Source organism: Somniosus microcephalus, chromosome 3 (genome assembly GCF_052327205.1).
Source record: "Somniosus microcephalus isolate GS21.2 chromosome 3, FLI_Smic_1.0, whole genome shotgun sequence".
Lineage (NCBI taxonomy): Eukaryota > Metazoa > Chordata > Chondrichthyes > Squaliformes > Somniosidae > Somniosus > Somniosus microcephalus.
Window position 1 is genome coordinate 13,732,636 of NC_140989.1, and position 72,089 is coordinate 13,804,724.

Consider the following 72,089-nt stretch of genomic DNA (forward strand, 5'->3'; position numbering starts at 1 on the left):
CAAATCAAAACACCGCCATTAATGAGATTGTGATGTTTGATGTTTTTGGGGAAATTGGAAACTCTTTCTGAAAGCTCTTTGTTTGAAATGCTCTCTGGAGGAACTCTTCACAAACACATTGGGGGATGAAATTGGTCTTGTGCGGAAACGCGATACAGGCAATAGTAAATCGGAAGCCCATTTTACCTCAATGGAGAAGAATGGAGGGTGGGGGGGGTGTAAAACGGGTCAGCCGATTCGCGAGCGCCCAAGACCGATATCCCCTAAATTTCTGTCAGCCGTAGCTCAGTGGGCAGCACCCTCGCCTCTGAGTCAGAAGGTTGTGGGTTCATAGTCCCACTCCAGGGACTTGTGCACAAAAATCCAGGCTGACACTCCAGTGCGGTGCTGAGGGAGGGCTGCACTGTCAGAGGTGCCGTCTTTCGGACGAGATGTTAAACCGAGGCCTCGCCTGCTCTCTCAGGTGGATGTAAAAGATCCCATGGCACTATTTCGAAGAAGAGCAGGGGAGTTATCCCCGGTCTCCTGCCCAATATTTATCCCTCAATCAACATTACAAAAACAGATTATCTGGTCATTATCATATTGCTATTTGTGGGAGCTTGCTGTGCGCATATCGGAGGCCGCGTTTCTCACATTACAACAGAGACTACACTTCATAAAGTACTTCATTGGCTGTAAAGCGCTTTGGGGTGTCCCGTGGTCGTGAGAGGCGCGATAGAAATGCAAGTCTGTCTTTTAATTGACCTCGGTGGGTTATTGTGTACCGTTAGCTGCTCGCCTGTGGCGTTGCTCGCAGGCGGTCTGGGATCTGGAGCAGGGTTGTGCTGTTGGGCCGCTATCCATCCTGTTGCTTTAAGTTCACTGTAGGGGGTGGGGTGGCGGGAGGGAGAGGAGAGAGAGAGAGAGATGGGATCTTGCTGTGCGGAAATTGGCTGCCACGATTTCCTACATTACGACAGTGACTGCACTTCAAAAATAAAAAGTACTTCAGCGGATGTGAAGCACTTTGGGACAACGTGTGGTTGTGAAAAGCGCTGTGTAAATGCACGTTCTATTTTTCTTCATATACTGTGTCGATGAGCTTCATTCGTGCTCCCCAAGCGAGTTTAATGCGACTTTTTGCACCCTGCTTCAGCATCAAGCACTTTGAGGGAGGTGTCACACCTCTTTGAGTAATGCTGTTAGTTTTAACGGCAATGGATACTCAGCTCTGAGCAGTTTGATGCTGTGGGTATTCACTGTGACCAGGGCTCAGACTGACAGGAATTCTGCTCATCCAATATAAGCAGGAGACTGGATTCATAGAAACATAGAAGATAGGAGCAGGAGTAGGCCATTCGGCCCCTCGAGCCTGCTCCGCCATTCAATGCGATCATGGCTGATCATCCAAATTCAGTACCCGGTCCCTGCTTTCTCGCCATACCCCTTGATCCCTTTAGCCTTAAGAAATATATCCAACTCCTTCTTGAATATATTTAATGAATTGGCCTCTACTGCCTTCTGTGGTAGAGAGTTCCACAGGTTCACCACTCTCTGTGTGAAGAAATTCCTCCTCATCTCTGTCCTAAATGGCCTACCCCTTATCCTTAGACTGTGAGCCCTGGTTCTGGACTCCCCGACCATCGGGAACATCCTTCCTGCATCTAGTCTGTCCAGTCCTGTCAGAATTTTATAAGTTTCAATGACATCACCTCTCATTCTTCTAAACCCCAGTGAGTACAAGCCCAATCGACCCAATCTCTCTTCATACATCATTCCTGCCATCCCAGGTATCAGCCTGGTGAATCTTCGCTGAACTCTTTCCATGGCAAGAACATCCTTCCTCAGATAAGGCGACCAAAACTGTACAAATACGCTACGAAGACCAACATACCATTTGCCTTCTTAACCGCCTGCTGCACCTGCATGCTTACCTTCAGCACTTCCCTTTCTCCCAATCTATTGCTATTTTTAGATAATAATCTGCCTTCCTGTTTTTGCCACCAAAGTGGATAACCTCTCATTTATCCACGTTATATTGCATCTGCCATGTTTCTGCCCAATCACCCAACATGTCCAAATCATCCTGGAGTTTCTCTGCATCCTCCTCACAGCACACACGCCCACCCAGCTTTGTGTCATCTGCAAATTTGGAGATATTACATCTAGTTCCCTTGTCCAGATCATTTATATATATATTGTGAATAGCTGGGGTCCAAGGACCGATCCCTGCGGTACCCCACTAGTCACTGCCTGCCATTTGCAAAAAGACCCGTTTATTCCAACTCTTTGCTTTCTGTCTGCCAACCAGTTCTCTATCCAAGTCAATACCTTGACCCCAATCCCATGTGCCTTAACTTTACACGCTAACCTCTTATGCAGGACCTTATCGAAGGCCTTCTGAAAGTCCAGATACACCACATCCACTGGTTCTCCCTTATCTATTTTACCAGTTACATCCTCAAAAAATTCCAGTAGATTATTTGAACCCGGGTTCAAATCCGGCCTCGGGCGACTGTCTGTGTGGAGTTTGCACATTCTCCCTGTGTCTGCGTGGGTTTCCTCCGGGTGCTCCGGTTTCCTCCCACAGTCCAAAGATGTGCGGGTTAGGTTGATTTGGCTATGATAAATTGACCCTTAGTGTTAGGGGATTAAATACGTGGGGTTACGGGGATAGGGTGGGATATGTGTCGGTGCAGGCTTGATGGGCCGAAATGGCCTCTATCTGCACTGTGGGGATTCTGTGATTCTGTGATTAGTCAAGCACGATTTACCTTTTGTGAATCCATGTTGACTTTGTCCGATCCTGTCACTGTTTTCCAAGTGCTCTGCTATTACATCTAATATAATGGACTCTAGCATTTTCCCCACTACCGATGTCAGGCTTACTGATCTGTAATTCCCCGTTTTCTCTCTACCACCTTTTTTGAATAGTGGGGTAACATTAGCTACCCTCCAATCCATGGGTACTGTTCCAGATTCCATTGAATGTTGGAAGATGACCAGCAATGCATCTACTATTTCTAGGACCACTTCCTTAAGTACCCTAGGATGTAGATTATCAGGCCCTGGGGATTCAGACCAAGGTCAGGGGTTGAAAGGTCAATGCCTTTCATTGAACTACACCAGGTCACAGTGGTGAAAGGTTAGCGTGCTAACCCCATTGCATCAGGTCACACAGGTGAAAGGTCAGTTGTTGAGCCCAACCGAACCCCCTCACCGTGACGAATATGTGGTTATAACTTTCAAACAAAACTTTTTCCCCCCTCCCCCTCACCCCGCCCCCCCCCCTTCATTTTCTTTTAAGTGTATGGGATCCGAACGAACAGAAATGGGGAAGAGGGCGGAAACGAGAAACGAAGGAGACTGCACCGACCCACAAGCGTCGCCCAATCAGAGACCCAACACTTGCTGCTTCTGCTGGTGCTGTTGCTGTAGCTGTTCATGGTAGGTTGGCCCAGCGCGCACGCACTGCGTTACTCCTTCCGGCACACATTGGGACTGGCGGTAACGAGTCTTTCCCTTTACTGGTGGAATGAAGTAGGGGTGGGAGGAGGCTCGTGTGAAGCACAAATGCCGGCATGGACCAGTAGGGCCGAATGGCCTGTTTCTGTGCTATAGACTTGATATAATTTCATGGTAATAACAACAGAAAATGCTGGAAAAACTCAGCAGCCCAGGCAACCTCCGTGGAGAGAGAAATAGAGATTGGGTGACCGCTTTGCGGAACACCTCCGTTCAGTCCGTAAGGGTGACCCTGAGCTTCCGGTCGCCTGTCATTTTAATTCACCGCCCCATTCCCACTCAGACCTCACCGCACTCGGCCTCTTGCTCAAGGAACAGCACCTCATCTTCCGATTAGACACTTTACAGCCTTCCGGACTCGATATCAAGTTCAACAATTTCAGATCATAACCTCGGCCCCTATTACACTTTTATATATATTTTTTACCCACACCTTTGTTTTGTGCCCTTCCCCCTTTTCCTCTCTCCCACATGGCAGCTGTCTCCCATTCTGCCAGCGCATTTCACACCTAATCTGGAGCCGTCTTTTGTCTCCACTAGTCCTATCACCATCTCGTCTGGTTTTGAATACCTCTTAATGTCTCTTCACTTCTCTTTTGTTCTTTCATCCCCATTTCCCAGCCCCCAAACTGGCCTTTTAATCTGTTTTATTTCCTGTGTTTTTCAGTCTTGACGAAGGGTTTCGACCTGAAACGTTGACTCTATTTCTCTCTCCACGGATGTTGCCTGGCCTGCTGAGTTTTTCCAACATTTTCTGTTGTTATTTCGGATTTCCAGCATCCGCAGTATTTTGCTATCATACCTATAATTTCATGGTACTTTTCTCTCACCCTCTCTCTAGCACAATCAACGACAACAACAACTTGTATTTATATAGCGTCTTTAACGTAATAAGACATCCCAGAGTGCTTCACAGGAGCGATTATCAAACAAACTTTGACACTGAGCCTCGTAAGGAGATATTAGGACAGGTGACCAAAAGCTTGGTCAAAGAGGTCGGTTTTAAGGAGCGTCTTAAAGGAGGAGAGAGAGGCGGAGAGGTTTAGGGAGGGAATTCCAGAGCTTAGGGCCTTGGCAGCTGAAGGCACGGCCGCCAATGGTGGAGCGATTAAAATCAGAGTTGAGCAAGAGGCCAGAATTGGAGGAGCGCAGAGATCTCGAGCGGAGTGGGAGGGTGGAGCTGGAGGGAATTAGCGAGATAGGGAGGTGGCGAGGCCATGGAGGGATTTGAAAACAAAGATGACAATTTTAAAATCAAGGTGCGCTTAACCGGGAGCCAACATAGGTCAGCGAGCACAGGGGTGATGGGTGAACGGGACTTGGTGCGAGTTAGGACACGGGCAGCAGAGTCATGGGGCAAAATACTTGCTGCCCATTGTGACACAGTCCCCACCACTTAAGATGCCCACGTTTAAAATGGGCCACTTTGGTTGGATGTATTCTGGGAGGTTTCATCACATGACTGCCCACTTCCAACTGCCCCCCCCCAACACACTCCCGCCATTGGTCTCCTGACCTGTCCATTGCAGCAATTGATCAATAATGGTGGCTGAATTACCCACAATCCTCAGTACTCCAGAGACCCCTCTATCCATTTACCAGTTAGATTGCATATGCAGCAGGGCCACCGTGCATCCTGGGCATGTTACGGCCCCTCTGTTTGTTCAATGTTGTTGTGACGCTGGCCAGAAACATGCAGCGAGTGGTGCCATTCCTCCAGGGTTGTTGGCCGCAGTGTCTGGGAGTTTACTTTTTCTCTTGCGGTGTCAGTCGCGGCTCAGTGGGCAGCACTCTCTCGCCTCCGAGTCAAAAGGTCGTGGGTTCAAGTCCCACTCCAGAGATTTGAGCCCATAATCCAGGCTGACACTCTCAGTGCAGTGCCGAGGGAGTGCTGCACTGTCGGAGGTGCCGTCTTTCGGATGAGATGTTAAACCGAGGCCCCGTCTGCTCTCTCAGGTGGACGTAAAAGATTCCATGGCACTATTTCGAAGTAAAACTGGGGAGTTCTTCTATCATGGAGCCATTAAAAGAGAACTCTCTCGCTAACAGTGGTCTCATTTATAATTAACAGCTTCCCGGATCCCATTAGATATGACGGAAGCGCTCCAACCTCAGTTGATTCCCCTGACTAGAAGATGCTGACCCTAATGAGCTTGCGTTAGCAAGATTTTTCAGCAATTAGTCAAAACTGAAGGGCCGACATCTTGCAATGTGAGGACATGCCCAGGAGAGAGGGATTAAAAAACTTGGAGCCATACTTTGTGACAGCAATAACTGCGCCCCCTCCTCACACATTACAGATAACAGCCCCCTCCTCACAGATTAATATATACTGTATATCTTCCGCCAATGTTACTGTAGACAGCCAGGAGAACCGGGGTGGAAATTAATCTCAAAGTTTGGAGTGAGAAGATGCTCACAAATTAGAGAGACAACTTTCAAAGTCGTCCGTAAAACCTACCTCCATGGCCAAGCTTATGGTCACCCCTGGTAATATCTCCAGCTTTGACAGGGTTTTTCCAAATAACAAATGTATCAACCTCCCCTTTGCCTGGATGAAATTAAGTGTGCTCCCTCTTTCCAGCCTCTCTGCTAGGAAAGAAGAAAGAGAGGAGATGGCAGGAAGGCCTACGGAAGAGACCAAGATGGAGACCACCGTGGAGACCATTGAATCTACTGAGGAGAGGTCAGTGGATTGTAAAGAAAAAACGTGACTAGCCTTTGCCGCATAGCAATCTTTGCAAACTCAACTGAACTCGAGAATTTAAAGGGGAAGTCTTTGCAACAAACCATCCACCCAACCCTTTCCATAATTGTCTACAGACCTAATTCAGTTCCTCTATTAATGAGAGGCTTAACTTGGTCACGTAAAAAAAATCCCTTGTGCGCTATTTTAATGAAAGCTGTCGGCCTCTTTTCACAGAATCACAGAAACCCCGCAGTGCAGATAGAGGCCATTTCGGCCCATCGAGCCTGCACCGACACATATCCCACCCGATCCCTGTAACCCCTACACCAACACATATCCCACCCTATCCCCCTAACCCCACGTATTTAATCCCCCTAACAGTCAATTTATCATAGCCAATCAACCTAACCCGCACATCTTTGGACTGTGGGAGGAAACCGGAGCACCCGGAGGAAACCCACGCAAACACGGGGAGAATGTGCAAACTCCACACAGACAGTCACCCGAGGCCGGGTTCGAACCCGGGTCCCTGGCGCTGTGAGGCAACAGTGCTAACCACTATGCCACCGTGCTGCCGGTTTATCTTGTAAACGGGTCGACAGCCGCGTTGGCAGAACACAGAGAGGAATTTAAGCTGCGAACATCAGCAATTTGCACCTTTTAATGTTTATATTAAAAAAAACATTCCGAGGTGCAGATGGGGGTGGGGGGGGGGGGGGGGGGGGTGGTGGTGGAAAGAAGGCAAGACAAGAAAGGAGAGAATTTGAGGTGTGACCAAAGCTTGGTCAAAGAGGCAGGTTTTGAGTAGATTTTCAAGGGGAGGAGGGAGAGGGAGGTGAAGAGGCAGGGTGGTGGGGTGGGGGGCGTATGGGTGCAGTTTAGGGAGGGAGTTCCAGAGAGTAGGACGCAGGTGGCTGGCTGGTCTACCACCGGTGATGGGAGAGGGGATGCGCAAGAGTTTATTGAGCAGCTCATTGACAAAGGAAATGGAACCCGAAGGAGTGATGATGCCGGTGACACTTAGAAACATAGAAACATAGAAAAATAGGAGCAGGAGTCGGCCATTCGGCCCTTCGAGCCTGCTCCACCATTCAATATGATCATGGCTGATCCTCTATCTCAATACCATATTCCCGCTCTCTCCCCATACCCCTTGATGCCTTTTGTGTCTAGAAATCTATCTATCTCCTTCTTAAATATATTCAGTGACTTGGCCTCCACAGCCTTCTGTGGTAGAGAATTCCACAGGTTCACCACCCTCTGAGTGAAGAAATTTCTCCTCATCTCAGTCCTAAATGTCCTACCCCGTATCCTGAGACTGTGACCCCTCATTCTAGACCCCCCGCCCCCCCCCCCCCCCAGCCAGGGGAAACATCCTCCCTGCATCCAGTCTGTCTAGCCCTGTCAGAATTTTATATGTTTCAATGAGATCCCCTCTCATTTTTCTAAACCCTAGTGAATACAGGCCTAGTTGACCCAATCTCTCCTCATACGACAGTCCTGCCATCCCAGGAATCAGTCTGGTGAACCTTCGCTGCACTCCCTCTATGGTAAGTATATCCTTTCTTAGGTAAGGAGACCAAAACTGCACACATTACTCCAGGTGTGGTCTCACCAAGGCACTGTACAACTGTAGTAAGATATCCTTGCTCCTGTATTCAAATCCTCTTGCAATGAAGGCCAACATACCATTTGCCTTCCTAACTGTTTGCTGCACCTGCATATTTGCTTTTAGTGACTGGTGTACAAGGACACCCAGGTCCCTCTGTACATCAGCATTTCCCAATCTATCACCATTTAAATAATACTCTTGTCTTTCTGTTTTTCCTATCGAAGTGGATAACTTCACATTTATGGCATCTGCCATGTATTTGCCCACTCACTCAACTTGTCTAAATCGCCTTGAAGCCTCTTTGCATCCTCCTCACAACTCACAATCCCACCTAGTTTTGTGTCATCAGCAAACTTGGAAATATTACATTTGGTTCCCTCATCCAAATCATTGATATATATTGTGAATAGCTGGGGCCCAAGCACTGATCCCTGCGGCACCCCACTAGTCACCACCTGCCACCTCAAAAAGACCCATTTATTCCTACTCTCTGTTTCCTGTCTGTTAACCAATTTTCAATCCATGCCAGTATATTACCTCCAATCCCATGTGCTTTAATTTTGCACACTAACCTCTTATGTGGGACTTTATCAAAGGCCTTCTGAAAATCCAAATACACCATATCCACTGGTTCTCCCTTATCTATTCTACCAATTACATCCTCCAGTAGGTTTGTCAAACACGATTTCTCTTTCATAAATCCATGTTGACTTTGTCTAATCCCGTTGATATTTTCTAAGTGTCCTGTTATCACATCCTTTATAATAGACTCTAGCATTTTCCCTACTACTGATGTTAGGCTAACCGGTCTGTAGTTGCCTGTTTTCTCTCCCCCTCCTTTTTTAAATAGTGGGGTTACATTTGGCACCCTCCAATCTGCAGGAACTGTTCCATAATCAATAAAATTTTGGAAGATGACAACCAATGCATCCACTATTTTCATGGCTACTTCTTTTAGTACTCTGTAGTGCAGATTATCAGGCCCTGGGGATTTATCAGCTTTCAGTCCCATTAATTTCTCCAGCACTATTTTTTTTACCAATACTAATTTCCTTTAATTCCTCCTTCTCACTAGACCCTTGGTTCCCTAGCATTTCTGGGAAGTTATTTGTGTCCTCTTCCGTGAAGACAGAACCAAAGTATTTGTTTAATTGCTCTGCCATTTCCTTGTTCCCCATTATAGATTCTCCTGTTTCTGACTGTAAGGGACCTACATTTGTCTTCACTAATCTTTTTCTTTTTACATACTTGTAGAAGCTTTTATAATCCGCTTTTATGTTCCTTGCAAGTTTACTCTCATACGCTATTTTTCCCCTCTTAATCAATCTCTTGGTCCTTTTTTGCTGAACTCTAAACTGCTCCCAATCCTCAGGCTTGTTACTTTTTCTGGCAACTTTATATGACTCCTCTTTGGATCTAATACTATCCTTAATTTCTTTTGTTAGCCATGGTTGAGTCACTTTTCCTTTTTTTTTTATAACTGTTGCAATTCATGCATTCGTTCCTTAAATGTTAGCCATTGCCTATCCACCGTCATGCCTTTTAATGAAGCTCCCCAATCTATCATAGCCAACTCCCTCCTCATACAATCGTAGTTTCCTTTGTTTAGATTTAGGATCCTAGTTTCGGATTGGACTTCTTCACTTTCCATTTTAATGAAGAATTCTATCATGTTATGGTCACTCTTCCCTAAAGGACCCCGCACAACAAGATTATTAATGAACCCCTTCTCATTGCACAATACCCAATCTAGGATAGACTGTTCCCTAGTTGGCTCCTCAACGTACTGGTCTAAAAAACCATCTCGTACACACTCCAGAAATTCATCCTCCACAGCATTATTGCTAATTTGGTTTAGCCAGTCTATATGTAAATTAAAGTCACCCATTATTACTGTAGTACCCTTGTTACATGCATCTCTAATTTCCTGTTTGATGCCATTCCCTACATTACCACTACTGTTTGGAGGCCTATAGACAACTCCTACCAATGTTTTCTGCCCCTTGGTGCTTCTGAGCTCCACCCAGACTGATTCTACATCTTGATTTTCTGAGCCAATATCCTTTCTCACTATTGCTCTGATTTCATCCTTTACTAACAAGGCCACCCCACCTCCTGTTTAATATCGTCATCTTTTCATGTGACCTCCTTCTGAGGAAAGGTTAAGTGTGGTGGAAACCTCATTAAAGGTAAATAAAACATTAAATGGTGTCGGTAAGGTGAACCCAGAATTATTATTCTTTCGTACGGTAGTAATAGAGCAAATCAAATGTCAATATTGAAGTCAGATATGCAGGCCAAAGCTTCCGGTGTAACAGCGTGGATATCTTGTAACAGCGTGGATATCTTGTAGGCTGCCTGCGAATTTCCTCTGAGGGCAGCGCTCAATGATGTGCTCCAGGGTCTGATCAGGAGCTCCACAGTCACATGATGGGGATGCTTTAATCTTCCACCTATGGAGAAGGTGGCAGCATCTACCATGACCGGTTCTGAGGTGGTTGATGGTTGTCCACTGTTTGCGAGGAAGGTTTGATCCTTCAGCTTGTACTGTGGGGTCCTCTATAAGGAATCCATTCCGTATGTCGCAGTTCCTCCAAGCATTTCACCTTTGGTCATCAAGGCTGAGGGGAGATCGCTGAAGGGCTTCGGCGATGGTCCAAAACGGCCTTCTGGATTTGAGACGAGTCGGTGGTTGGTTGTTCAAGTGTAACCCAGGCTTATAGGGATAGAAAACTAAATTAGTGAAAAGCAAATTTAAAATAGATACTCGGAAGAACTTTACTGAAAGAGAAAAGGAGAGGACTGAGAAGAGAAATATTGAGAGAAAAAGCAGTGAGGGAGGGGAGAAGGCAAAAGTGACAGAGGAAGTGAGGTAGTGAGGAAAAACAGAGGAAGGGAAGATAAAAAGAAAGGAAAAAGGGAGTGCAGGAGAAGAGGAAAGTGAGATGAGGAGAAATGGAATGAGAGACGGAGGAGAGGCAGAAGGAGGAAGGACTTAGAAAGGAGAGAAAGTAAAGCAGGCAGAGAGAGAGAGAGAGGGAGTGAGGGGATTGAAAATGAATGAGGGGGAGAGACGGTGATGAAAGGAATCTAAGAGCAGAGGCAAGAGAAATAGTGAGAAAGTAAAAGGGACTCAGGAAAAGCGAATGGGAACAGGAGGAGGAGAGACAGAGAGTGAGAATAAAGGGTCGCCCTTTTAGAACTGAGATGAGGAGGAATTTCTTCTCCCAGAGAGTCGTAAATCTGTGGAATTCTCTGCCCCAGAGAGCTGTGGAGGCTGGGCCATAAATACATTTAAGGTGGAGATAGACAGATTTTTGCAAGATAAGGGAGTGAAGGGTTCTGGGGAGCGGGCAGGGAAGTGGCTTTGAGCCCAGGATCAGCCAGGATCTTATTGAATGGCGGAGCTGGCTCGAGGGGCCGAGTGGCCAATTCCTGCTCCTATTTCTTATGTTCTTATGAGAAAGGGAGCGAAATAGGAGAGGGAAAAGAGAGCCCCTGAGGTATTTGCTGCATGAAGCACAACTGGAGTTGAAATGCCAGTTGGGGGCAGTGAGATGCGACAGAGGGTGATACCTGATATTTCAGGGTCTTGAGCTCCCCGATCGGAGAGAGTCCTGCGCAATGAAGGCAGACTGCAGGGAGACACTGGGCATGAGCATCCCATTCACTGGTGCAGAGGTAGCTGTGAAGAACGCAGGAATTTCAGACAGCTCCTGAGGGAGTAGCAGATGTGACAGGATTTCAGTGTTTAAAAATGACAAAAAATGGATTCAGTGCACTCATTAAGCACAGCTGCTTCCAGCTGTTAATGATTTCCCAGTGTTTTGTTACATAAGCTCATTGGAACAGAAAAAATAATTCCCAAAAGATTTGCTAGGATCATTTTTGAAAAGCGTTCTCTCTCTTGCACTAATTTTCTTTTTCTTTCTTTCACTCGTTTTCCATTTCTGTTTCCTCCTCCTTCCTCTCTCTCTCTGTCTCTCTCTCTGTCTCACTCTCTCTCTCTCTCTCTCTCTCTCTGTCTCTGTCTCTCTCTCTCTCTTTCTCTCTGTCTCTCTCTCTCTGTCTCTCTCTCTGTCTCTCTCTCTCTCTCTCTCTCTTTCTCTCTGTCTCTCTCTCTCTGTCTCTCTCTCTCTCTGTCTCTCTCTGTCTGTCTGTCTCTCTCTGCCTCTGTCTGTCTCTCTGTCTCTCTCTCTCTCTCTCTGCCTCTCTCTCTCTCTCTCTCTCTCTCTGTCTCTCTCTCTCTCTCAATTCAATTCTATTCAATTCAAATCGCTTTATTGGCATGACAAGGTACATCTTATGTTGCCAAAGCATCGAAAAAACATTTATGGTTGAACACATAAACGCAGATCTATCCATACAGTGTATAAACAGATATATCCCTGAGTGTATAAATATACATTCATATAATTTGTATATACTCTATTCTTAGATTTCATGGTTGTCCCTCTGTTTATGGCAAGCTGTAACATAGTGTGCTGCTAAGGTTACACAATTTCTCTGTCCCCCTAATAGGTATGGGAGTTTTTGGTCGTCATTCAAATTTTTGAATTCAGGGCATATTTTTGTGAATTTTGTGTAGAAATTCCCCCTTATGCCCTGATATTTTCCACAAGCTGTGAGGAAGTGCATCTCTGTCTCCACCACTCCCTGACTGCAGTGAGAGCATATCCTGTTCTCTCTTGTCAGCCAGGTCTGTCTGTGTCTGCCTTTTTCGATAGCCAGGCTATGCTCACTAAGTCTGTACATAGTCAAGGTTTTTCTCAATTTGCTATATTTTACCATGGTCAGGTATTCAGCCATGTTGTATTGTCTGTTTAGGGCCAAGTAGCAATTGAGTTTGTTTTGGGTTTTTGTTGTTTCTGCCCAATATGACAGATATTTTTCCTTTTGCTTAGTGACAATTGTGTTGGGTCGAATTCTCTGTGCTATGATGTCACTGTCCTGGGGCTGGTTATTGTTAGTAGTGCTAGTAGTTACTTCACTGAGTCCCAGGACTAGTTGACTGAGGGTATTCTTCTTTATGATCCTCTCTTGGCATTTCAGGGCCTCGCTCTGTCTCTCTCTCTCTCTCTCTCTGTCTCTCGCTCTCTCGCTCTCTGTCTCTCTCTCTGTCTCTCTGTCTCTCTGTCACTCTCTCTCTCTGTCTCTCTCTGTCTCTCTCTCTTTCTGTCTCTCTCTCTCTGTCTCTCTCTCTTTCTGTCTCTCTCTCTGTCTCTCAGTTCAGTTCAGTTCAAATGCTTTATTGGCATGAAAGTTTACAGAGAACCATATTGCCAAAGCTTACATATCAAAAAGGTACAGTTTTCCAACATTCTGTAGGTGTCAATCGATTTGACATTTGTTGGGTACATACAATATTACTTTTAAACAATATTAATTTTAAACAGTCTTTCTACTTCATTTGGTACGTTCAATATTAATTTTAAACAGTCTTACTTTTAAACAGTCCTCAGGTTGTGACATGTTGTTACATATTTGGCCCCAAGGTATGGTCTGTCTCCTTCTCTCTCTCTCTCTCTCTCTCTCTGTCTCTCTCTCTCTCTCTCTCTCTCTCTGTCTCTCTCTCTGTCTCTGTCTCTCTCTGTCTCTGTCTCTCTCTCTCTCTGTCTCTGTCTCTCTCTCTCTCTCTCTCTGTTTCTCTCTCTCCCTCTCTGTCTCTCTCTCTGTCTCTCTCCCTATCTCTCTCTGTCTCTCTGTCTCTCTCTCTCTGTCTGTCTCTCTCTCTCTGTCTCTCTCTCTCTCTCTCTGTCTCTCAAATTCAAATTCAAATTCAAATTCAAATGCTTTATTGGCATGAAAGTTTACAGGGAACCATATTGCCAAAGCTTACATAGCAAAAAAGTACAGGTTTCCAACATTCTGTAGGTGTCAAACAATTTTGACCTTCGTTGGGTACAGACAGTATTAATTTAAACAGTAGTTGACCCTCGTTGGGTACATTCAGTATTAATTTAAACAGTCGTTGGGTACATTCAGTATTGATTTAAACATTTTTAGAGTATATATGCTATGGGTGTGCTTGTTAGTCACTCACTGTTCCTCAGGCTGTGACATGTTGTTACATATTGGGCACCAAGATATGGTCTGTCTCCTTCCCCCAGGACTATTCTTAATTTTGACAGGTCATCCAATTCTTTGAAATCTGGGGTTGTAAGGCTGAGCTTGTCAAAATATATGTTTCTTGTTTTGTTGAATTTTTTGCATTTTAGGAGGAAGTGCACCTCTGTCTCAACCTCGCCGGCCAGACAGTGATCACATATTCTATTTTCTTTAGGTTGCCAGGATTTCTTGTATCTTCCTTTTTCAATTGCCAGTTGGTGGTCGCTTAGTCTGTATCTGGTGAGGGCCTGTCTCTGTTTTGTGTCTCTGATGGTCGAGAGATAGTCTGCCAGTTTATATTCTCTTTTTAGGGCCCGGTAGCATTCTAATCTGCTTTGGCTTTTGGTTATTTTGTTCCAATGTTCCAGGTAGGTTTCTTTGCATTGTTTAATGATTTGGTCCACTCGGATTGGTGTTTGGTGAGCAGTGTTGGTCTGGGACTGGTCAGGGTCCGGCTGGGTAGGAGTACTTAGTTTCAGTAACAACTCTTTCTCTCTCTCTCTCTCTCTGTCTCTCTCTCTCTCTCTCTCTGTCTCTCTCTCTCACTCTCTCTGTCTCTCGCTCTCTCTCTCTCTCTCTCTCTGTCTCTCTCACTCTCTCTCTCTGTCTCTCTCTCTCTCAATAATAATACAATAATACAAATCGCTTTATTGGCATGATAAGGTACATCTTATGTTGCCAAAGCATCAAAATACATTTATGGTTGAACACATAAACGCGGTTCCATTCATACAGTGTATAAACAGGTATATCTCTCTGTCTCTCTCTCTCTCCCTCTCTCTCTCTCATTGTCTCTCTCTCTCTCTGTCTCTCTCTCTCTCTCTCTCTCTGCTATCACTCATCCCAGGCTCTCTCCCACCTGTTTTTATTCCTTCTTTCCTCTTCCTCTCACTCTCCTACTTTCCCTCTCTTCAATCCTTTTCTCTCCCATCTGACTCTCTATCTCCTTTCCCTCTCTCCCATCTCTTCTCACTCTCTTCAGTGTCCGCTGTGGTTCAGTGGGCAGCACTCTTGCCTCTAAGTCAGAAGGTTGTGGGTTCAAATCCCAGAGATTCAAGCACCTAATCTAGGCTGACACTCAGTGCAGTACTGAGGTGCAGTCTTTTGGATGAGACGTTAAACCGAGGCCCCGTTTGCCCTCTCAGGTGGATGTAAAAGATCCCACGGGCACTATTTCGAAGAAGAGCAGGGGAGTTCTCCCCGGTGTCCTGGGCCAATATTTATCCCTCAATCAACATCACTAAAACAGATTACCTGGGCATTATCCCATTCGGCCTTGTTGTAAATATCTATGGTTCCGAGATGTAATAAGGCGCTTTATAAATGCAGGTCTTAATGTAAAGATGTTTTGTGGTAAATAGACAATGAAAATTGAGGTGCAACTTGTTGTTCGATCACTGATTTGTACAGTCATTATGAATATGGTGAATTGCCTACCCTCTTCCCACACAGAAGTAGTTTTGCCAAACACTTAACCCAGTTTTTAAAGCTGCGAGTTGTGATGACCTGGAACGCACTGCCTGAAAGGGCGGTGGAAGCAGATTCAATCATAACTTTCTAAAGGGAATTGGATAAATACTTGAAAAGGAGAAATATGCAGGGCTCTGGGGAAAGAGCAGGGGGAGTGGGACTAATTGGACAGCTCTTTCAAAGAGCCGGCACAGGCACGATGGGCAGAATGGCCTCCTCTTGTGCTGTATGATTCTATCTCATTAAGCTGTTTCTATGCTGCTGGTTGGTATTTCTGACTAGCCCAATGGATGTTCAAAGTGAGAATCACAATCGTTCCTGAGCTCTGAGCAACCCAGTGTTTTATAAGAAAATTATTTTCATACATTTCCATGTTTGTCAGGATTTTTCCGAGCTGTGTTTATGTAGAACAGCTTCTGAACTAAAGTAGTTGTTTTGACATATTTTAAAAAGAGCGAGCTGTAAATGTGGTTGAGGATTGAAGTCACTCTGTATGATTTTACTTAAGCAAATTAGTATGCAAGTTGAAATCTCCCCCAACCATTATTGTAACAAGACACTAGACCATTTATTTGAAATTTGCCTTGGAGGCGGTGCAACGAAGGTTCACTAGATTGATTCCTGGGATGAGAGGGTTGTCCTATGAGGAGAGATTGAGAAGATTGGGCCGATACTCTCTGGAGTTTAGAAGAATGAGAGGTGATCGCATTGAAACATACAAGATTCTGAAGGGGATTGACAGGGTAGATGCTGAGAGGTTGTTTCCCCTCGCTGGAGTGTCTAGAACTAGGGGGCATAGTCTCGGGATAAGGGGTCAGCTAGTTAAGACTGAGATGAGGAGGAAATTCTTCACTCGGAGGGTTGTGAATCTTTGGAATTCTCTGCCTCCGAGGGCTGTGGATGCTGAGTCTTTGAGTATATTCAAGGCTGAGGTCGATAGATTATTGGACTCTCGGGGAATCAAGGGATATGGAGATCGGGCGGGAAAGTGAAGTTGAGGTCGATGATCAACCATGATCTTATTGAATGGCGGAGCAGGCTCAAGGGGCCGTATGGCCGACTCCTGCTCCTAATTCTTATGTTCTTAGGTTCTAATAAGTGGGTCAATGCCTCCGTTTACTGCACTAACATCCCAGAGGTTACAAGTTCAGAATCCTGCCACAGCAAGTGAATTCAACAAGTCTGAGCTGGTACCAAATAAAATTAACTATTGAGGTCTGTCAGATTGTCACAAAAACCCCAACCCATTCACTGACATCCTTCAGGGAGGAGAGTCTGCCACCCCTACCCAACCCTACACGTGACTCCAGTCCCACACTCTTATTGTCCCTCTGAAGTGGCAAAATGAGCCACTCCGTTGTGTTAACAATCGCTAAGCAGTGGTTCAAGAAGGCCCACCATCACCTTCTCAACTAGAGTTGGCCAACCTTTCCAGCGATGGCCACATCCTGGGAGGGTAGTAGATGTAAATACAAAGGCATTACCTCACTTGCTACTGGAATCTTACAGCACAGAAGGAGGCCATTAAGAGCATAAGAACATAAAAGGTAAGAGCAGGAGTGGGCCATTCGGCCCCTCGAGCCTGCTCCGCCATTCAATAAGATCATGGCTGATCATCGACCTCAACTCCACTTTCCCGCCCCGGTCTCCATATCCCTTGATTCCCCTAGAGTCCAAAAACCCATCGATCTCAGCCTTGAATATACGCAAAGACTCAGCATTCACAGCCCTCGGGGGCAGAGAATTCCAAAGATTCACAACCCTCTGAGTGAAGAAATTCCTCCTCATCTCAGTCTTAAATGGCCGACCCCTTATCCTGAGACTCTGCCCCCTAGTTCTAGACTCTCCAACCAGGGGAAACAACCTCTCAGCATCTACCCTGTCAATCCCCCTCAGAATCTTGTATGTTTCAATGAGATCACCTCTCATTCTTCTAAACTCCAGAGAGTACAGGCCCAATCTACTCAATCTGCCCATCATGCCTGTGGTGGCACTTTGGTGTGGGACTGGAGTCGTATGTTGGCCAGACTGGGTAAGGATGGCAGGTTTCCTTCCCTAAAGGGCATGAGTGATCCAGTCGGGTTTTTAACGACAATCTCACACCTTCCTGGTCACTTTTACTGAGATTTTTTTTTAATGAATTCAAATTCTCAATCTGCCAATGGTGGGATATAAACTCACTTTCTCTGGATTATTGGTCTAGTAACATAACCACTACCATACCCCATATAAATACTAATATCGCACAAGGTGATTTCAACCCATGAAGGTTAGATGGGTGAGTGGCGGTAGAGAGGATCAATACTCTGCAACATCGTGGCTCCAGAGCTCCTTGGGATATTGAAACTGTCACGGCGAGGAATGAATTCGATCGGAGATGCACCGTGTGAAGTGTAGACTTGGATAGCCCTAGGTTTCCCCTGATGGTGGATAAAAATGTCACAGAGAACCTCTCCCCAATTAATGAAATGGGTGGGGTAGAGTCTCTGACAACAAAAACTCCCATTAATATAGCGCCTTTAACACAGTAAATCGTCCCAAGGCACTTCACAGGAGTGTTATCAGATAAACTTTGACACTGAGCCACATGCAGGACAGGTGACCAAAAGCTTGGTCAAAGAGGTAGGTTTTAAGGAGTGACGTAGGAAACCTACTAGGCACTTGGTCTCAGCGTTAAACAAAGCTTTAATCAACTGTTTTACAACATGGAGGTCTAGTTGTGTCCTTCACTAGTTCCTGTTAAGAATGTCCTGCGCAAGCTGGGCCCGTGCCCGAGTATTTATACTCTCCCTGGACAGTGCCACCCGTAGGCTGCTCAGTATTATTTCATAAGCCTTTCTTTCATGAATGACTGATTCATGTCAAGGAGCGTCTTAAAGGAGGAGGGAGAGGCGGGGAGGTTTAGGGAGGGAATTCCAGAACTGAGGGCCCAGGCAGCTGAAGGCAAGGCTGCCAATGGTGGAGCGATGAAAATCGGGGATACACAAGAGGGCAGAATTGCAGGAGCAGGGTTGTAGGACTGGAAGAGGTTACAGCGATAGGGAGGGGGTGAAGTTATGGAGGGATCTGAACTCAAGATTGAGAATTTTGAAATTGAGGTGTTGCCGGACCGGGAGCCGATGTAGGTCAGGTGATGGGTGAACGGGACTTGGTGCGAGTTAGGACACAGCCAGTAGAGGTTTGGATGAGCTGTAGTTTATGGAGCGTGGGAGATGGGAGGCCGGCCAGGAGAGGGTTGGGATAGTCGAAGTGACAAAGACAGGGATTCAGCAGCAGATGGGCTGGGGCAGGGGCGGAGACGGGCGATGTTACCGAGTGGATTGTACGTGGTCTGTGGATAGAGTGATCGTGGATGGTCTCTCTTCAGTCTGTGTGTTTTTTATTGACTCCCAATAGAAAATCTGGTAATGGAGGAGTAAAAGTTCTGACAGGACAGTCGTTTGATGATCGTAAAGTCACAGGCAGGGAACGGCCGATCCTGTGATAGCTGCTGCCGATACATGGCAAGAACCGGAGCACGGGATTGGAAGGGCTTTGCATTCCTTTGAATGCTTCCTTCTGGCAGACTTAGTGAAAGCAGCTGAGTGATGCACGTTGTTGCCCAGTCCAGCGGAAACATGTCTGCTTTTATGAGGACATTTATTGGTTTTGGCCAAGTTAAGATCTTCCAGCTGCATTTACTTTCCGGACTGTAGGATTTTCAGATTTTTACATTTTTATTTCCACACCCACCCCCCGCCAACTCTTCAAATGTTTGGTTATCCTCGACCGCAGTTATTGCTCTCCACAAACACAGAGCTCTTCCTGCTGCTGTCTGTTGTTAACCCTGAACACGGTGGGGCAGGAATTCCCCCAAAAGAAAAGAAAGAACTTGCATTTCTGTCATGCTTCCCTCAACCTCCAGACGTCCCAAAGCGCTTTACAGCCAATGGCGTACTATTTCGAAGTGTAGTCGCTGTTGCAATGCAGGAAACGCGGCAGCCAATTTGCGCACAGCAAGCTCCCACAAACAGCAGTGTGATAATGACCAGATAATCTGTTTTTTTTTAGTGATGTCGGTTGAGGGGTAGATATTGGCCCGGGGACACCCGGGAGAACTTCCCCCCTGCTCTGAGGCGCTATATGAAGAGATATTGCATAAGGCTCTTGTGACGATCTTCGTTAAGGTTGCCAGGTGATATTCTGAAAGGACATGATGAGTAGAAAGGAAACAAACGGACTTCCATTTTTACTGTGCCTCGTCACATCTCTTAGAAATGTCCCAAAGTGCTTCACTTTGGATCACTTTGAAGCGCAGTCGCTGTTGCTAGGCAGTTGAACGTGGCAGCCATTTTTGTACTCCGATTCCACAAACACGGCCTGTGGTCAGTTAAACCTGTCTTTTGGTGATGTTGGCTGGGTGAGGAATGTTGGCTGAGACACTAGGAGAACTCTGCTCTTCATAGAAACATAGAAGATAGGAGCAGGAGTAGGCCATTCGGCCCCTCGAGCCTGTTCCGCCATTTAATGAGATCATGGCTGATCATCCAAATTCAGTACCCTGTCCCTGCTTTCTCCCCATATCCCTTGATCCCTTTAGCCTTAAGAAATATATCTACCTCCTTCTTGAATATATTTAATGAATTGGCCTCAACTGCCTTCTGTGGTAGAGAATTCCACAGGTTCACCACTCTCTGGGTGAAGAAATTCCTCCTCATCTCTGTCCCCTTATCCTTAGACTGTGACCCCTGGTTCTGGACTCCCCTGCCATCGGCATATAGTGCCATGAGATTGTTAACATCCATCTAAGCGGGCAAAGAGAGCTCGGTTTAACATCTCTTCTGAAAGACGGAGCCTCCAACGACGCAGCACACCCAGAGTGCCGTACTGAATTGTCAGCCTAGATTATTTGCTCAGTGCTTCAATCCGAAAGGGTAAATCTTCCCAAATGCATTTACTAGGTACAGTGGTGTAGTGGTTCTGTTGTTAGACTAGTAATCTAGTGGCCTGGACTAATAATCCAGAAAACTGAGAGACCTGGGGGTGTATGTACACAAATCTATGACGGTGGCAGGACAAGTTGAGAAGGCTGTTAAAGCATCTGAGATCCTGGGCTTTATTAACAGAGGAGTAAAGTTCAAAAGCAAGGAAGTTATGCTAAACCTTTATAAAACACTGGTTAGGCCTCAGCTGGAGTGTTGTGTTCAATTCTGGCCACCACACTTTAGGAAGGATGTCAAGCCCTTAGGGTGCAGAAGAGATTTACTGGAATGGTACCAGGGATGAGGGACCTCAGTTATGCGGAGAGACTGGAGAAGCTGGGGTTGCTCTCCTTGGAGCAGAGAAGGTAAAGGGGAGATTTGATCAAAATCATGAGCGGTTTTTGTAGTGTATGTACCTTGAAGAAGGAACTATATTCTGCAGCCCCTGTATACTGCAGTACCAGTAGTGACCACCCCTGTATATAAGCCTGTGTAGTAACTTTGTATAGTAGTTCCAGTTTTGTCTCCATTCAGTAAACACCTGTTATAACCAACTTCTGCAGTCCGTGTCTCAATTACACACGGACATTACAGTTTTTGTAGAGTAAATAAGGAGAAACCGTTTCCAGTGGCAGGAGGGTCGGTAACCAGGGGACACAGATTTAAGGTGACTGGCAAAAGAACCAGAGGTGACATGGGATTTTTTTTACGCAGCGAGTTGTTGTGATCTGGAATGCGCTCCCTGAAAGGGCGGTGGAAGCAGATTCAATAGTAACTTTCAAAAGGGAATTGGAGAAATACTTGAAGAGGAAAACATTACAGGACTATGGGGAAACAGCGGGGGGGGGTGGGAGAGGGACTAATTGGAGAGCTCATTCACAGACACGATCGGCCGAATGGCCTCCTTCTTTGCTCGATGATTCAATGAACGTGAGTTCAAATCCTGCCATGGCAGTTTGAGAATTGAAATTCAGTTTTTAAATAAAAAATCAATCCGGGGATAAGAAGGTGGTATTGGTAGCAGTGACCCTTAAAGCTGTGGGATTGTCATTAAAAACCCGGCCGGTTCACTAATGGGCTTTTTATGGAAGGAAATGTGCCGTCATTACCTGGCAATCGCTGCTGAGCGATCCCCCCAGGCCTGAGTGACCCTCCTATGGTGCAGCGCCCAAACCTAAATTGGAGATGCGGGCTGACCAGTGCTCTGTTTAATTGAAGAAGCCTCGTGCTCGCTTTTGCTTAACGCTCTCGCCTTCTACCGGCTTCCGATTTGCGAGGCAGAGCTTGCTCCAATTCCACGCACCCCTACCTTTAGCTCGCCGTCTCTTGTTCAGAACCGCAAAGAAAAAAAAGCTTTTATGAAAATCAACTGCAGTCTGGTATCTGTTGGTCCTCCTGCGCCCTCTGCCTCACCCAATGAACTCGGGTAGGCTAGCCGGACACGACCTCCCTTTCACAGGTCCGTCCGTGCCCATTCTCCCGAATCAGCTGATGCTTTTCCAAATGCTCACTTCACTTTGTTAAAATGGATTCTGGCAACCTTCTCACCGACGCTGTTAAACCCGCAGCCTTTAATGACTTAATTTGTACCTTCCGCTTTCACTTGTCTTGGAGGCTATTCAGAGAAGGTTCATGAGGTTGATTCCGCAGATGAAGGGGTTGTCTTATGAAGAAAGGTTGAGCAGGTTGGAGTTTCGAAGAATGAGAGGGGATCTTATTGAAACATAGGGGCTTGACAGGGTAGATGCAGAGAGGATGTTTCCCCTCGTGGGGGAATCTAGAACTAGGGGACATACTTTCAGAATAAGGGCGCACCCTTGTAAATCGGAGATGAGGAGGAATTTCTTCTCTCAGAGGGTCGTGAATCCTTGGAATTCTCTGCCCCAGAGAGCTGTGGAGGCGGAGTCATTGAATATATTTAAGGTGGAGATAGACAGATTTTTGAAAGGTACGGGAGTCGAGGGTTATGGGGAGCGGGCAGGGAAGTGGAGTTGAGGCCAAGATCAGATCAGCCATGATCTTATTGAATGGCGGAGCAGGATCGAGGGGGCGAATGACCGACTCCTGCTCCTATGTCTTATGTTCTTATCTTCTATGTTTACAGTTCCTGAATAAATGTACTTTCTAATCCTCTGGCATTAGCAAGCTGGGAAAGCTTACAACATCTCCCATTTCCTCATCCCATTCCTTTCCTCCACTCGGACTGAAACTGACAGGGCCTGGGGATTTGCCAGGCTTAAGTTCCATTACTTTATCCATTATAATATTTCTATTGATATTAATCTCGAAGTGTTTTCCCCGAAACTAATCTCTAGTCTGAGTTTGCATCCTTCACCACATTGGAGGAAAATATTAATTTAATATTTCTGCCATCTCTTTATGCTCCATTATTGTCGTACATAGAATCGCACAGCACAGAAGGAGGCGGCTATTCGGCCCATCGTGCCTGTGCCGGCTCTTTGAAAGAGCTCTCCAATTAGTCCCACTCCCCCTGCTCTTTCCCCAGAGCCCTGCAAATGTTTCCTTTCCGAGTATTTGTTCAATTCCCTTTGGAAAGTTACTATTGAATCTGCTTCCACCGCCCTTTCAGGCAGCGCATTCCAGATCACAACAACTCGCTGCGTAAAGAGAATTCGCCTCATCTCCCTCCTTTTGGCAATGACCTGAAATCTGTGTCCCATGTTTATCGACCTTCCTACCGTTGGAAACAGTTTCTCTCTAGCTACTCTGTCAAAACCCCTCATGATTTTGAACACCTCTATCTAACCGCTATCAAACCTCCATCAAAAACAGTGACTGCACTCCAAAAAAGTACTTCATTGGCTGTAAAGCGCTTTGAGACGTCCGGTGGTCGTGAAAGGCGCTATATAAACATAGAAACATAGAATATAGGAGCAGGAGTAGGCCATTCGGCCCCTCGAGCCTGCTCCGCCATTCAATGAGATCATGGCTGATCATCTAAATTCAGTACCCTGTCCCTGCCTTCTCTCCATATCCCTTGATCCCTTTAGCCTCAAGAAATATATCCAACTCCTTCTTGAATATATTTAATGAATTGGCCTCAACTGCCTTCTTTGGCAGAGAATTCCACAGGTTCATCACTCTCTGGGTGAAGAAATTCCTCATCTCTGTCCTAAATGGCTTACCCCTTATCCTTAGACTGTGACCCCTGGTTCTGGACTCCCCAACCATCGGGAACATCCTTCCTGCATCTAGTCTGTCTAGTCCTGTTAGAATTTTATAAGTTTCAATGAGATCCCATCTCATTCTTCTAAACTCTAGCGAATATAAGCCTAATCGACCCAATCTCTCCTCATATGTCATTCCTGCCATCCCAGGTATCAGTCTGATGAATCTTCGCTGCACTCCCTCCATGGTAAGAACATCCTTCCTCAGATAAGGTGACCAAAACTGCACACAATACTCAAGGTGTGGTCTCACCAAGGCCCTGTAAAACTGCAGCAAGACATCCTTGCTCCTGTATTCAAACCCTCTCGCTAAGAAGGCCAACATACCATTTGCCTTTTTAACCACCTGCTGCACCTGCATGCTTACCTTCAGCGACTGGTGCACGAGGACACCCAGGTCTCGTTGCACTTCCCCTTTTCCCAATCTATTGCCGTTCAAGTCTTTCTTTCTTTCTTAACCCTCTCTGCTCTAAGAACAACCCCAGCTTCTCCAGTCTCTCCACATAACTGTTCCTCATCCCTGGCACCATTCCAGTAAGTCTCCTCTGCACCCTCTCCAAGGCCTTGACATCCTTTCTAAAGTGTGGCACCCAGAACCTTTGTTCAAAGTGACCCCCGCTGTCAATTAGATTCTACTTTCCGTGCCTTTATCAAATAAAGCTTGGTTATTTTCAGAAAATGATCAGGTCAATTAGAGGTTAAATTGGAAAAAAAGAATTCCCCTCCCCTTTTTATACTTTTTTTTTTAACGAGGGTGGCACAGAAATTTGGACGGGTGACGCTTTGAGTGTGGCAAACAGACACACGCCAGACAGAGCACTGCTGTGTCGATAGACAGATAAACCTTCCGAGGTCTGCTTGCCATGCACCTCCTGGTTCCGTATTGCCCCATCCATACTTCACTGACAGACACATATTTTAAACTAAATGAAGGGGCCGGATTTGGGAGGTGCGGCAGGGAGCGGTTGGTGGTGTGGCCACAGTCCTCTCGCAGTGCGTAAGGAGCCTCAGAACGTGTTGCCAAACATGTTTTGATTTGAACGCTGGGGCTGTTTGTGCAGAAGTACAGCAGAGGCCCAAGTTGTTGTGTCAAACGCCTTGGGATCTTCCGTGGATATAGAGCTGGCTGGCGGCGTTCAGGTTGGATCAGCCTGCATCTCGGGATTCAAGTGCGATTTGCCTGTTTACCCATCCCCACCCCCCAAGAAAAAAAGACCCACAGATAAAATATGGTTGTCCCTTTTTACGATGCACTCGGCACTGTTTCAAGCTCCAGGCTCGCACACCTACTGCTGGGGGTCAATGAGCAGCGGTGAAGCGAGTGTACCCCACACCACACCCCTCACTGAAGCAACCCTTTCATGAGCATGCGGACAATGACGGACAAGAAAAGGCCCTCTGGTCCATCTCGGCCTGTCCCACAAGATTTCCCCCACCCCCACCAAAAGTCTGGTGATCAATTTGAGGAGGAATAAATCTGGGCATTTTGCCACCAGCATGGCGAAGTGACCCCGTGCACCCAGTAAAAGCGACCTCCTTTGGAAGTAGAGATGTGTCCCAGTGTGCTATTTTGGCAGATGAGCTCTTTAACTTTTCCACTTTCAAGTGTGTTTGTGCCAGTTGAACTTGATCCCCCTTTGGGGAATTTCCTTCCCAGCACAGGCAGTGTTGTTGAGGTGCACAGCTAGGCGCGTGTTTACGGACTTGTTTGTGTTCTGTATACACGAGCGCCTCCCACCATTGTTTTTCGCCTTTCCACACGTTACAAAAACAAGTGTGTCACTCAGCAACAGGCGAGCCGGCCCGGCCAATCGCAGCAGCCCCACGGCCGCGGCAACAGAGGTGGTATAAAGAGTGAGAAAAGGGGCTGGAAGGGAGCAGAGCCGTCGGTGTGTGAAGAGAACAGAGGCAGGTTAACTTTTCGGGTGGTGATCCTTTGCCAGAACTGTGAGAAATGCAGACAAACGGCCGTACAGGGTGGATCAAAAACAAGAAAACAGAGGAGCACAGCAGGTAAAGGTCACGTGTACGCAAACGCCAAGCGCCGTTGCTGCTTTAAGAGATCGCGCATTGTGTTTTCTGATCCCTCATGTCTTAATATCCGTTATAAATCCCCTATCTACCGAGTTACCAGTCCAAGCAGTAACCGATTGCGTGTCGCAACAGATCAGTTATCCTGGCTACTGCGCGCGTGTGAGCCTTCGACAGACTATCCAACTGTGGAGAGCGTCACAGCCCGATCCCAATTCTCTCGTCAGCCGGCATGCTGGGGGCACCAGGATGGATCCCACAGTGCAGAAAGACGAGGAAAATCAAGGAAAAATGATCCCCTCGAGGCAGGGGTCCTCTCGCTCACTGTTTCAAAAGTGGCGTCTTTTTCTCATTTGTTGTCTGGGTCGGGGTGACGTTGGCAAGGCCGGCATTTATTGCCCATCCCTAGTTGCCCTGATAAGCTGCTGGTGGACCTTCTCCTTGAATTTCTCCTTGTGGTGGTGGTGGTGCTCCCTCAATGGTGTTGGGTAGGAGTTCCAGGATATTGACCCAGCGACGATGAAGGAACGGCCATGTATGTCCAACCCAGGATGGTGTGTGACTTATTGGGGAACTTGAAGGTGATGGTGCTGCTCTCGTCCTTCTTGGGAGTACAGGTCTTTGGGCTGGGAGGTGGTAGAAGGGATGGATATGGAATACAGACAGTGGCACTGGCCAAGTGGACTGCTCTGTCCTGGATGGGGTCACGCCTCTTGTGTGTTGCTGTGGCTGGAGCCATCCAGGCAAGTGGGGAGCCTTCAGTCACATGCCTGACTTGACACTTGTACATGGCTTTGAGGGGTCAGGAGTGGATCTACTTGAGTACCCAGCCTCAGTCTACTCTTGTAGCCATGGTGTTGATGTGGCTCATCCAGTTAAACTTCTGGTCAGGGTTGACCACTCTAGATGTTGCCGGCGTGCGACCTGATGGTGCCACTGAGTAAATTGGCTGCCTACTAAATCTCAACCATGCATAACAAAATGAGCGTTTGTGTTGTATAAATGATCAGAGAAAGTGTTCTGCTTTGTATTTGTAGTGAAATTGTAAGTACGCGTATGAAAAGCATGTTTGATTTTGTTCTCAATAGGGAATAGAGAAACCTTTGATCATGATTGTGTGCGTCATAATGAGCTCTCTTCTCAAAGATTGTAACAATATAGTGTTCAAGAAGGGAGAGATGGATAAACCGATAACAATACACCAATTAGTCTGACGTCAATTGTGGGCAAACCCTTAGAATCTGTAATTAGACAGAAAATGAATATGTAGAAATGCATGTGTTAATCAAGGACAGTCAACATGGACTTGTCAAATGCAAGCTGTGTTTGGCAAATGTAATCGTTTTTGAAGACATGACTGAACAGATAAAGGGGTGCTGTGTATCTGGATTTTCAGAAGGGGTTCGATAAGGTGCGTGTTGAAAGGCTTTTAGATGGTATGAGAGGAAAGGTACCAACATTGCTAGAAGGTTGGTCAATGGACCAGAAACAGAGTTCGGGTAAATAGGTGTTGCTTGGACCCAAGTGATCAATGCTGGGTCCACATTTGTTCTCTGTATCTGTAGATGATTGGAATTTGGGATTAGGGAGCACAATCTCGATATTTATTGACAACACTAAGGTAGCAGGTTGGGCAAACAGCCAGGAGGATTGTGAAAGACCTTGGGGAGATATAAACAGGTTAGCAGAATGGGCAGAAAGGTGGAAGATGCAATTTAATGTGACTAAGTGTGAGGTAATGCACTTCGGGAAGGAAAACAAGGAATGGGCGTGTGCACTCAATGGGCAGACACTGACTGCTGGAGATAAACAGAGAGATCTAGGGGTGGAAATGCATAATCCCCCGAAGGTTCTAGAGCAAGTAGATAAAGATTTTTCTTTAAAAAGCCAACAGCATGTTCGGTTTTATAAATAGAGGCAAAAACATACAAGAGTAAAGAAGTACTGATCAGTTAGGGTACAATAGGGCACTGTGCGCAGTTCTGGGGATCCTTTATAGAAAGGACATTGAAGCCATAGAGGGTGTACAGCGGAGATTCACCGGGCTGATGTTAATGATGGGAAACTATAGTTCTATAGGAGAGACTTGAGAGCCTGGGATTAGTTCTGCTGAGGCAGAGAAGGCTAAGAGGAGATTTCATTGAAATGTTTTCAATAAGTGTTTTGACTGAGTGAACAGGGAAAGACTTTTTCCCTCTGGCTGGGGAGTCAGTGATGAGGGATTATCGTTGAGATTGAGGTAGAAGAAAGATTTTTACAGAGCGGGTTGTTGGAGTACGTAACGCTTTCCCAAGGGGCGTGGTTGAGGTGGAGACCGTTGAATCTTTTAAGGGACAACTAGATCAATATTTGAAACCGAGGAAGATACAGAGATGTGGAGAGAGAGAGAGAGTGTTGGATCGCTCTATCAAAGAGCCAGCACAGACGCCATGGGCCAAATTACCTCCTGTGCTGTAAACTTCTGTGGTATAAAAACATAAGGATTTGAAGGTGGCCGATGTTCTGTTTTTACACTAGACAATTTTAGTGGAAACTGATCGATTTACCAATGCATTTATTTCCTTCTTTTATTAACTAGCTGTGCAATGCCGTCGCTGGAGGAAATCACCTCCTGGACACAAGGTTTTGATAAGGTAATGAAGACTGAAGGCGGCAGGAACGTTTTCCGTGAGTTTCTACGGACAGAGTACAGCGAGGAGAACATGCTCTTTTGGCTAGCGTGCGAAGAATTCAAAAAGGAAAAGAACGAGAAGGTGGTTGAAGAACGAGCCAGGATTATATACGAGGACTACATTTCAATACTGTCTCCAAGAGAGGTGAGCAGATTCCTGTGGGCAAACACAAGACTAAGGCACCCAGATAAGATGAAGCTGCGCTCATTTTTTTCTTCTGCCACAGTTTGTGTGCTGAGGAGAAGGTGAATACAGATAAGGACTGTCAATGATTAGTACCGTTAGTAGTGTTAATAATTAGGGTTAATCAGCACTATCAGTGGTAATTCCTATCAGGACTGTTAATGAGGAATACTGTCAGTGGTAAGAAATGTGATCAATTGGCCAATAGTGGCAATGATTAGGGACGGATGTGGTTAGCTCAGTCTGTGATTAACCTTGGGACTATCAATCATTAGGACCACCAGTGATCGACCCCCCTCAATAATTAGGACCCCCAGTGATTGGCCCGGTCAATGATTAGGACCACCAGTGATCGACCCCCCTCAATGATTAGGACCCCAGTGATTGGCCCGGTCAATGATTAGGACCCCCAGTGATTGGCCCCCTCAATGATTAGGACCCCCAGTGATTGGCCCGGTCAATGATTAGGACCCCCAGTGATTGACCCCCCTCAATAATTAGGACCCCCCAGTGATTGGCCCGGCCAATGATTAGGACCCCCCAGTGATTGGCCCTCTCAATGATTAGGACCCCCAGTGATTGGCCCTCTCAATGATTAGGACCCCCCAGTGATTGGCCCTCTCAATGATTAGGACCCCCAGTGATTGGCCCGGTCAATGATTAGGACCCCCAGTGATTGGCCCTCTCAATGATTAGGACCCCCCAGTGATTGGCCCTCTCAATGATTAGGACCCTCAGTGATTGGCCCGGCCAATGATTAGGACCCCCAGTGATTGGCCCTCTCAATGATTAGGACCCCCAGTGATTGGCCCTCTCAATCATTAGGCCCCCCCAATGATCGACCCCCCTCAATGATTAGGACCCCAGTGATTGGCCCGGTCAATGATTAGGACCCCCAGTGATTGGCCCCCTCAATGATTAGGACCCCCAGTGATTGGCCCCCTCAATGATTAGGACCCTCAGTGATTGGCCCGGCCAATGATTAGGACCACCAGTGAGCGACCCCCCCTCAATGATTAGGACCCCAGTGATTGGCCCGGTCAATGATTAGGACCCCCAGTGATTGGCCCCCTCAATGATTCGGACCCTCAGTGATTGGCCCGGCCAATGATTAGGACCCCCAGTGATTGGCCCCCTCAATGATTAGGACCCTCAGTGATTGGCCCGGCCAATAACTAGGACCCTCAGTGATTGGCCCGGTCAATGATTAGGACCCCCAGTGATTGGCCCGGTCAATGATTAGGACCCCCAGTGATTGGCCCGGCCAATGATTAGGACCCCCAGTGATTGGCCCGGTCAATGATTAGGACCCCCAGTGATTGGCCCGGTCAATGATTAGGACCCCCAGTGATTGGCCCGGCCAATGATTAGGACCCCCAGTGATTGGCCCGGTCAATGATTAGGACCCCCAGTGATTGGCCCGGTCAATGATTAGGACCCCCAGTGATTGGCCCGGTCAATGATTAGGACCCCCAGTGATTGACCCCCCTCAATAATTAGGACCCCCCAGTGATTGGCCCGGCCAATGATTAGGACCCCCCAGTGATTGGCCCTCTCAATGATTAGGACCCCCAGTGATTGGCCCTCTCAATGATTAGGACCCCCAGTGATTGGCCCGGTCAATGATTAGGACCCCCAGTGATTGACCCCCCTCAATAATTAGGACCCCCCAGTGATTGGCCCGGCCAATGATTAGGACCCCCCAGTGATTGGCCCTCTCAATGATTAGGACCCCCAGTGATTGGCCCGGTCAATGATTAGGACCCCCAGTGATTGACCCCCCTCAATAATTAGGACCCCCCAGTGATTGGCCCGGCCAATGATTAGGACCCCCCAGTGATTGGCCCTCTCAATGATTAGGACCCCCAGTGATTGGCCCTCTCAATGATTAGGACCCCCCAGTGATTGGCCCTCTCAATGATTAGGACCCCCAGTGATTGGCCCGGTCAATGATTAGGACCCCCAGTGATTGGCCCTCTCAATGATTAGGACCCCCAGTGATTGGCCCCCTCAATGATTAGGACCCCCCAGTGATTGGCCCTCTCAATGATTAGGACCCTCAGTGATTGGCCCGGCCAATGATTAGGACCCCCAGTGATTGGCCCTCTCAATGATTAGGACCCCCAGTGATTGGCCCTCTCAATCATTAGGCCCCCCCAGTGATCGACCCCCCTCAATGATTAGGACCCCAGTGATTGGCCCGGTCAATGATTAGGACCCCCAGTGATTGGCCCCCTCAATGATTCGGACCCTCAGTGATTGGCCCGGCCAATGATTAGGACCCCCAGTGATTGGCCCCCTCAATGATTAGGACCCTCAGTGATTGGCCCGGCCAATAACTAGGACCCTCAGTGATTGGCCCGGTCAATGATTAGGACCCCCAGTGATTGGCCCGGTCAATGATTAGGACCCCCAGTGATTGGCCCGGCCAATGATTAGGACCCCCAGTGATTGGCCCGGTCAATGATTAGGACCCCCAGTGATTGGCCCGGTCAATGATTAGGACCCCCAGTGATTGGCCCGGTCAATGATTAGGACCCCCAGTGATTGGCCCGGCCAATGATTAGGACCCCCAGTGATTGGCCCGGTCAATGATTAGGACCCCCAGTGATTGGCCTGGTCAATGATTAGGACCCCCAGTGATTGGCCCGGTCAATGATTAGGACCCCCAGTGATTGGCCCGGCCAATGATTAGGACCCCCAGTGATTGGCCCTCTCAATGATTAGGACCCCCAGTGATTGGCCCTCTCAATGATTAGGACCCCCCAGTGATTGGCCCGGTCAATGATTAGGACCCCCAGTGATTGGACCCCTCAATGATTAGGACCCCCCAGTGATTGGCCCAGTCAATGATTAGGACCCCCAGTGATTGGCCCTCTCAATGATTAGGACCCCCAGTGATTGGCCCGGCCAATGATTAGGACCCCCCAGGGATTGGCCCTCTCAATGATTAGGACCCCCAGTGATTGGCCCGGCCAATGATTAGGACCCCCCAGTGATTGGCCCGCTCAATGATTAGGACCCCCAGTGATTGGCCCTCTCAATGATTAGGACACCCAATGATTGGCCCGGTCAATGATTAGGACACCCAGTGATTGGCCCAGGCAATGATTAGGACCCCCAGTGATTGGCCCAGCCAATGATTAGCACTGTCAGTGGTAAGGACTGATCCATTGGCCACACGTAGGCTATTTTATATTAGATTGTGCATTCATAAGCTCTTATGTTTAACAAATATTTGGTAGAGACTGGGTACGTTGAGGCCAGTGATGGAAAGAGGAACCAAAAAAAGGTGATCCTTTTACCTGCAACACGCAAATGCATCTGCAGCCGTCAAATGGAGGATGATACTGACCATTGGCAGTTCTGGCCATACACAATACTGACCACTGACACACTGGCCATTCAGAACACTGACCACTGACACACTGGCCATTCAGAACAATGACACACTGGCCATTCAGAACACTGACCACTGACACACTGGCCATTCAGAACAATGACACACTGGCCATTCAGAACACTGACCACTGACACACTGGCCATTCAGAACACTGACCACTGACACACTGGCCATTCAGAACACTGACCACTGACACACTGGCCATTCAGAACAATGACACACTGGCCATTCAGAACACTGACCACTGACACACTGGCCATTCAGAACACTGACCACTGACACACTGGCCATTCAGAACACTGACCACTAACACACTGGCCATTCAGAATAATGACACACTGGCCATTCAGAACACTGACCACTGACACACTGGCCATTCAGAACACTGACCACTGACACACTGGCCATTCAGAATAATGACACACTGGCCATTCAGAACACTGACCACTGACACACTGGCCATTCAGAACACTGACCACTGACACACTGGCCATTCATAAAACTGACCACACACACCACTGGCAATTCATAAAACTGACCACACACACCACTGGCCATTCATAAAACTGACCACACACACCACTGGTCAATCATAAAACTGACCACACATACCACTGACCATTCACAATACTGACCGTTGGCCATTCACAATACTGACCACTGGCCATTCACAATACTGACCACTGACCATTCACAATACTGTCCACTGGCCATTCACAATACTGTCCACACACACCACTGGTCAATCATAAAACTGACCACACATACCACTGACCATTCACAATACTGACCGTTGGCCATTCACAATACTGACCACTGGCCATTCACAATACTGACCACTGACCATTCACAATACTGTCCACTGGCCATTCACAATACTGTCCACACACACCACTGGTCAATCATAAAACTGACCACACATACCACTGACCATTCACAATACTGACCGTTGGCCATTCACAATACTGACCACTGGCCATTCACAATACTGACCACTGACCATTCACAATACTGTCCACTGGCCATTCACAATACTGTCCACTGACCATTCACAATACTGACAGCTGATCATTCACAATACTGACCACTGGCCATTCACAATACTGACTGCTGGCCATTCTCAATACTGACCACTAGCCATTCACAATACTGACCACTGGCCATTCACAATACTGACCACTGGCCATTCACAGTACTGACCGCTGACCATTCACAATACTGACCGCTGACCATTCACAGTACTGACCGCTGACCATTCACAGTACTGACCGCTGGCCATTCACAGTACTGACCGCTGATCAATCAATATACTGACCACTGACCATTCACAATACTGACCGCTGACCATTCACAATACTGACCGCTGACCAGTCACAATACTGACCGGTCACAATACTGACCGCTGGCCATTCACAATACTGACCGTTGGCCATTCACAATACTGGCCACTGGCCATTCACAATACTGACCGCTAGCCATTCACAATACTGACCGCTGACCATTCACAATACTGACCGCTGGCCATTCACAATACTGACCGCTGACCATTCACAATACTGACCGCTGGCCATTCACAATACTGACCACTGACCATTCACAATACTGACCGCTGACCATTCACAATACTGACCGCTGGCCATTCACAATACTGACCGCTGACCATTCACAATATTGACCGCTGACCATTCACAGTACTGAACACTGACCATTCACAATACTGACCACTGACCATTCACAATACTGACCGCTGACCATTCACAATACTGACCACTGACCATTCACAATACTGACCGCTGACCATTCACAATACTGACCACTGACCATTCACAATACTGACCGCTGGCCATTCACAGTACTGACCACTGGCCATTCACAATACTGACCGCTGACCATTCACAATACTGACCACTGACCATTCACAATACTGACCACTGACCATTCACAATACTGACCACTGGCCATTCACAATACTGACCGCTGACCATTCACAATACTGACCACTGACCATTCACAATACTGACCATTCACAATACTGACCACTGACCATTCACAATACTGACCACTGACTATTCACAGTACTGACCGCTGGCCATTCACAATACTGACCACTGACCATTCACAATACTGACCACTGGCCATTCACAATACTGACCACTGGCCATTCACAATACTGACCACTGGCCATTCACAATACTGACCACTGGCCATTCACAATACTGACTGCTGACCATTCACAATACTGACCACTGACCATTCACAGTACTGACCGCTGGCCATGCACAGTACTGACCACTGGCCATTCACAATACTGACCACTGGCCATTCACAATACTGACTGCTGACCATTCACAATACTGACCACTGACCATTCACAGTACTGACCGCTGGCCACGCACAGTACTGACCACTGGCCATTCACAATACTGACCACTGGCCATTCACAATACTGACCGCTGGCCATTCACAATACTGACTGCTGACCTTTCACAATACTGACCACTGACCATTCACAATACTGACCACTTACCATTCACAGTACTGACCACTGACCATTCACAATACTGACCACTGGCCATTAACAGTACTGACCACTGGCCATTCACAATACTGACCACTGGCCATTCACAGTACTGACCACTTACCATTCACAATACTGACCACTGGCCATTCACAATACTGACCACTGGCCATTCACAATACTGACCACTGACCATTCACAGTACTGACCGCTGACCATTCACAATACTGACCACTGGCCATTCACAATACTGACCACTGGCCATTCACAGTACGGACCGCTGGCCAATCACAGTACTGACCGCTGGCCACACACAGTACTGACCACTGGCCATTCACAATACTGACCACTGGCCATTCACAATACTGACTGCTGACCGTTCACAATACTGACCATTGGCCATTCACAGTACCGACCGCTGGCGATTCACAATACTGACCATTGGCCATTCACAATACTGACCACTGGCCATTCACAATACTGACCACTGACCATTCACAATACTGACCGCTGACCATTCACAATACTGACCACTGGCCATTCACAATACTGACCATTGGCCATTCACAATACTGACCACTGGCCATTCACAATACTGCCCACTGACCATTCACAGTACTGACCACTGACCATTCACCATACTGACCGCTGACCATTCACAATAATGACCGCTGGCCATTCACAATACTGACCACTGGCCATTCACAATACTGACCACTGGCCATTCACAATACTGACCACTGACCATTCACAATACTGACCACTGACCATTCACAATACTTACCATTCACAATGCTGACCACTGACCATTCACAATACTGACCACTGACCATTCACAATACTGACCACTGACCATTCACAATACTGACCGCTGGCCATTCACAATACTGACTGCTGACCATTCACAATATTGACCGCTGGCCATTCACAATACTGACCACTGACCATTCATAATACTGACCACTGGCCATTCACAATACTGACCACTGACCATTCGCAGTACTGACCACTGGCCATTCACAATACTGACCACTGACCATTCACAATACTGACCACTGACCATTCACAGTACTGACCACTGGCCATTCATGATACTGACCGCTGACCATTCACAATACTGACCACTGGCCATTCACAATACTGACTGCTGACCATTCACAATACTGACCACTGACCATTCACAATACTGACCACTGACCATTCACAATACTGACCGTTGGCCATGCACAGTACTGACCACTGGCCATTCACAATACTGACCGCTGACTATTCACAATACTGACCGCTGACTATTCACAATACTGACCACTGGCCATTCACAATACTGACCATTGGCCATTCACAATACTGACTACTGGCCATTCACAATACTGACCACTGACCATTCACAATACTGACTACTGACCATTCACAGTACTGACCGCTGACCATTCACAAGACTGACCACTGGCCATTCACAATACTGACCACTGACCATTCACAATACTGACCACTGGCCATTCACAGTACTGACCACTGGCCATTCACAATACTGACCGCTGACTATTCACAATTCTGACCGCTGACCATTCACAATAGTGACCACTGGCCATTCACAATACTGACCACTGACCATTCACAATACTGACCACTGGCCATTCACAGTACTGACCACTGGCCATTCACAATACTGACCGCTGGCCATTCACAATACTGACCGCTGGCCATTCACAATACTGACTGCTGACCTTTCACAATACTGACCACTGACCATTCACAATACTGACCACTTACCATTCACAGTACTGACCACTGGCCATTCACAGTACTGACCACTGGCCATTCACAATACTGACCACTGGCCATTCACAATACTGACAGCTGACCATTCACAATACTGACCGCTGGCCATTCACAATACTGACTGCTCACCATTCACAATACTGACCACTGACCATTCACAGCACTAACCGCTGGCCACACACAGTACCGACCACTGGCCATTCACAATACTGACTGCTGACCTTTCACAATACTGACCACTGACCATTCACAGTACTGACAACTGACCATTCACAATACTGACCACTGACCATTCACAATACCGACCACTTACCATTCACAGTACTGACCACTGACCATTCACAATACTGACCACTGGCCATTAACAGTACTGACCACTGGCCATTCACAATACTGACCACTGGCCATTCACAGTACTGACCACTTACCATTCACAATACTGACCACTGGCCATTCACAATACTGACCACTGGCCATTCACAATACTGACCACTGACCATTCACAGTACTGACCGCTGACCATTCACAATACTGACCACTGGCCATTCACAATACTGACCACTGGCCATTCACAGTACGGACCGCTGGCCAATCACAGTACTGACCGCTGGCCACACACAGTACTGACCACTGGCCATTCACAATACTGACCACTGGCCATTCACAATACTGACTGCTGACCGTTCACAATACTGACCATTGGCCATTCACAGTACCGACCGCTGGCGATTCACAATACTGACCATTGGCCATTCACAATACTGACCACTGGCCATTCACAATACTGACCACTGACCATTCACAATACTGACCGCTGACCATTCACAATACTGACCACTGGCCATTCACAATACTGACCATTGGCCATTCACAATACTGACCACTGGCCATTCACAATACTGCCCACTGACCATTCACAGTACTGACCACTGACCATTCACCATACTGACCGCTGACCATTCACAATAATGACCGCTGGCCATTCACAATACTGACCACTGGCCATTCACAATACTGACCACTGGCCATTCACAATACTGACCACTGACCATTCACAATACTGACCATTCACAATACTTACCATTCACAATGCTGACCACTGACCATTCACAATACTGACCACTGACCATTCACAATACTGACCACTGACCATTCACAATACTGACCGCTGGCCATTCACAATACTGACTGCTGACCATTCACAATATTGACCGCTGGCCATTCACAATACTGACCACTGACCATTCATAATACTGACCACTGGCCATTCACAATACTGACCACTGACCATTCGCAGTACTGACCACTGGCCATTCACAATACTGACCACTGACCATTCACAATACTGACCACTGACCATTCACAGTACTGACCACTGGCCATTCATGATACTGACCGCTGACCATTCACAATACTGACCACTGGCCATTCACAATACTGACTGCTGACCATTCACAATACTGACCACTGACCATTCACAATACTGACCACTGACCATTCACAATACTGACCGTTGGCCATGCACAGTACTGACCACTGGCCATTCACAATACTGACCGCTGACTATTCACAATACTGACCGCTGACTATTCACAATACTGACCACTGGCCATTCACAATACTGACCATTGGCCATTCACAATACTGACTACTGGCCATTCACAATACTGACCACTGACCATTCACAATACTGACTACTGACCATTCACAGTACTGACCGCTGACCATTCACAAGACTGACCACTGGCCATTCACAATACTGGCCACTGGCCATTCACAGTACTGACCGCTGACCATTCACAATACTGACCACTGGCCATTCACAATACTGACCACTGGCCTTTCACAATACTGATCGCTGGCCATGCACAATTCTGACCGCTGACCATTCACAATAGTGACCACTGGCCATTCACAATACTGACCACTGACCATTCACAATACTGACCACTGGCCATTCACAATACTGACCGCTGACCATTCACAATACTGACCACTGACCATTCACAATACTGACCGCTGACCATTCACAATACTGACCACTGACCATTCACAGTACTGACCACTGGCCATTCACAATACTGACCGCTGACCATTCACAATACTGACCACTGACCATTCACAATACTGACCACTGACCATTCACAATACTGACCACTGGCCATTCACAATACTGACCGCTGACCATTCACAATACTGACCACTGACCATTCACAATACTGACCATTCACAATACTGACCACTGACCATTCACAATACTGACCACTGACTATTCACAGTACTGACCGCTGGCCATTCACAATACTGACCACTGACCATTCACAATACTGACCACTGACCATTCACAATACTGACCACTGGCCATTCACAATACTGACCACTGGCCATTCACAATACTGACCACTGGCCATTCACAATACTGACCACTGGCCATTCACAATACTGACTGCTGACCATTCACAATACTGACCACTGACCATTCACAGTACTGACCGCTGGCCATGCACAGTACTGACCACTGGCCATTCACAATACTGACCACTGGCCATTCACAATACTGACTGCTGACCATTCACAATACTGACCACTGACCATTCACAGTACTGACCGCTGGCCACGCACAGTACTGACCACTGGCCATTCACAATACTGACCACTGGCCATTCACAATACTGACTGCTGACCTTTCACAATACTGACCACTGACCATTCACAATACTGACCACTTACCATTCACAGTACTGACCACTGGCCATTCACAATACTGACCACTGGCCATTCACAGTACTGACCACTGGCCATTCACAATACTGACCACTGGCCATTCACAATACTGACAGCTGACCATTCACAATACTGACCACTGGCCATTCACAATACTGACTGCTGACCATTCACAATACTGACCACTGACCATTCACAGCACTGACCGCTGGCCACACACAGTACCGACCACTGGCCATTCACAATACTGACTGCTGACCTTTCACAATACTGACCACTGACCATTCACAATACTGACCACTGGCCATTCACAATACTGACCACTGGCCATTCACAGTACTGACCACTTACCATTCACAATACTGACCACTGGCCATTCACAATACTGACCACTGACCATTCACAGTACTGACAACTGACCATTCACAATACTGACCACTGACCATTCACAATACCGACCACTTACCATTCACAGTACTGACCACTGACCTTTCACAATACTGACCACTGACCATTCACAGTACTGACAACTGACCATTCACAATACTGACCACTGACCATTCACAATACTGACCACTGGCCATTAACAGTACTGACCACTGGCCATTCACAATACTGACCACTGGCCATTCACAGTACTGACCACTTACCATTCACAGTGCTGACCACTGACCATTCACAATACTGACCACTGGCCATTAACAGTACTGACCACTGGCCATTCACAATACTGACCACTGGCCATTCACAATACTGACCACTGGCCATTCACAATACTGACCACTGACCATTCACAGTACTGACCGCTGACCATTCACAATACTGACCACTGGCCATTCACAATACTGACCACTGGCCATTCACAGTACAGACCGCTGGCCAATCACAGTACTGACCGCTGGCCACACACAGTACTGACCACTGGCCATTCACAATACTGACCACTGGCCATTCACAATACTGACTGCTGACCGTTCACAATACTGACCATTGGCCATTCACAGTACCGACCGCTGGCGATTCACAATACTGACCATTGGCCATTCACAATACTGACCACTGGCCATTCACAATACTGACCACTGACCATTCACAATACTGACCGCTGACCATTCACAATACTGACCACTGGCCATTCACAATACTGACCATTGGCCATTCACAATACTGACCACTGGCCATTCACAATACTGACCGCTGACCATTCACAATACTGACCGCTGACCATTCACAATACTGACCACTGGCCATTCACAATACTGACCATTGGCCATTCACAATACTGACCACTGGCCATTCACAATACTGCCCACTGACCATTCACAGTACTGACCACTGACCATTCACAATACTGACCGCTGACCATTCACAATAATGACCGCTGGCCATTCACAATACTGACCACTGGCCATTCACAATACTGACCACTGGCCATTCACAATACTGACCACTGACCATTCACAATACTGACCACTGACCATTCACAATACTTACCATTCACAATGCTGACCACTGACCATTCACAATACTGACCACTGACCATTCACAATACTGACCACTGACCATTCACAATAATGACCGCTGGCCATTCACAATACTGACTGCTGACCATTCACAATATTGACCGCTGGCCATTCACAATACTGACCACTGACCATTCATAATACTGACCACTGGCCATTCACAATACTGACCACTGACCATTCGCAGTACTGACCACTGGCCATTCACAATACTGACCACTGACCATTCACAATACTGACCACTGACCATTCACAGTACTGACCACTGGCCATTCATGATACTGACCGCTGACCATTCACAATACTGACCACTGGCCATTCACAATACTGACTGCTGACCATTCACAATACTGACCACTGACCATTCACAATACTGACCACTGACCATTCACAATACTGACCGTTGGCCATGCACAGTACTGACCACTGGCCATTCACAATACTGACCGCTGACTATTCACAATACTGACCGCTGACTATTCACAATACTGACCACTGGCCATTCACAATACTGACCATTGGCCATTCACAATACTGACTACTGGCCATTCACAATACTGACCACTGACCATTCACAATACTGACTACTGACCATTCACAGTACTGACCGCTGACCATTCACAATACTGACCACTGGCCATTCACAATACTGGCCACTGGCCATTCACAGTACTGACCGCTGACCATTCACCATACTGACCACTGGCCATTCACAATACTGACCACTGGCCATTCACAATACTGACCGCTGGCCATGCACAATTCTGACCGCTGACCATTCACAGTACTGACCGCTGACCATTCACAATACTGACCACTGGCCATTCACAATACTGACCACTGACCATTCACAATACTGACCGCTGGCCATTCACAATTCTGACCGCTGACCATTCACAGTACTGACCGCTGGCCATTCACAGTACTGACCACTGGCCATTCACAATACTGACCACTGGCCATTCACAATACTGACCACTGACCATTCACAATACTGATGACTGGCCATTCACAATACTGACCGCTGGCCACGCCCAGAACTGACCACTGGCCATTCACAATACTGACCGCTAACCATTCACAATACTGACTGCTGACCATTCACAATACTGACCACTGACCATTCACAATACTGACTGCTGGCCATTCACAGTACTAACCGCTGGCCATTAACAGTACTGACCACTGGCCATTCACAATACTGACTGCTGGCGATTCACAATACTGACCGTTGGCCATTCACAGTACTGACCACTGGCCATACACAATACTGACCATTCTCAATACTGACCACTGGCCTTTCACAATACTGACCACTGGCCATTCACAATACTGACCACTGGCCATTCACAATACTGACCACTGACCATTCTCAATAAGGACCACTGGCCATTCACAATAATGACCGCTGGCCATTCACAATACTGACTGCTGGCCATACACAATACTGACCGCTAGCCATACACAATACTGACCGCTAGCCATACACAATACTGACTGCTGGCCATTCATAATACTGACTGCTAGCCATTCACAATACTGACTGCTGGCCACGCTCAGTACTGACTGCTGACCATTCACAATACTGACCGCTGGCCATTCACAATACTGACTGCTGGCCACGCACAGTACTGACTGCTGACCATTCACAGTACTGACCGCTGGCCATTCACAATACTGACTGCTGGCCATACACAATACTGACCGCTAGCCATACACAATACTGACTGCTGGCCATTCATAATACTGACTGCTAGCCATTCACAATACTGACTGCTGGCCACGCTCAGTACTGACTGCTGACCATTCACAATACTGACCGCTGGCCATTCACAATACTGACTGCTGGCCACGCACAGTACTGACCGCTGGCCATTCACAATACTGACTGCTGGCCATACACAATACTGACCGCTAGCCATACACAATACTGACCGCTAGCCATACACAATACAGACTGCTGGCCATTCATAATACTGACTGCTAGCCATTCACAATACTGACTGCTGGCCACGCACAGTACTGACTGCTGACCATTCACAATACTGACTACTGACCATTCACCATGCTGACCGCTGGCCATTCACAATACTGATCTCTGGCCATTCACAATACTGACTACTGGCCGTACTGATGACTATGGAGATCACTAACAACCATTGATACTAACCTTTCATGGTGATGTCCACTGACAGCACTGCCCAGTGACAGCACTGGCCATAGACCTCCACACCACTGACAGCAGTGACCATGGACATCCACACCATTGACAGCACTGGCCATGGACCTCCACACCATTGACAGCACTGGCCATGGACATCCACACCACTGACAGCACTGGCCATGGACCTCCACACCATTGACAGCACTGGCCATGGACATCCACACCACTGACAGCACTGGCCATAGACCTCCACACCACTGACAGCACTGACCATGGACATCCACACCATTGACAGCACTGGCCATGGACCTCCACACCATTGACAGCACTGGCCATAGACCTCCACACCACTGACAGCACTGACCATGGACATCCACACCACTGACAGCACTGGCCATGGACCTCCACACCATTGACAGCACTGGCCATAGACCTCCACACCACTGACCATGGACATCCACACCACTGACAGCACTGGCCAAGGACCTCCACGCCGCTGACTACACTGGCCGTTGACAGTACTGGCCATTGGTTATGGTAATATTGGCATTGACAGCATTGAATAGTACTGACCAGTGACATCATTGACAATTTACACCACTGACCACTGACATAACTGACCATTACAGTATCGACCATTGGCAATAGTGTCCTTTGATGGCGGCCATTGACGGTACTAATCATTGATGAGGCTGACCATTGCAGTCAGGTAATTAAGCACAGATCACAGACTGGATCCGAGGCCTTCCTAGTCTGAATGACTCCGTTTGGTCTTTGGGCGCTGTTTCTAACAGCTGGGCCATGGAGGACGCTTGGGAACAACCACTGCCTGAGGCGGTAACAATCAAAGGGCATTAATCAGCCTCGCTTCTCAATGGTGACGTGCGACCTCTGCTGGGAGGACGGTGATGCCTCTACCGACGAATATCCTACCGTCGGTCAGCGTCTAGGCTCGGGCATGATGAATGGCACATTTGGGCGAGGTAGCGCAGGGTGTCGGTGCCTGCAGATCATTCATGGCCTTTAGGAAAGAGGTGGTTATGGGTGGTTGGCCCCCTTGAGTGGACCTAAATGAAGCATCGAGCTCGCGGCAGAGAGTGGAAGTTGCTAAACAGTCTTGAGTGAGATTGTGTAATAATAAAATGTGCACTTCAGTTATTTTTCTTTGTGCTGTTTACAGGTGAGTCTTGATTCTCGTGTGCGAGAAATAGTCAACAGGAACTTGCTGAATCCGTGCCCTCTTATGTTTGAGGACGCCCAGCTACAGATATACAGCCTAATGCACAGAGACTCCTTTCCTAGGTTCTTGAACTCTGAGCTGTACAAGTCCCTCACTGAAAAGCCGCAAGCTCCCCCCGACACCACTCCTCTCACTGAAAGCTAATCTCGGACACCCTGAAAGGGAAAAGAACGGTAAAATTCGGGCACAGCCGCGCTCGCACACACACATACATTTGCACAATCACATACACACGCGTGCAACTATACATGATCATACACACACACACACACACACGTGCACATATACATGCATCATCATGCACACGCACATATACACATGCACACTTGTGTACCTACATGAAAGCGCATTCACCTGTGCATGCATATATGCATTCTCACAAACACATGCACTTACAGATGCTGACACACTTGTGCACACACCAACATACACACGAGCAGAAATAATAGTGATTAAATGAAAAGAAGCATTGTGAAGACCTGACACTGGGTTCCTGGCAATTCCCAGTTTAGCTCAGAGTGTAGTAACAAATTGAATACTGAGCTCACTTTTAAACAAATATATATATATATATACAGATATATATATTGGTTTGAATAAAACTTTTGCTCACTGCCTCAGTTAGAAACACAAAAGCCAAGAATGTTTGTTCTTTAATTTTTAAAAAAGGATTTTTTAGGGGTTTTTTGGCCAAAATTCAGCTCGTATTCCCCGCAGCAGCAATTCGCCGAGCCCATCACTGGTAAATTAGGCAAACACACGCCTACAGCCCGCCAGAGCGGCGAGCGAGCAGGCCGACTTTAAAGGCGGCCCCGTGTGGCGAAAGTCGCGCGGTTGCTACACCCGCCCACCCGCCGGCTGTGCCTCTGCCGGAGGGGAGCGCCCGCGCGGTGGGTGCAGCGAGAGGGCGGCGGTGTGCGGGGGACGATGCGCGGCCTAACAAAAACATTCGCCCGCTATCGCGGTACGAAGGCGGGATTGTTCGCCGAGACTTCGCCTCTGCCTGCGCAAGATATCGCAGTCCGACGGCGACTCCCGTGACCACACTTCAAAAGTACTTCATTGGCTTGTAAAGCGCTTTGGGGCCATCCTGCGGTCATGGAAGGTGCTGTATAAAATGCAAGTCTTTCTTTCCAGCGGTCGACGGGATTTCGTGAATTTTAATAAGCACAAAAAATTAATGTAGAACTTTTGGAGGGCTGCGAGTTTTCAGTAATTCCGATCGTGTTGAGAGATATCGGGGCATATTTATTTATCTCGAAAGAGACCGTGCAAAAAATATATATAAATAGCGAGTAAAAGCCCGGGGATCTCTGTTGTGGTTTGTTTTGGCGAGCGAGCCAGCGGTTAGCGTGTTCCTGTGACGTTCCTCTATCCATCCTTTCTCGCCCAGCCGTAAACCTGCTTGTTTTTAGCAAAGTGAATCGTGACGCCGCCGTGTCAGCCAATGGGTTGGAGGCAGGGTTGGGACTTGTGGTTTATAATTTACCTCATAAAACTACAGCAGGCAGAGTCTCCAAGCTCCTGGCCGGATCTACGGCCGAGTCTCCCGATAAAAAGCAGGATTATCTATCTCTCCAGCAAAAGGCAGTGAGAGGAGGATAGTTACACATTCCAATACGATAGCAAAATACTGCGGATGCTGGAAATCCGAAATAACAACAGAAAATACTGTATTCGCTGCTCACGATGTGGTCTCCTCTACATTGGGGAGACCAAACGCAGATTGGGCGACCGCTTTGCGGAACACCTCCGTTCAGTCCGTAAGGGTGACCCCGAGCTTCCGGCGACCGGCCTGTCATTTCAATTCACCGCCCCATTCCCGCTCAGACCTCACCGTCTGCGGCCTCTTGCATTGTTCCACGGAAGCTCACCGTAAACTCGAAGAACAGCTTCCAATTAGGCACTTTACAGCCTTCCGGACTCAATATCGAGTTCAACAACTTCAGATCATAACCTCGGGCCCTATTATATTTTTATATTTTTTATCCACACATTTGGTTTGTGACTTTTCCTTGTTTTTCTCTCTCTCTCTCCCACATGGCAGCTGTCTTTCACTCTGCCGGCGCATTTCACACTTCATCGAGAGCCATTGTCTGTTTCTTTACCTGTCCTATTACCATCTCGTCTCACCTTGAATATCTCTTAATGTCTCTCCTTTCATCCCCTCCCCCATTTCCCAGCCCCCAAACTGCCTTTTAATCTTTTCATTTCCTGCCTCTTCCCTCAGTCCTGACGAAGGGTTTTGACCCGAAACCTTGACTCTGTTTCTCTCTCCACGGATGTTGCCTGGCCTGCTGAGTTTTTCCAGCATTTTCTGTTGTTACACAATTCAGTCCCAGTCACTTGCAGCAGTGCGGGCTCCAGGCGTGATTGACGGGGGGGGATTTACCCAATCAGCTCCATCCTGGCCGGGCTTGCGCTGTCTCTATAAACAGCCTTTATTTGAAATGCGTTAACGCAGCCACTGAAAGGGAGGACAGAGAGCGATCATAGGGTGCGTTAAATCGCTACCGTCGCCAGCGGAGGTTTCTAGGCGAAAAATGTATTGCTTGTTCGTTTAAAATCAGTATGTAATTTTCACATGTTTTTATTATTAAAAAAAAGTATATGAATATATCTATCTATCTCTAAACCATGTGAGGTTTGGGCAGAGAGCGAATGGGGGCAGGAGGCGGTGGTGGAGGCAAGTATTCTAGTCAGGGTAGCGCTCGTGTCCTTCCCACAGAAGAAACCCTCTCCTTGTTCAGCCTCATCCTGTTGCCAAGTGTTTGCAGATTGGGCAGGGTAGGAGAGTGTGGAGATTGGGGGCGTTCAAATCTCGCCACTTGTAAAAAACTGCATTCAGTAAATCTGTGGGCCGGCAATAATTGACCCCCGAAAAGCTGTCGGTTCGGTGTTTTAAAAGCCCAACTGGTCCTTTTAAGGGAAGGGGAATCCTGCCTGCCTCTAGGGTTGGATTTCAGGCCTGCGCGGACTTCATAAGTTCCACTCAGCGCTGTGCTGGGGCGTCTTGGCTCTCTCATAGCTGGGGCTAGGGAGGGCAAACTCAGTTAGGACCTTCTCCTCCATACCCCCCCCCCCCACCCCTACCCCACAGCGATCAGTATCCAGCGGCACCTTCCTGAAGTGTGTGGCCATCAGGGCAAGAGCAGGATCGAGCCCCGTCCTGGCGATTCTGGTCCCACCACCATCGAACGTCCCCACCGACACTCATGGTCAGAGGTCCCACACAAAAGATAAAGGGCTACTTGGACAGGGTACCTGAAACAGGACCGTCGGCCGTAGAACTGTCCCCCACCTCCCCCACCCCCCCCGGTGCGGGGAAAGGGAGGGGAGGAAACCGGTGGGGAAGAAAGAGTAAATAACACGAATCTGAAATAAAAGCAGAAAATGCTGGAAATGCACATCGGGCCCAAGAGCCTCCAAAAAAAAAGAGACAAGACGAGAATATTTTGGACAGTGAGCCTTCGCCAGTCTCTAAGATTCAACTGAAAGATTGGTTTCTCCATTCTTAATGTCACCTCGGTTTTTTCCTCTCAAAAGTCAATTCTATTAAAAGGTTTTTTTTTGTTGTCCATACTGTGAACGCTGGTGGCATTTTAGAGGACCTGACAGGGAAAGAGTTAGCAGGTCTACGGAGGAGAGAACTGTCTCTTGCAGAGGCTGGGGGGGAAGATTCCCTCTGTCTGCCCAGTGTGGCAAAATGAGCGTGAGTGCGACAAGGAGAGGACAAAAGAAATCTTCTCCCCCCTCTCTCTCTCCCCCCCCACTCTCCCACTCTCCCCCCCTCCCCCCCCTTTCCCCCCCACTCTCCCTCTCCTCTCCCCCTCTCCCCCCCACCTCTCCTTTGCCCCCTCCCCCCTCCCTCTCCTCTCTCCCTCTCCCCCCTCCCCCTCCACTCCCTCGCCCTCTCCCCCCCCACTCGCCCTCTCCCCCTTCCCTCTCCTCTCTCCCTCGCCCTCTCCCCCCTCCCCCTCCTTCTCCTCCCTCCCCCTCCTTCTCCTCCCTCCCCCTCCTTCTCCCCCACACTCCCCCCCTCCTCGCCACAACCATTAGCCCAACGAATGCTCCTTTCAGCTCCATGACACCGTGTAACCATCCCTCCCATCCAGCCCCGTGCCGCCACCGGTACTTGCCGTCTATATAAGTGTAGGCACAGCAAGGATTCATCTCGTCTGGTGGCCCACTGCTTTATACCTTCATGTACGTCCCTTTATGTGCCATTTTAACACTGGCTTTAATCACTCGAAAATAAAATAGGGTTAACCACCTGCATTAAAAAAGCACTCGAGGGAGTTTTACACAAACACGTGAGAACATTGCACCAAAGGAAAGTTAAACCTCACTGTGTTTATTTTTTAAATTATATTTTTAAAAAGCGAGTGCTGAAGACAGCATTGGGGTAAGGCCGGGACGAGGGGTAATGGTTATTCCGTCGCGACAGAGCAGGATGTCACTGGAACACTTTTGGGTAATCGTCTGGGGGCATTTTGCCTCAAAATGAAGAGAGCAGCAGGAATCATTATTGTAAGACAGGAAGTCGAAACCAAAACGGCTGGAAATCCAACAGAAAATACTTAAAAGTAGAGAGAGTAAAGGACACATCAGCCTTCAGGGCAGGAAGACCCTTCGTCAGTTAGCTCTCCCTCAAACATTGACCCACCTCCTACAGCTACTGCCTGGCCTGCTGTGCATTTCCATCAATCCAAATTATTTTCCACCTCTTTCATTCTCTAACAACAAAAGATGTCCCTACACTGGAGCTCGATTTAGCTTTTTTTAATCTTTATTTTACGATGTTCAAACTCGAACTGGTAGCTTTAAATCTCCGTAGGGGCCCCTTTGACTCTTGAACTCCCTTGTGGGCCTTCCAAAAAGGCTTCACTTGCCCCCCTGTTCCATCCCAATATTTATGGAAACACTCTGATTATTTCTTAATTCAGAAGTATTCATCGATAAACTAAATATATAGAAAAGTATATTTGAAACAAAAAAATATAATTATGATCTTGACAACATATTTATTTTTAATTCAGCAATGAATGCGCCACCAGTCTTCAAAGGAGTCGGTATTAAAGGTGAGGTTGAAGTGACCTCTTGGGGTCAAAGGTGTTTTTGCAGGAGAGGGGGTCGGGGTTGTAGCTGATTGGCGACTTGTGTGTTTTTTTTAAATGACGGTGAATTTGAAGGTCCCCTCACTGCGTTGTTGGATTTATTGCCTCCCGAAGACTTGCTTGCTGCATCACTTCCTGCTGGACTTCTTGATGTGGGGGGAAGGGGAAGGGAAAGGGGGCACAGTCCCCTTTATTTAAAGGGACAGCGCAGTCTCACTTTGCATGCCCGCTTTGAATTGTCGATGCTTATTTTGTACGACAGGGACTGCGCAATCCTATGTGGCAGCGTCTGCGAAGAGGGGGAGAGAAAGAAATGAATAGTCAATGCCAATTCAGAGCTTTATGACAAATGCATTGTTGGTGAAAACAAACTTAGAATGATCTTTAATTTAAAACAAATCTTTACTTCAGAAAAACCAATAGAGAGAAAGGAAAGGAAGCAAGATTCTAGATGGTAGAGCTTCCCGAGGTCAATTTATCTTTCTCTTAACGTCTGCGCAGCTTAAAAATACAAATTTATTTTGTTTTCTTAAAAGGAATGGTTGGGCTTAACTGTTATTAAAGGGGAGGTTAGCGATGGCTCCTTAAAGGGGAAGGTAACACTTGGGGCTCATTCCTGCCCATTGTGGCATCTTAAAGGGGAAGGTCACTCTCGGTGTCAATTCTGCTACGAATGGGTTCTTAAAGGGGAAGGTAACTCCTGGGATCAGTACTGGCAATTATGGTGTCTTAAAGGCGAAAGTAATTCTCAGGGTCACTGCTGCCATTGACGGGCTCTTAAAGCGGAAACTAACAGTGGAGGACAATATGCGTCCTTAAAGGGGAAGGTGACTCTAGGGATCAGCCCTGTCAGTTGTGTGAATTCCTTCTGGATCTTAAACTACTTTAGAACTCTTAAGTTCCTTCCATCTCCTGTATATTAACAGGAAGCTGCCAGTATACAGCTGCAGTTGTAACATGACAGGGGAGGAGGGGGGAGGTCCATTTTTTCTGTTGAACACAAAAGTGGAAGAACGTAAATGGATATTTACGGATGGTTCTGACACAATCCCTGTATTTTCACCCAATTCAAAACCCCACTGTTGCCCTGTCCTACCACAGGCGATGCCGGTAAAGTAGGGTGGCCAGCTCTGGTTCGACATATTCCTGGAGACTTCATCACAAGACAACCCGCCTCCAAATTCCCCGCCCGGTCAAACAGCCTGCCCCCCACCCCCTCCCCTCCATCGCTAATACTTTTAAACGAAAAAGCTCAAAGAATATGAAAAAAAACACACAATTTTTTAACGCCACTCCATTCGCTTTTGTTGCTCCCAGCCGTGTCCTGGCATTTAATCTTTACTGCAGCACAATCCTGGTGGGTTGGTAATCCTACGGTAAAGTAGTGGACAGGTACAGGGTTAGGCCGAGGTGCCTACCTTTCCAGTTACAGCTCTCTGAAGGCGGAAAAGAAAATACAAAAACAAAGGACCTCCGATTGTGTGAGAGTATTTTCACAAGAATTGGGAGCAGGAGTCGGCCATTCGGCCCCTCGAGCCTGCTCCGCCATTCAATAAGATCATGGCTGGTCTTCGACCTCATCTGCACTTTCCTGCACTATCCCCATAACTGAGTAGGTCTGATTGGACAACGTTCCTGAGAGGACTGGAGGTAGATAAACAATGGCAAACATTTAAAGATAGAATGACAAAATTGCAAAAATTGTTTATACCAATCTGGCATAAAAGGAAATCTAAAAAGGTGACTCAACCGTGGATAACAGGGGAAATTAGAGACAGCATAAAATCCAAAGATAGGGCGTATAAAATAGCCAAAAAAAGCGCCAGAGCGGAAGATTGGGAACAGTTTAAGATAGAGCAAAGGAGGGCAAAGGGCATGATCAAGAGGGGCAAAATAGCTTACGAAAATAAGCTGGCGGAAAATATAAAAACTAACTCCAAAAGCTTTTATAAATATATCAAAAGGAAAAGACTGGTGAAAACCAAAGTTGGTCCATTGCAGTCAGATACGGGGGAATATATAATGGGAAATAAGGAAATGGCAGATCAACTAAATGCATACTTTGGGTCAGTCTTTACGAAGGAAGACACAAAAAACCTCCCTGGGATATCGGGAAAAATAGGGACATTGGCAAAGGAGGAACTGACGCAAATCAATATCTCTAAGGATATGGTGTTAAGGAAGCTAAAGGGATTGAAGGTGGACAAATCCCCAGGGCCTGATAACATGCATCCTAGGGTACTGAAGGAGGTGGCCCTAGAGATAGCGGATGCACTAAGGATGATTTTTCAGAATTCATTAGACTCGGGAACAGTGCCGATGGATTGGAGGGTAGCTAACGTTACCCCACTATTCAAAAAGGGGGGTAGGGAAAAAGCAGGTAATTACAGACCTGTAAGCCTTACATCAGTTGTGGGCAAAATGCTGGAGTCCATCATTAAGGATGAAATAGCGGAGCACTTAGCAAATGGGGACAGGATAGGACAGAGTCAACATGGATTTACAAAGGGTAAATCGTGCTTGACTAATCTATTGGAATTTTTTGAGGGAGTAACTGGTAGAATAGATGGGGGAGAGCCAGTAGATGTGGTGTACCTGGACTTCCAAAAGGCCTTCGATAAGGTCCCACATAAAAGATTAGCATGGAAAATTGAGGCTCATGGGATAAAGGGGAAAGTTTTGGCGTGGATAGGGAACTGGCTGTCAGATAGAAAACAGAGAGTTGGAATAAACGGCTCATTTTCTGAATGGCAGGCAGTAACAAGTGGGGTACCACAGGGATCTGTCCTGGGCCCCCAGCTGTTCACAATTTACATTAATGACCTGGATCAGGGAGTCGGATGCAGCATTTCCAAATTTGCAGACGACACTAAACTAGGAGGTGGGGTGGGCTCAGAGGAAGAGACCAGGAAGCTCCAGAGCGATTTGGACAGACTGGGCGATTGGGCGGATAAATGGCAGATGCACTATAATGTGGACAAGTGCGAAGTTATCCACCTTGGGTGCAGGAACGGGAGGGCAAATTATTATTTAAATGGCAATAGATTGGGAGAGGGGGAAGTACAGAGAGACCTGGGTGTTCTTGTACACCAGTCACTGAAGGCGAGCATGCAGGTGCAACAGGCGGTCAAGAAGGCAAACGGTATGCTGGCCTTCATAGCAAAAGGGTTAGAATACAGGAACAGGGATACCTTGCTGCAGCTGTACAGGGCACTGGTGAGACCACACCTCGAGTACTGTGTACAGTTTTGGTCGCCTCATCTGAGGAAGGATGTTCTTGCCATGGAGGGGGTGCAGCGGCGATTCACCAGGCTGATACCAGGAATGGCGGGAATGACCTATGAGGAGAGACTATGTAGTTTAGGGATGTACACACTGGAGTTTAGAAGATTGAGAGGGGACCTCATAGAAGTGTATAAAATTCTGACAGGTCTAGACAGACTGGATGCAGAAGGAATGTTTCCCTTGGCGGGTGAGAACAGAACTAGAGGACATAATTTAAGGATAAGGGCTAAACCATTTAGGACAGAGATGAGGGGGAATTTCTTCACTCAGAGAGTGGTGAACCTGTGGAACTCATTGCCACAGAGGGCAGTGTACGCCAACTCATTAAATATATTTAAGAGGGAATTAGATATATTTCTACGGGCAAAAGGGGTTAAGGGTTACGGAGAGAAGGCGGGGACGGGATACTGAATTAAAGGATCAGCCATGATCTCATTAAATGGCGGAGCAGGCACGAAGGGCCGAATGGCCTACTCCTGCTCCTATCTTCTATGTATCTATGTATCCCTTGATTCCCTTAATATTCAAAAATCTATCGATCTCTGTCTTGAATATATTCAATGACTGAGCCTTCACAGCCCTCTGGGGTAGAGAATTCCAAAGATTCACCGCCCTCTGAGTGAAGAAATTTCTCCTCATCTCAGTCCTAAATGGCCGACCCCTTATTCTGAGACTGTGACCCCTGGTTCTAGACTCCCCAGCCAGGGGAAACAACCACCCAGCATCCACCCTGCCAAGCCCCTTAAAATCGTTTCAAATAGCTGCCCCTGTACACTGAGCCACCTTGTGGCTAGAGTCTGAACCTGTCTTCCTTGAACTTTTCTCACCAGAAGTGTTCTCGAACACTGAGCTCCCAACCCTGAAGGATACGCGCCTCCACATCTCCCTCCTTGATACAGTACAGCGGGAAGGGCGAGCAGTAAGCGGGTGGAGATTTACTGTGATCTCTGCTCGTAGCGAGGTCGGGATGTGATGATGTCATCGCATCACAAATTAAGCCGTGGCTTGCAACTTCGAACGAACACGGCATCTTGCGTTTATACTGTGTCTCGAGGATAAAATGGTCAGGCATGGTTCAGTGGGTAACAGTCTCGCCTCCGGGTCAAAGGTTGTGGGTTTAAGTCCCCCTTCCACAGGTTTGACCACATTATCCAGGCTGACACTCCCGGTGCAGTGCTGAGGGAGTGCTGCACTGTTGGAGGCGCCGTCTTTGGGATGAGACATTAAATCGAGGCCCCGTCTTCCCTCTTGAGCAGACTTAAAAGATCCCACGGCACTATTCTGAAGAAGAGCAGGGGAATTCTGGCCAATATTTATCCCTCAATCAACATCACTACAATAGATTATCTGGTCATTTATCACATTGCTGTTTGTGGGAGCTTGCTGTGCGCCAATTGGCTGCTGCGTTTCCTACATTACAAACAGTGACTCCACTTCAAAAGCACTTCATTGGCTGTGAAACACTTTGGGAGCTCCTGAGGTCGTGAAAAGTGCCATATTTTTATTTATTCATTCACGGGGTGTGGGCATCGCTGGCAAGGCCGGCATTTTATTGCCCATCCCTAGTTGCGCTTGAGAAGGTGGTGGTGAGCCGTCTTCCTGACCACTGCAGTCCGTGCGGTGAATGTTCTTTCATGAGGGGAAGCGGGAGACCTGAAAAATTAAAGAACGCAAAAAGGGAGGGATCGATTGAAGGAGGCTTTCGAAGGAAGGGAGAGAGACGGGGTGCAGGACAGAGGGCTTAGAGAGGGAAAGAGTTCACTAGGGTAGGGACGCAGTGGCTGAAAGGGTGTCCTTTGAGGGTGGGACGGAGGTAGGGCTGGGGGAGAGGGAAGTAGAATCCAGGATCAGAGAATTGGGGGGGGAGGCGGTGTGGGGAATGAGACTTATTCTGGGATCGGAGAACCCGAGGGTGGTGGAAACAAACTGTAATTGGACATACAGAGCGTGCAGGGAACACGGAGCGATCCGGAGTCAGAGAGAGTGCGGGGAAGGAGGAGCAATCCGGAGTCAGGGAGAGTGGGGAATGAGGAGCAATCCAGAGTCAAAAGCCCCGAATTAAGTCGGAGTAAAATCAGGGGGCACGGGGGCTGAGGAGAGTGGCAGACCCCCACCTCAACCCCCTTTGACCTTGGCAGCGTGAGGTCTGGTCAACTCCTGGGCCTCACTGCGTGCTCACCCCACCCGCACCCCCCCCACCCCCACCCCCGGCCCACGTCAGTTGCCCACCCGAAACCGGCGGGAGGCGGAAGCTGGCCGGAGTGCGGGACCGAAACTTTTTTGTAAATTTTTTTTAATTTAGGCCTCTTCTGGTCCCGGCTCCTCTTGCCACTGTCTTTACTGGGGCGGGAAAGCCACATGGGCTTCCCCACCCAGGCCAGGCCAGCGGTTAAAATAGCAGTCGGGGCTCAGTTGGCATCATCGGATCCGACAGCCGCCCATTCGAACGGGCAGGGGGAGGGGTGGGGGGGGTCAGTCTCCACCCGATATTAAGTGGCCTGGGGGAGGAGGACTGGGCGGGATTGCAGGGTTAAAATCGCCCTCTGGCGGTGTGAAGAACGCGGGAATGATGGGCGGTAATTTGCAAGTCGGGCGTGCGGAGATTGACAGCTGGACAAGATGCCTGAAAACAAGCCTCTCGACCCCCCCTTGGTCTTACCCGACGGCGGGAATAAAAAGTAAAATAGCAAACTGCGGAGACGGTTTGACGGATTAAATTGATGCTGGGAAGACTCTACCGGAATAGCTTTGCCTTTATTTCTGTGTAAATAGGAATTTAGTGCTTTCCTTTGAACAGTCTCTATTTCACTAACTGTTTGCCACTACCTTGCTGTGCCTACATTTAATTTGACCATTTCTCCCCCCTCCTCTCCCTCTTGCGTTACGATTTGAGTTTATAAACAAAATCACACACTTTAATTATAGCCATCCGCTGTTGTATATATTTAGATTATATATAAAATATATATAGGGCGAAAAAAATTTAAATCGCAGTTGTCTGCGTCACTGAATTCACTTTAAGAGAATAAAGTAGCATGTCACGTTTCGTATTAGTTTTTCTAACTCCTCCAAGGAATTCAGAAACACGATTTTAAAAGGGCTATTTCTCATTTCTCTATGCAAAGATGTGTTGCTGTTGTGATGTCTAATGGTGTACAATTTAAGGAGCCGCATAGACACTATTAAAGAAATGTATAGAGTTTACACAGGGAGAGGCCGACAGCTCAGACCTCCCTAAGTTAATACTGTATTTCCGCCAATGTGATAGTGAATTTTAGAAGTAATGATTTTCATATAACTGTGGAGAGAGAGCGTTAAATTATTTGTTTGAATGAAACTTTCTCTGAAATGTTACTGTCTTTTAAAAGGAGGGGACAATAATACTGACCCCTTCGTTGCAGAAAATGTGACTAAACAAGTTGTTAAACGCAATTCTCTGCCCCTGCTCAAACGTCTCGACATGATTTGAAGAGGTGAGGAGGTGAAAATGTTTGAAGTCGGTGGTTTACTCGATGGAGCTGGGGGTGAGGCGGGGACGAGGAGGAGGAAGGCTGGGCTTTCAGTTAATAAATTCAGGGTTTCTCCCGATGTTCAAGGGGGCTTTTTAAAAAAAAAAAGAGGTTTGCCTATTCTCATGACCCGGGTTTGGGGAGAGTGCCCTCAATTCCTCCCCTCCCAACCGCCCCCGTTGACACTGGCCTCCATGCTCCTGCTCGGGTCCGCGGAGTCCTGGCTTGAAAAGATTATGGGGTTGGTTTTCTCTGTCTGATTTCCCCCTCACCCTCACCCCTCTCGCCTCCTCCCACTCTCTCCCCCTCCCCCTCTCCCCCTTCACCCTTACCCCAAGCCCCGACGTAGCAGGACAGGTAGATAAGGCGGTTAAGAAGGCATACGGGATAATTGCCTTTATTGACTGAAGCATAGAATATAAGAGCAGGGAGGTTATGCTCGAACTGTATAAAACACCAGTTACGCCACAGCTAGAGTACTGCGTGCAGTTCTGGTCACCACATTACAGGAAAGATGTGATTGCACTAGAGAGGGTACAGAGGAGATTTACCAGGATGTTGCCAGGACTGGGGAATTTTAGCTATGAGGAAAGACTGGATCGGCTGGGGGTTTTTTTTAGAACAGAGGAGGCTGAGGGGAGACTCAATTATGAGGGGCCTAGGTAGAGTGCATAGGATCTATTTCCCTTAGCAGAGAGGTCAATAACCAGGGGGCACAGATTTAAAGTAATTGGTAGAAGGATTAGAGGGGAGTTGAGGAGAAATCTTTTCACCCAGAGGGTGGTTGGGGTTTGGAACTCACTGCCTGAAAGGGTGGGAGAGGCAGGAACCCTCATTGCATTTAAAAAGTGCTTGGATGTGCACTTGAAGTGCCGTAACCTACAGGGCTACGGACCGAGTACTGGAAAGTGGGGTTAGGCTGGATAGCTCTTTGTCGGCCGACACGGACACGATGGGCCGAATGGCCTCCTTCTGTGCTGTAACTTTCTGTGATTCTCTGACAAGGTGATTGATCCAGCCGTTCAATCGTGTCGCCCACATTTTCGTGAGGCTACGACGGCCTCGATTCTCTGCAGTTCGGGCTTTTATTTTATACCCGGGAGGTGAAGGGCTGACGGAGAGGGAGCTTTTCACCTGTTGTAGGCTGCACTCCTCCCGTGTAAAGGCTCCTGCGGGTTAAACGTGCTTGAGCGTCAAGGATGGCTGAGGTCTTGTCTCAGTTTCCTCTTGCCTTGTGTGTGCTTGGGTGCGTTGTGTGCAATATACAACGCCACTATAGCTTAATCTTGATTGTAACTTAAACTCTCATCCAAATAAGCTAGGTCAATTGAAAAATTTAAGATTGAGATGGATTTTTGTTGGGCAAAGGGTATTAAGGGTTACGGAACCAAGGCTGGTAAATAGAGTCGAGGTACAGATCAGCCATGATCTAATTGAATGGTGGGACAGGCTCAAGGGGCTGAATGTCCGACTCCTGTTGTTATGTGTTCCTATATAGGAGACGTTGCTAAATTTACCAGAATGATACTGGGGTTAAAAGGAGTTAAATTACAAGGACAGGTATACCCTCGAGTATAGAGGATTAAAGGGTGAGCTAATCAAAGTGTTTAAGATGATTAAAGGAGTTGATAGGGTGGATAGAGAGAAACGATTTCCTCTGGTGGGGGGGGGGAGTCCAGAACAAGGGGGCAGAACCTTAAAATTAGAGCCAGGCCGTTCAGGGGTGATGTCAGGAAGCACTTCTTCACAGAAAGGGTAGTGGGAATCTGGAACTCTCGCCCACCAAAAAGCTGCTGATGCTGGGGATCAATGGAACATTTCAAATTGAGATTGACCGATTGATGATCGAACTGAATGGCAGAATAGGCTCAAGGGGCTGAATGGCCTTTGTACCTTTGTTCCCAAGCAAGGGAATGGTTTCTAATCTGCAGGAACTGTGCTGTCCTCCACTGGTCTTTTCTATGTGGAGGACGTGAGCTGAAGGCCTGAGGCCTACGGTGCATGACACAATCCAGGGTCCAAGGAGTAGGACGACTCCCTGGTCCAGGACCTCAGCCAAGGCAGCAGCTGTAGTCAAACTCAGTGCCCCACCCCCAAGGTGGAAACTCAGCCCTTGATCCAACTGGTATCCTATCAGTCCATAATACAATGAGGACATTAATGCAGTCCTCCGAAGCCCATATATTTGAGTGGTGCCCGAGGGGAAGGTGCATGGACGTTGGGTAGGGGGAGTCATTGAGCTTGGCTATGATGCTTCCCATAGTCGAATCTCCTACCAATACTCACTGTCCTAGGCTCACACAGGAAGAGTGGTCACTTGGGTGAGGGCCCCCAGCACCAGGCAGCACGTTCAGGATGAGAGATTAGGGGAAAAAAGGGGCAGTTTTAAAAAAGAGAGTGAGCAAGAGGAGAATAACCAACAGTAGCTGTTAGGTAACGTCAAACTTGGGTTTAAAGCCAGGGTTTAGAACACCAAGTTTAAAAACATAGGTATCAAGATCAGGTAACGCGAGAATAGTGGTTAGGGGTCAACGAGCTTGGGTATAAAAGCTGGTGAATTGTAACGGGAAACAAAGACTAAGATGGAGAGACGCCACTGATTTCAGGTCCGGGGAAAAACGGGTTGAAGAGAAATGAGTCGTAATTTCAGACCAGGTACATTTTACATTGCCCACTACATACATCTTACAGTGCCCCCAGGTACATCTTACAGTGCCCACTACATACATCTTACATTGCCCCCAGGTACATCTTACAGTGCCCACTACATACATCTTACATTGCCCCCAGGTACATCTTACAGTGCCCCCAGGTACATCTTACAGTGCCCACCAGGTACATCTTACATTGCCCCCAGGTACATCTTACATTGCCCCCAGGTACATCTTACATTGCCCCCAGGTACATCTTACATTGCCCACTACATACATCTTACATTGCCCCCAGGTACATCTTACAGTGCCCCCAGGTACATCTTACAGTGCCCCCAGGTACATCTTACAGTGCCCCCAGGTACATCTTACATTGCCCCCAGGTACATCTTACAGTGCCCCCAGGTACATCTTACAGTGCCCCCAGGTACATCTTACAGTGCCCACCAGGTACATCTTACATTGCCCCCAGGTACATCTTACAGTGCCCACTACATACATCTTACAGTGCCCCCAGGTACATTTTACATTGCCCACTACATACATCTTACATTGCCCCCAGGTACATCTTACAGTGCCCCCAGGTACATCTTACATTGCCCCCAGGTACATCTTACAGTGCCCCCAGGTACATCTTACAGTGCCCCCAGGTACATCTTACAGTGCCCCCAGGTACATCTTACATTGCCCCCAGGTACATCTTACAGTGCCCCCAGGTACATCTTACATTGCCCCCAGGTACATCTTACAGTGCCCACCAGGTACATCTTACAGTGCCCCCAGGTACATCTTACAGTGCCCACCAGGTACATCTTACAGTGCTCACCAGGTACATCTTACAGTGCCCACCAGGTACATCTTACAGTGCCCACCAGGTACATCTTACAGTGCCCACCAGGTACATCCTACAGTGCCCACCAGGTACATCCTACAGTGCCCACCAGGTACATCCTACAGTGCCCGCCAGGTACATCTTACAGTGCTCGCCAGGTACATCTTACTGAGCCCACTGGGTACATCTTACAGTGCCTACCAGGTATATCTTACAGTGTCCACCAGGTACATCTTACAGTGCCCACTAGATACATCTTACAGTGCCCACACAGTACATCTTACAGTGCGCACACGGTACATCTTACAGTGCCCACCAGGTACATCTCACAGTGCCCACCAGGTACATCTCACAGTGCCCACCAGGTACATCTCACAGTGCCCACCAGGTACATCTCACAGTGCCCACACGGTACATCTCACAGTGCCAGCTAGATACATCTCACAGTGCCCACCAGGTACATCTCACAGTGCCCACCAGGTACATCTCACAGTGCCAGCTAGATACATCTCACAGTGCCAGCCTGGTACAGCTTATCGTGTCCACCAGGTACAGCTTACCGTGTCCACCGGGTACAGCTTACCGTGTCCACCGGGTACATCTTACCGTGTCCACCGGGTACATCTTACCGTGTCCACCGGGTACATCTTACAGTGCCCCCAGGTACATTTTACAGTGCCCACATGGTACATCTTACAGTGCTCACTAGATACATCTTACAGTGCCCCTCGGGTACATCTTACAGTGCCCCCCGGGTACATCTTACCATGTCCACCAGGTACATCTTACCGTGTCCACCGGGTACATCTTACAGTGCCCCCAGGTACATTTTACAGTGCCCACATGGTACATCTTACAGTGCTCACTAGATACATCTTACAGTGCCCACTAGATACATCTTACAGTGCCCACACGGTACATCTTACAGTGCCCACATGGTATATCTTACAGTGCCCACACGGTACATCTTATAGCGCCCTCCTGGTACATCTTACAGTGCCCACTAGATACATCTTATAGCGCCCTCCTGGTACATCTTACAGTGCCCACTAGATACATCTTACAGTGCCCACTAGATACATCTTACAGTGCCCACTAGATACATCTTACAGTGCCCACTAGATACATCTTACAGTGCCCACTAGATACATCTTACAGTGCCCACTAGATACATCTTACAGTGCCCACTAGATACATCTTACAGTGCCCACTAGATACATCTTACAGTGCCCACTAGATACATCTTACAGTGCCCACTAGATACATCTTATAGCGCCCTCCTGGTACATCTTACAGTGCCCACTAGATACATCTTACAGTGCCCACTAGATACATCTTACAGTGCCCACTAGATACATCTTACAGTGCCCACTAGATACATCTTACAGTGCCCACTAGATACATCTTACACTGCCCACTAGATACATCTTACAGTGCCCACTAGATACATCTTACAGTGCCCACTAGATACATCTTACAGTGCCCACTAGATACATCTTACAGTGCCCACTAGATACATCTTACTGCACACTCCTGGTACATCTTACAGTGCCTACAGTACAGCTGGGGGGGGGGGGTGCTGCAGGGAGAGACCATACACCTGGTCAATTCAGACTTAGCGGGGAGGGAAATAAAGTCGCTTGCATTTACACAACCTTTGCAGAATCAGTCAACTGAACAGATAAAAGAATCTTGCAGCAGATCAGTCGCCAGAATCCCCAAATAGTGGAGATCTTCACGAACACATTTACAATGTCATGCCAAGCCCCCCCAACCCAGAGACGGAGGATATCTTATCTGCAAGTGCTGAGATATAGTTTACCCGAGATTATCCGAGACAAGATTTCAACCTCTCAAACCAGTGTCACAGACAGTGTCTGCAAAGTCAGAAGTAGAGAAGATGATTCCACTTGTGGGGAGATCAGAACTAGGGGCCATCAATATAAGAGAGTCACCAATAAATCCAATAGGGAATTCAGGAGAAACCTCCTTACCCTGTTTCTGTGCTGTATATTCGATGAAGTTCAGTTGGCATCTCAAAGAGAAAAGAGAGATCAATATTTCGGGTGGAATAGTATAAGCGAGTTATTGAAGTTACAGGAATTTCATTAGGCAAAGGGATTGGGTCAGATTAAGGCGGGTAGATGGAGTTAAGATGCAGATCAGCCATGATCTAATAGAATGGTGGAACGGGCTCGAGGGGCTGAATGGCCTCCTCCTGCTCCTATGTTTCAAGGATTGGGGTGAGGGAGGGAAGGAGTGATCCAAGCTTACCCAAGGTGGGGGTGTGGTAGGGTCTGTCATTTCTACATCACCCATAGTTGTTTTCTGAGAGGGGGGCTGGGGGTTACGCATGGAGATACCCCACGGGCTAGATGCGATTCATCAAGTGAGGAAGCAACTTTCACGATAACAAGAATGACACCAATCTCCATGAGACTTGTGTTAGACGCCTTGCAGGGACTCTGTCCCTTTAATGTTTAAAGGGACACCACCAATAGCAGACACCGCTATATCATGCAAACGCCCATTACTAATATTACATGCTGCGATTTCAGCTCCTCAGGTACTTTGAAAGGAGAAAGTTTGTCTTCTTTGAGAAGCCCAGAGGGATGGTCGAGGCCCACGGTGCGGGCGGGCAGGACCACACCAAGCTTGGAAAGGCCGTGGCAGGCGATGGGCACAATCGGGAAGTAGTTGATGCCAAGCCTGGGCTTTGAAAGAGTGTGGGCTTTAGGAGGGAAGGAAAGGGACTGAGGGAGGTGAGTAGCTCCACAGATTTGGGGTCCAAGGATAGAAGGAGTTGGAGCTGGAGACTGTTGAGATGACTCTTGAATTTCAACGCAGGGAGGAGGAAGATTGGAGATCCTGAAGCAGGTATTGTGGGTAGGGGTGGACACTCAACGTAAAATAACCCTCCAGTTATAGAATAACAAAAGCAAAGTGGTTACAAATCTCGCAATTCACCCAAACCCCTCCTCCTGACATTTCGGCTCTTCCCCAACAAGGGGAGGGTCTCTACAGAGAAACCCTGAAAGCAAGGTTTGAGAGCAGACTGGCTGTCAGCCTAGACCAGGAAAGAATGAGTGCATCTGTGGCCACTGGACGTACTGCCTTGCCTCTATGCTACCCTCCTGGGTTCATTGGGACTGCGTTCCATTGGACGTCGGATCGGTTTGGCAAATGGAATTTATTTTTCTTCCCTTTAGATCGGCGGTTGATGAAGGAGGGGGTGGAGGGGAGGGGAAGGGAGGGGGTGGAGGGGAGGAGAGGGGAGGGGCTGGAGGGGAGGGGAGGGGAAGGGAAGGGGTGGAGGGGTGGGGAAGGAGGGGCTGGAGGGGAGGGGCTGGAAGGGAAGGGGTGGAGGGGAGGGGTGGAGGGGGAGGAGAGGGGAGGGGCTGGAGGGGAGGGGAAGGGAAGGGGTGGAGGGGAGGAGAGGAGAGGGGAGGGGGGTGGAGGGGAGGGGAGGGGGTGGAGTGGAGGGGAGGGGGTGGAGTTGAGGGGAGGGGAAGGCAACCTGATCTACTTAAAGGGCCACTGTCTTCACAGAAAAGTGTTTGGCAAAGACTTTTAATTGTGCAAAGGGCGGGAGGTAAAGGGATCATTTTCATGGTAAGCAGGTCAGACCCGTGGGCCCTGGCGATGAAATTCCACCTGATCATACGGCATTGCTGCACCGCTGCACACTGAGGGTGGGGAAAAAAGGTGGGCGGGAAAATCTTTCCTGTAGGGACAGCGTGTCCCTTTTAGAAAGAACTAGAGGTGGGAATTACTCCTGGGATCAGAGGCCGGGAATCACAGCTTTGCCCACCCCGCTCCCCCCCCCCCCCCAGCTCAAAGATGACCCTGACCATAATCCATCGTAAAAGCACCGACGTGTCCCAGGGGGGGCAGTGGGACGAATTGGACAGTTCTTCCAAAGAGCCAGCACAAGCACGATGGGCCGAATGCCCACACTCCCTCCCCCACTCCCCCCCACCACACTCCTCCTGCCTGCTGCGATTCTGTGAGAAGGTCAAAACTTTGAGCAGGTTTTAAATGAATTACATTCAGAAGAAATACCGTAATTTCTAATGCCAATTTCATTGGAAACGGACGAGCCGTTACCTTGCTCCGAGGGCAGGTCGTGAGGTTTTCAAGTCAGTTTCATATTTTTTTTAAAAAAAGAAATATATATAAATATAAATGCCAACTTTGAAATTTACACAGGAATTTTGATTCATGGAAAATGAAAATCTATTTATAACTGTTGGAGTAAATTTTTTGTCGTCTGTCAAAATGATTTAATTGCAAGCAAAAAGAATAATATTCTGATTTATAATAAATACAGAGAACGATGCTATGGGTTTATTTTTTTGCCTGCTGATGTTTCAGATATAAGGCTGTCTCCTCATGTATGATCTTTGCCAATTTTCGATGTAACATTAAACATCATGTAAATAAAATGCTTGTTGAAAAAACTTGTCTCCTGGTCACTGAGAGCACTTATATTTAATATAACACTCGCATTTAGTTAGCTCTTCTTCATAAGGTGATAAGAATCAGGAGCAGGAGTCGGCCATTCGGCCCCTCGAGCCTGCTCCGCCATTCAATAAGATCACAGCTGATCTTCGACCTCAGCTCCACTTTCCTGCCCGATCTCCATATCCTTCGATTCCCCAGCACTGCGCTGAGATGTCAACCTAGATTACTTGCTCAAGTACCTGGAGTGTGACTTGAACCCACCGTCCTCTCACCTGGGGGGGGGGAAAAGAGTGCTACACACTGAGCCACAGCTGCCACACACAGACAAGCCAACAGCCTCATAGTACAAAAAACTCTTTATTATCCGGCACCAACGGGACCGGCGTGGTGCCGGTTTATCAAAAAGTCCGGATTACAGAGAGGTATAGGTTAAAAGGTACGAGAGCTCCGTACACAGCAACAAATCCAGGCTTCCCTGTTGCTTAGCAACATGTGCAGGAACTCCGGCCACAGACCAAGCGTCCCTGTTGCTTAGCAACAAGTGCACGAACCCCAGTTACACGGCCACAGATCCAGGAACTGCCACTAATATGAAGTAAAACTTACCTGAACCTACTCCTGAATTTTGCCGGTTAACAGAGAGTTTCCTGTACCAGGAGACGACCATTCGGCCCCTCGAGCCTGTTCCGCCGTTCAGTGAGATCATGGCTGATCCGTATCTTAACTCCATTTACCCGCCTTTGCTCCGTATCCCTCGTTACCCCCACCAACAAAAATCTATCGATCAAAGCTCCAATTGACCCCCAGCACCCACAGTCTTTTAAGGGGAGAGTTTTCCAGATTTCCACTACCCTTTGTGTGAAGAAGTGCTGATTCCTGATTTCACTCCTGAACGGCCTGGCTCTAATTTTAAGACTATGCCCCCTTGTTCTGGATTCCCCCATCACCAGAGGTTGCCTAAATCAGCAGACTGTGGATCACACCTTGGGGCCTTCATTATCCGCATGACACAGAGGCACCGGGCGCCATTTTCCTCCACGCGTCAAGCATTCCAGTGGGGTAGGAATTCCAAACGTCCATCCAGCACCGCACCACTGCAGCCCCAGCCCATTTCCTCAGCCAGGGGTCATTTCACATTCACGGGGGGGGGCGGGGCTTCCCATGGGATTCCCACCACGATGGAGCCTACCAGGGCAACGGAGGTGGGACAGCACTCAAAGAGGTAAGAGGGACCTTAAAGGGGTAGAAACACCCCGAAGGCTAAACAGAAAATGTCTTTTTAGGCCGTGTCTGAGTTTGAGGTCTAAACAGGTAAGGTTTTGGGACAGAATTGAAGGGAGAGGAGGCCTCTGCAAGTCATAGAGTCATACAGCACAGAAAGAGGCCCTTCGGCCCATCGTGTCCGCGCCGGCCATCAAGCCCTGTCTATTCTAATCCCATTTTAAAAATATGGAACGCTTCACGGATTTGCGTCCCTCTCCCTCCTTCTGTAGAATTTTGGGGCCTTCCCACCAATGTTGCCCCTCGTTTTTTTGGGGTGCGCGGCCCATTCACAGGCTCGCACACCCGCGAACCTTAACGTAGGAAAAGCTGGTCTCGGGTTGCGTGGTACCGCCAGAGAAGGGAACGTTGCTTCCCACAACTATCACAGGGACAGGAGGAGGCCATTCAGCCCCTCGAGCCTGTTCTGCCATTCAATTAGATCACAGCTGAACTGTATCTTAACTCTATTTACCCGCCTTGGTTCCGTATCCCTTGATAACCTTGCCTAACAAATGTCGATCTCAGTCTTGAAAATTTCAATTGACCCCCAGCAGTCACAGCCTTTTGGGGGGAAATTTTTTGTCTTATACTACTCCTGTCAGATGTTTTACTACATTAAAGGTGCTATATAAATACAAGTTGTTGTTGTTGAGAGAGTTTCAGATTTCCACTGCCCTTTCTGTGAAGAAGTGCTTCCTAATTTCACTCCTGAACGGCCCGGCTCTAATTTAAAGGTTACGCCCCCTTGTTCTGGACTCTCCCCCACCGGAGGAAACAGTTTCTCTGTGTCGACCCTATCGAATCTCTAAATCATTTTAAACACCTCGATCAGATCACCCCTCAACCATCTAAACTCAAGGAACCATCAACCAGGATTATGCAGCCTGTCCTCACGATTTAAGCCTTTTAGCCCTGGTTTCAATCTGGTGACTCTGTGCTGCACTCCTTTGAAGGTCAATACATCCGTTCGGAGGTGCGGTGCCCAGACTGAATGCAGTAATCCAGATGGGGTCTGACCAACAATTCCAAACACTTTTTTTTAAATGGTGAACATTCGAAATGCACGAGCACAGCGCCACAGAGTGGCGAGTTGCAGATTTGCACCCATTCATTCACACTCTCCTCAGCTTTATTTATTATAGAAAAACACTTCAGGTAAAACATTGGGCCAGAAATTCGGGTCCCCACGGGTGAGTACGCACGGGGTACTCACGCGTAGGCCCAACGGAAGTGCCGGTTTCGTGCATGCACTGCGCATGCGCGGGAAACCGGAACTTCCGTTACCTTAAAGGAAGGGGTTCAGTGGTCGAACGCGTGCGCCGGAGAGGCAGCGCGTACGCCTGGAACTCCCGTTTTTTTTCCAGGTTTCTCCGGGAGGGTAAGTCTCCAGCAGCTACGCTTGTAAAAAGCAGTCGCAAGGCCTGCTTTTAACAAGGTAAGTGGTGAATTAAGTTAAATTAAAACATTTTTCCACAGGTTTATTATTTTTCAATACTTTAAAGAACGGTAAGTTTATTTTTAGCCCCGTTAGAAACTGTAATTAGTTTTTTCAAATATTTAAATTATAGTTTAAAATTGCTATTTTATGTAATTTAGTTATTTAAAAATGTGATTTAAAAAAAAAATTATTTGAAGTTTTAGTGATGTTTTGGGGCTGAATTCCCTGCTACCATTGGCTCTCCATGGCCCACGTGTAGGGGTTCACAAAATCCCCTCAGCCCCGAAGATCAGGAAATATTAATCCACATCGTGGACAAAGACTTTGCGTGATTTAAATTGTCTCTGGGTTGGACAATGTTTTAAAACTTACCCAGAACCGCAAAAGGGCTGCGTTAAGCTAGGCAGCACTTGGACAACACTGGAATCAAAGAACTTTGTAAAAAAATTCACACACTTTAAGATAGTACATTTGATTAAATCGGACCTGGGAGTGAGCAGTGAGGTGAGGTGAGGCAGAGCTTAAAATCGGCAGCGACCCGAGGCCCGACTACAGCATCGGACCTGGGTGTGAGCAGTGAGGTGAGGCGAGGCGGAGCTTAAAACCGGCAGCGACCCGAGGCCCGACTACAGCATCGGACCTGGGAGTGAGTAGTGAGGTGAGGCGAGGCGGAGCTTAAAACCGGCAGCGACCCGAGGCCCGACTACAGCATCGGACCTGGGAGTGAGCAGTGAGGTGAGGCGAGGCGGAGCTTAAAACCGGCAGCGACCCGAGGCCCGACTACAGCATCGGACCTGGGAGTGAGCAGTGAGGTGAGGCGAGGCGGAGCTTAAAACCGGCAGCGACCCGAGGCCCGACTACAGCATCGGACCTGGGAGTGAGTAGTGAGGTGAGGCGAGGCGGAGCTTAAAACCGGCAGCGACCCGAGGCCCGACTACAGCATCGGACCTGGGAGTGAGTAGTGAGGTGAGGCGAGGCGGAGCTTAAAACCGGCAGCGACCCGAGGCCCGACTACAGCATCGGACCTGGGAGTGAGCAGTGAGGTGAGGCGAGGCAGAGCTTAAAACCGGCAGCGACCCGAGGCCCGACTACAGCATCGGACCTGGGAGTGAGCAGTGAGGTGAGGCGAGGCGGAGCTTAAAACCGGCAGCGACCCGAGGCCCGACCACAGCATCGGACCTGGGTGTGAGCAGTGAGGTGAGGCGTACCAATTCAACAGCAGAGGAGAGAGGTAAAAAATAATCCAAGAGTGACGTCACCAGGAAGCAGGTAAGTGATTGGTTGGTTGGTGAGTATTTATTTCTTCTTTTCATTACAAGCTTAAATTCTGCGGGTTTTTTCCAGGGTCTCTGTGCTGTAGTGGAGACAGTTGGTAAACCATTTAACTGGTGTAATTAGAGGGATTGATTTCATTTAAATCCAATTAATTAAAGGGGATACTAGCATCTATAATCGGGCAGAGGGTGTCCATAACTAACAATAAAAAATTTAATTAATTACATAGAATGGAGCAGGTGATGTGTTACTGTTGCGAGATGTGGGAGCCGGTAGACCCCATTGAGGCTAACGGTGATTACATCTGTGACAAGTGTCTGCTGCTACAGGATCTCCAGCTCCGTGTTGATGAGCTGGAGTCTGAGCTTCAGACACTGCGACACATCAGGGAGGGGGAGAAGTACCTGGACTCTGTGTATCAGAAGGTGGTCACACCTATGACGTTAATTAATTCAGATGTAGCCCATGGTCAGGGACAGGACAGTGTGACTACGAGTGAGGCAGGTACGGGGATCCAGGAGGTAGTGTTGGAGGAGCCGCAGCCCTTGCTCTTGTCCAACAGGTTCGAGGTTCTTACTCCCTGTGGGGACGGGTGCAGGGGCTGCAGGGAGGATGAGCAACCTGGCCACAGCACCGTGGAGCGGGGGGCCATTCAAGAGGGGGGAGTAAATAGAAATGTTGTAGTGGTAGGGGATAGTATTATTAGGGGGATAGATAGAGTTCTCTGCAGCCAAGAGCGAGAGTCCCGTAGGCTGTGTTGCCTACCCGGTGCCAGGGTTAAGGACATCTCCTCTGGGCTGGAAAGAAACTTGCAGTGGGAGGGGGTGGATCCAGTCGTCGTGGTCCATGTTGGTACAAACGACATAGATAGGACTAGGAAGCCGGTTCTGTTAAAGGAGTATGAGCAGCTAGGGGTCAAATTAAAGAACAGAACCTCAAGGGTAATAATCTCTGGATTATTACCTGAGCCACGAGCGAATTTGGCTAGGACAAATAAAATAAGAGAGTTAAATGCGTGGCTCAAAGACTGGTGTGGGAGAAATGGGTTTTGCTTCCTGGGACACTGGCACCAGTACTGGGGCAGGAGGGAGCTGTTCCGTTGGGACGGGCTTCACTTGGCCAGTGCTGGGACTAGAGTCCTGGCGGATCATATAACTAGGGCTGTAGAGAGGGCTTTAAACTAACTAGTGGGGGGGAGGTTCCTAGAGCAAATAATAAAAATGACAACAGAGAAGGTCATAGACTTAGGTAGCAGTGGGGAAATTAAAAACCAGAGCGTGTCAGGAAGGGGCAGAAGGTATGGAGTAAAAGGTAAAGTAATAAAAAGGGCAAAAGCAGGAACTAAGTGTCACAAAACACATTTGAAAGTTCTCTATCTGAATGCACGTAGCATTCGTAACAAAATAGACGAGTTAATGGCACAAATAGTTACATATGGGTATGATCTTGTGGCCATTACAGAAACATGGCTGCAGGGTGACAATGCCTGGGAATTAAACATACCAGGTTATTTAACAATCAGGAAGGAAGGGGAGGTGGGGTGGCTATGTTAATAAAGGAATACAGAGAAATGATATTGGGTCAAAAGATCAGGATAATGAAACAGTTTGGGTGGAGATGAGGAATAATAAGGGGAAAAAAACACTAGTGGGCGTAGTCTATAGGCCTCCGAACAGTCGCAACTCGGTTGGACGGTGTATCAATCAGGAAATAGTTGAGGCTTGTAATAAGGGAACATCTATAATTATGGGGGATTTTAACTATCATATTAATTGGACAAATCAAATTGGGCAGGGCTGCCTTGAGGATGAGTTCATTGAGTGTATTAGGGATGGGTTTCTTGAGCAGTATGTAACTGAACCGACCAGGAGGCAAGCAACCTTAGATCTGGTCCTGTGTAACGAGACAGGATTAATTAAAAATGTCCTAGTAAAGGATCCCCTTGGAATGAGTGACCATAACATGGTTGAATTCCATATTCAATTAGAGGGTGAGGAGGTTGTATCTCAAACAAGCGTGCTAAGCTTGAATAAAGGAGACCATGAAGGTATGAGAGCGGAATTGAGTAAAGTGGATTGGGAAAATAGATTAAAGGGTAAGACGATACATGATCAGTGGTGTACATTTAAGGAGTTATTTTACAACTTCCAAAAAAAGTATATTCCACTGAGGAAAAAAAGGGTGTAAAAGAAAAGACAGCCATCCGTGGCTAAGTAAAGAAATTAAGGATAGTATTCGAATAAAAACAAGGGCATATAAGGTAGCCAAATCTAGTGGGAGGATAGAGGATTGGGAAAACTTTAAAAGACAGCAAAAAATAACAAAAAGATTGATTAAGAAAGGGAAGATAGATTATGAAAGTAAATTAGCAAAAAATATAAAAACAGATAGTAAGAGTTTTTATAGTTATATAAAAAGAAAAAGGGTGGCTAAAGTAAATGTTGGTCCCTTAGAGGATGAGACCGGGAAATTAATGGTGGGAAATATGGAGATGGCAAAAACACTGAATGAATATTTTGTATCAGTCTTTACAGTAGAGGACACCAAGAATATCCCAACACTGGACAAGCAGGGGGCTATAGGGGGGGGGAAGAGATAAACATGATCAAAATCACTAAGGAAGTGGTACTCGGTAAAATAATGGGACTCAAGGCGGATAAATCGCCTGGACCTGATGGCTTACATCCTAGGGTCTTGAGGGAAGTGGCGGTAGGGATTGTGGATGCATTGGTAATAATCTTCCAAAACTCCCTGGACTCAGCAAAGGTCCCAGCAGACTGGAAAACTGCTAATGTAACACCCTTATTTAAAAAGGGCAGCAGACAGAAGGCTGGAAACTATAGACCGGTTAGCCTAACATCTGTGGTCGGTAAAATTTTGGAGTCCATTATTAAGGAGACAGTAACAGGACATTTGGATAATCATAATTTAATAAGACAAAGTCAGCATGGTTTTATGAAGGGGAAGTCATGTTTGACAAATTTGCTGGAGTTCTTTGAGGAAGTAACATATAGGGTGGATAAAGGTGAACCAGTGGACGTAGTGTATTTAGACTTCCAAAAGGCATTTGACAAGGTGCCACACAAAAGATTATTGCTTAAGATAAAAAATCACGGGATTGGGGGTAATATTCTGGCATGGATAGAGGATTGGCTATCTAACAGAAGGCAGAGAGTTGGGATAAATGGTTCATTCTCAGACTGGCAATCAGTAACCAGTGGTGTTCCGCAGGGGTCAGTGCTGGGTCCCCAACTCTTTACAATCTATATTAACGATTTGGAGGAGGGGACCAAGTGTAACATATCAAAGTTTGCAGATGATACTAAGATGGGAGGGAAAGTAGTGAGTGAGGAGGACATAAAAAACCTGCAAGGGGACATAGACAGGCTAAGTAAGTAGGCAGAGATTTGGCAGATGGAATACAATACTGGAAAGTGTGAGGTTATGCACTTTGGCAGGAAAAATCGTAGAGCAAGTTATTATCTTAATGGCAAGAAACTGGAAAGTACTGAAGTACAAAGGGATCTGGGGGTCCTGGTGCACGAAACTCAAAAGGTTAGTATGCAGGTGCAGCAAGTGATTAAGAAGGCCAATGGAATGTTGGCTTTCATTGCTAGGGGGATAGAATATAAAAATAGTGAGGTACCTGTATTGCTTCAGTTGTACAAGGTATTGGTGAGACCGCACCTGGAATACTGCATAGTTTTGGTGTCCATACTTAAGAAAAGACATACTTGCTCTCGAGTCAGTACAAAGAAGGTACACTCGGTTAATCCTGGGGATGAGGGGATGGACATATGAGGAGAGGTTGAGTAGATTGGGACTCTACTCATTGGAGTTCAGAAGAATGAGAGGCGATCTTATTGAAACATATAAGATTGTGAAGGGGTTGGATCGGGTGGATGCAGGGAGGATGTTCCAGATGATGGGTGAAACTAGAACTAGGGGGCATAGTCTTAGAATAAGGGGCTGCTCTTTCAAAACTGAGATGAGGAGGAACTACTTCACTCAGAGGGTGGTAGGTCCATGGAATATGCTGCCCCAAAAAGCTGTCGAAGCTACATCATTACATAAATTTAAAACAGAAATAGACAGTTTCCTAGAAGAAAAGGGAATTAAGGGTTACGGGGAGCGGGCAGGAATTTGGACATGAGTCTAGGTTCGGATCGGTCATGGCCCTGTGGGTAGCGGAGCGGGCCCAGGGGCCGTGTAGCCTGATCCTGCTCCTGTTTCGTGTGTCTAATTCTGTTAGATTCAGGAGATAGTCCTGTCATAGTGGATTGGCGGTTAGGATCAGATCAGCCATGATCTTATTGAATGGCGGAGCAGGCTCGGGGGGCCAATTGGCCTACTCCTGCTCCTATTTCTTATGTTCTTATGTAAAGAGATGTACTCTTGAGTTATGAACCTCATGGAAACAGAATTTTCAGCAGGAAAAAGGACAGACAGGTCATTTGCATTTGAATGGAGCCCGAGCTGT

The 72,089-nt window shown here is 47.6% G+C and overlaps 1 protein-coding gene across 2 annotated transcripts; it reads left to right on the forward strand.

Annotated features, from left to right (window-relative positions):
• Positions 1-3,292: 3,292 nt before the first annotated feature.
• LOC147120865 (regulator of G protein signaling 17-like) lies at positions 3,293-46,392 on the forward strand. Of its 2 annotated transcripts, XM_085979215.1 has the most exons (4): positions 3,293-3,429; positions 6,092-6,193; positions 28,145-28,382; positions 43,716-46,392. In XM_085979215.1, the coding sequence occupies exons 1-4, from the start codon at positions 3,293-3,295 to the stop codon at positions 43,917-43,919; spliced, it is 681 nt and encodes a 226-aa protein (XP_085835341.1). In that variant the 3' UTR covers positions 43,920-46,392. The 2 variants fall into 2 exon arrangements, with proteins under 2 accessions (XP_085835341.1, XP_085835342.1); XM_085979216.1 differs by lacking the exons at positions 3,293-3,429; positions 6,092-6,193 and adding an exon at positions 25,417-25,548.
• The last annotated feature ends 25,697 nt before the right edge of the window (positions 46,393-72,089 follow it).

What these genes read in the sequence shown, in the direction of transcription:
- LOC147120865 (XM_085979215.1), top strand. Translation starts at nt 3,293, where the DNA reads ATGGGATCCGAACGAACAGAAATGGGGAAGAGGGCGGAAACGAGAAAC. An exon ending in TGTTGCTGTAGCTGTTCATG is followed by an intron (nt 3,430 to 6,091) that starts GTAGGTTGGCCC and finishes CCCTCTTTCCAG; the next exon opens with CCTCTCTGCTAGGAAAGAAG. An exon ending in CAATACTGTCTCCAAGAGAG is followed by an intron (nt 28,383 to 43,715) that starts GTGAGCAGATTC and finishes TGCTGTTTACAG; the next exon opens with GTGAGTCTTGATTCTCGTGT.